Source organism: Melanostigma gelatinosum (genome assembly GCF_949748355.1).
Source record: "Melanostigma gelatinosum genome assembly, chromosome: 10".
NCBI classification, from domain to species: domain Eukaryota; kingdom Metazoa; phylum Chordata; class Actinopteri; order Perciformes; family Zoarcidae; genus Melanostigma; species Melanostigma gelatinosum.
Genome location: NC_136643.1, coordinates 15413379 through 15485213, shown reverse-complemented (window position 1 = coordinate 15485213; position 71835 = coordinate 15413379). Strand labels below are relative to the sequence as shown.

The 71835-nt window shown below is 42.5% G+C and overlaps 3 protein-coding genes across 5 annotated transcripts; 2 read left to right on the top strand and 1 right to left on the bottom strand.

The window, feature by feature from the left end:
- Positions 1-22909: 22909 nt before the first annotated feature.
- Positions 22910-29353, top strand: hnrnpa3 (heterogeneous nuclear ribonucleoprotein A3). Of its 3 annotated transcripts, XR_013772281.1 has the most exons (12): positions 22910-22941; positions 23322-23444; positions 23577-23723; positions 23823-24033; positions 24112-24201; positions 24317-24394; positions 25123-25170; positions 25628-25765; positions 25861-25983; positions 26085-26191; positions 27650-27719; positions 27817-29353. XR_013772281.1 is itself a non-coding variant. In XM_079276494.1 (11 exons), exons 1-10 carry the CDS (start codon positions 22936-22938, stop codon positions 26174-26176), a joined length of 1056 nt encoding a protein of 351 aa, XP_079132620.1. In that variant the 5' UTR covers positions 22910-22935; the 3' UTR covers positions 26177-26191; positions 27650-29353. The 3 variants fall into 3 exon arrangements, 2 of the variants coding, with proteins under 2 accessions (XP_079132620.1, XP_079132619.1); XM_079276494.1 differs by having other exon boundaries at positions 27650-29353; XM_079276493.1 differs by lacking the exons at positions 27650-27719; positions 27817-29353 and adding an exon at positions 26293-26997.
- Positions 29354-30029: 676 nt separating this feature from the next.
- On the bottom strand, positions 30030-36586 carry nfe2l2a (nfe2 like bZIP transcription factor 2a). Its single transcript, XM_079276425.1, has 5 exons — positions 36421-36586; positions 33221-33487; positions 32850-32942; positions 32571-32756; positions 30030-31629 (listed from the first exon to the last, which is right to left on the bottom strand). The coding sequence occupies exons 1-5, from the start codon at positions 36454-36456 to the stop codon at positions 30376-30378; spliced, it is 1836 nt and encodes a 611-aa protein (XP_079132551.1). The 5' UTR covers positions 36457-36586; the 3' UTR covers positions 30030-30375.
- A 4782-nt stretch (positions 36587-41368) lies between these two features.
- Positions 41369-67102, top strand: agps (alkylglycerone phosphate synthase). The gene is made up of 20 exons (XM_079276509.1): positions 41369-41559; positions 44615-44704; positions 45952-46042; positions 46144-46264; positions 46367-46441; positions 47447-47518; positions 48483-48562; positions 50031-50111; positions 51193-51318; positions 51514-51622; positions 54806-54933; positions 55273-55324; positions 56733-56809; positions 56889-57001; positions 58727-58796; positions 59509-59570; positions 60467-60556; positions 61602-61701; positions 61846-61903; positions 65525-67102. The coding sequence occupies exons 1-20, from the start codon at positions 41381-41383 to the stop codon at positions 65644-65646; spliced, it is 1896 nt and encodes a 631-aa protein (XP_079132635.1). The 5' UTR covers positions 41369-41380; the 3' UTR covers positions 65647-67102.
- The last annotated feature ends 4733 nt before the right edge of the window (positions 67103-71835 follow it).

The window sequence follows — 71835 nt, the reverse complement described above, 5'->3', positions numbered from 1 at the left end:
ACGGCGCACACCACCGCTTGCACCCTGTAATATATCAGTGCCAGGAAACAGTGGACGTGGAGACACACTGATTGAATCAGGGGCCATGGAGCTTCTGGGGAGAGTTCATCTACACAAAACCGGCAGCAAACACACAAGAATCCCTCTAACAGTGTCTGCTGTAACGATGTTTAAGGACTTAGCGGTCATTCATTCAACTTTTTTCTGACAAAAACACTAAATGTTTTAAAGTCATGAAATGTTCCATGGAAACCAAACAAAATGTATAGCAAGTGATGAAACTGCAAAATAACCAATCGAGTTTAAGTGTTTTTTGTAGTCACGTTGTGTCCTAAATGTGTGTGCATAACTTTAAATGACGCACATAAACGTTGTATTCATGACCATGGACTCGGCTTGAAGCAGTACAAGCATTATCGCTCACCTTATTGTTTTACGATTCACATTTGATTTGCAGCTGAGAAGCCTACAATTTATTTTCTGTCAGCATAAACAATTAAGTGTTTATCGCCATCACTCTGCGCTTCCTTCTTTATGTCTTTATGACTCATCAACTGTTATACATCTCACTGCACTGAGACATACCATTGTTCTACTGGGATAAATGTCCAATAACTTTGACAAATGACAGTGAAATTTCATTCAAGATTTTCAGATTTGACAGTTTATGTCATAGGGTTTGTCATTTTTATTATGAAGGTTACATTAATATCCAATAGAAGTGTGTTATTGTAAGGTTGACGAAGGTATTTTGCTTCAGATTTAGCTGCCTTGGGAGTAATGAAACTATTTTGAGTCTTTGCTGTATCATTAAAATACAATAATAATAGTTCAGATTACACGACCCAGAGTACAAATATGCAAAGAGAGAGAATATGTGGATGTATGATCGTTTCCTCCTAGAAAAGAAAATGAATACCAATGAATGATTCATCTCTTTCTATGTTTGGTTCGGTTAACATGCAGGGCTCTGAATCATAGACTGTATTTAAGAACTTGTGGACTGCCGTTTTGAAGCCTCAGGTTCTACAATTTAGCTTTCGCCATATTGGTTTTTTTTTTAAACCAGAAGTGACACAATAGGGTGGAGCTAAGTAAGATCGAAAACACAACATGACATTTCTAGGAAACCAAAATGTTATAATAAAAACGAGTCCCAAACTGGCCCACCGTGGTAGCGACCTGTCAATCCCAAGGTAACCACGCCATAAAGCTTTATCGTCTGCTTCACTCTAAATGGGTCCATAATTTACAAAATGAGCATCGTGCTGTATTGAAGAAGACTTGAAACTATGGATTGACACCATAAACTTATTTACAATGTTTACTGAGGTAATGAATCAAGTGATAAGTATGGCAATTTTCTCATAGACGTCTATACAATCACGCACAGTTTTGAGGAGTCGATCCCTGATGGCCATTAAAAAGAAGTTAAGGCGCTAAACGAAGAATCCTAATACGTCACTTCCATAGGAACGTTCAACACGTATTTGTGACCGTGAGCGACTCTCTCTCAAAGCCAGAAACCAGAGAAGCAAGACTCTTTGGCGCTGCTCCGTAGACAATGAAAGGAAACTGATTTAGTTTACCCCCGAAATGTTGGTTTGTAATATTTTTGGACTGTCTTAGACTAAAAATAGTGATCAGGAAATCTTTTCTTCAGGGTAAATCTTGAATAATTGTTGTACTCGATGCAGACTACTGAGCTTAGAGAAACCGAATGTTTGGCTGAGAAATGATGCGAATCATCAATGCTTTTCCTGGAAAGATCACTTTTTGTACATCGTTGATGAGTGATCGATGAACAGACGGGAATGAGTGAGTTAGGGATGCATTTGTATGCAGAATTATCCTGACAGCTACTAAAATAAATGAAAGATGCCATTGGACGTTGCTTATCCTTTGGATATGATTTGCAATAATTATCGAGACGTTGTACACAGTCTGAAAACATTATGATTTGTGGAACTGTTCTCTGAGAGGCGGGATGGTGATGTGTTGTATTAACCACACAGTCATTGTCTTTGTCCGATTTTGAGTGATAACCACTTCCTTTCGTTGTAGAATTTCTGTTTTATTGTCCAACTGGACTCGACATGCATGCGGTAATGCATCTCTCTGAAAATATGATATGTTATTCAAATAGTTCCATGATATGCTGATGTCTTTGGCTCAGCAGGGATAATAAAGCAAACTGATTTAAAAGGAGTCTCGATGTTACTGCTGATAGATATTTTGACTCAATCCCACTTTTGCCGTCCTGCTGCTGTAAATACTTACTAGTACAGCAGATGTGTATTAATCCACAGTTGAAACAAATACGCTGTCCACTCTGCTTTTACACATTTACATCTATATGAACGGGCTTGGGGCTGAGTGCCACAGAAAGGGTACAGCAAGGTATGATTTGTTGGCAATGAGAACATATGGAATGACTTCTACACTTCATCCTTTAATTCGGCTGATTAAATACATGTTTTGTAACATAAATGTATTGAAATCTCTGCTGCAATAAATGACATCTCATGTATTATCATCAGTTTTGTTTTTGTACCTTTGTCTTCTGACTAATTTCCCTTTCAAGTGTTTGAGCTCACCCAATATATCCAAAAAGAAAGCGGGCTCCTCTCCATCTCCTATACCCCTGTGACCCCCGATCCTCTCCGGAGTTGCGCCGCTCCGAAGTAGCCAGTGTTGCCATAGTTACCTCCTCCCTGCAACTTTGCGAGGTCACCAGCGTTGGGTGAGCTCGTCCCTCGGAGAACCGGCACAACTAATGTCCTGCAGGTTTGGGCTTGATGTAAATAGCCTCAGTTGACAGCCTATACTGTACAAAATACTCAATTACGTTTGCTTAAAGGAAATGATTTGTCGTAACAGTGAGCACTCAACTTGTGTGACATCAGCGTTGCCTGGGCAACGACGGCTGATTGCACAGGCTGGAATTAGGTATTGATCAGAGGGGGGGTGCCTGGCGCCAGAGAGGGACTGGAAGCGATCCGCCACTACGATTTACAGAGGATGGGGGTGGGGGTGAACCTGCACACATCGCCCCAGCTCAGAGAATTGAAAACCCCTCAGGAACCAATTTACACAGCGCTACAGTGCAATATCTGCAGCAGTCAATAATGGAAATCTGATGCCCCCTCTGCCATCAATGTGACCGCTCCTCTCCCTCTCGTTAGAGCACCTTGAAAGTTCTAGGCCAATCCATAGACACAATAGGTTTCCAATGGTGTGGGGATATTTTGACTTTGGTATTCTCTGTGTAATTACACCTCTAAGTAAGGTTGGAGCTTCAGGATCTGTCCTCTGTAGCCCTTTTAAAATGAATCCTTCTTTAATTTAATTATTTCATCACATTCATACCCCCTTACATCATTTCAAACTACTTACTCTTTCCTCCCAGTAAGTAGTGCTTATTGCTCAGCTCCTGCTGACACACATGTGATTTAAAATGCCACTCAAATAGCATCTTCATTGAATGAATTAAAAGCCTTCAGTGTATGTCAGGATGGGTCTTGCATCAGTGCACACTTTGACATGCACAGTGTGTTTCTGTCCGTGCTTCCAATGGGTCAGATGGTTCATTGAATGGAATGTTAAAATCATAATTTAGCTTGAGATATACATTTAATACAGTTTCTGAGCATCTCTGGACACATTATCAACACAATTATTAACTTAATCTTGGTAAGCCTTGGAAGTACTTGCTTCAAGGTAAGTCATATTACTGTAGGTGCCAGGTGTGAAATCAGTAAAGATTGCTTCACACTTTACACTCAAGAAAAATGTTGAAAATAAATGAGATGGACAAGTAGTGACTGTGGTAAGCACTCTGTTTATTGACCACAGTCCTTTCTACTGTAACTGTGGAGTTGCATGTGTGTTCATGTGGGTTTTCTCCGTGGTTTCCCCAGACAAGCATGTTAGGTTTCAGGCACTGACCTCAAAACAGTCAAGCATTGCATGAAGCAAGCTATGTTACTTTTCAACAGATGATGTGTAAAAATAGATCTTTTGAACATCAAACCTCCATCCCATGGGGAGCTATTAGTAACAACTAATTTCAATCACACACTAGACAAATACAATACTGAGTAACTGATTGTGGTTTAACAAAATGTTTCTTTTGCTGAACTGAAACTGAAACCAGCTGTTGAACCCTGAATGTTGAAGCGTGTTTCTGCTGCAGATTCGTCATGCAAACAATGTGTGATTTTTTTGCTGTTTGCTGGATAGACATGAAGTCACTGGAAGGTGATGCCCTGCCTGAATGGAGCCAATCACATTCTTGACAAGTAAAACTCCCTCTCCTGGCAGTGCATTGAAGTGCAATCCAGAGTGTGAAGTAACACCGTGTGACATCTGAGGATGTTTAACCCTGCAGGGCTCATTGTAGCCAACTTTCCTCCATCTCCGAGGCGTCTGCGCTACGAAAGATAGAGCTGTCTCTTTTACATTACACAGACCTGGGAGCTGTCAGCCACTTGTCTCATCACAGTAATCGATTGTAGAATACATTTGCTGTAATGTGATATATGCATATTAAAGTACCAGTAAAGCCTCAAAGGCAACAGAGACTGCCTCTTTAATAGAATCCAGCTATCATCAAGGGCAAATTCCAAGACCTCGATGTAATGGAAAAGCTGCTTGTTTGATCTTCCCAAAGCTCTTGTGTGGAATCTAAAAGGCAGCTCGCGGACTGTGAACTGGGCTGCGGTCACAAGGGTGTTACGGGTAGTCAGCCACGACATCCAGGGGAAAGGGACGGGGGGGTAGTTCCAGGTTGATGTCACCAATGACACACATTTGCTGCAAAGTTATGGCACCATCATCAGCAAAGCAATGACAGCTTCATAAAGTTTGATTTAATCAGACAGGAGAAATTGAACCATTATATGACATAATCTACAACTCTGGGGTGATAGATCTCAAATGTAATGTGTAATGTCATTGATTAGAATTCATCTCTTTGCGTGCAATCCTTGAGAATGTAATCTAGAACGCATCTTGAATCGAAAAAATCTCTACTAAATAACCAGCTGCTTGTGTGTGTGTGTGTGTGTATGTGTGTGTGTGTGTGTGTGTGTGTGTGTGTGTGTGTGTGTGTGTGTGCGTGTGTGTGTGTGTGTGTGTGCGTGTGTGTAGGTGTGTGTGTGTGTGCGTGTGTGTGTGTGTGTGTGTGTGCGTGTGTGTGCGTGTGTGTGTTGATGTGAGTATTATTACACATTGGCTGCCGTTGCCAGTTTAATATGTTGTGCATCTTTTTTGTCTCATTCCTTATAGAAGGTTCAATGTCATCTCTTTGTTGTCTCAAAATGCAATCAATGAAGGTCTCCCTACCCCATCCACTGAAAGTCAAACCCAACCTATCTAGGGCCACTCTGAGCTGTTCTGTCAAATCTAAGAATCAAGCCCATATTTCTTGGAGCCATGTTGTGCTAGTCCTCACTCCAGTTTGTGTGTGCCCTCGCACCTAATATACAAAAGATCTATTGAAATATGCATGAGGCCCATGATGCCTGCACTAAAAATACACTCAAATAGGGAATACATTGACAGCTCTGTTATTGAGCTCTCCTTGAGCTTTCTCTGTCACAGCAGCCACAGATCGCTCTCAAGACTCATGTATTGTCAAAAGCATGCAGCACCGCTCTCTCCCCTTCCCTCTGACACACACACACAAAATATACATCCTCCTCACACACTCACTATCCCTCTCTGTTTTATGTTTTTATCAGTACACAATTCCATGTTTCCTAAGAAGGTTTGCACATCAAAACCGGTTGCACCACATAAACTTTGGACGTAGAGAAACTAAATATTTACACAAACTAACTGCCTGTTATTACTGTTGAATAGCTTGCTGGTAAATGAGCAGTTTACATTGAGGAGTAGAGGCGGTAATGACACTTGATCAACATGTTGTTTAAAAACTATACCAAAAAATACATTCCACAAAATGAATACAAAATACCTAAAATGATATAACATGTAACCTAAATGTACAAATATGTTTGTTTGCTTAATCTGATATTTACCTCTCAAGTGCACTAATGCTACAAACACACACTTTTCCATATGTATGAACAACAATATTAATATTTACAAGAGATTTTCTGGTTCAGTACCTCTCGGCCCCCTAAAACTGTTATCCGGAGGTTATCTTACAGCTTGCGACGCTGCAGAAAACCCTCTATTGCTGTTGAATGGATGGCATTAAAAATGTGTTCTAGCAACTGATTTAAACTGTGTAAAGTCTACACTTAAGACATTTAAGTTTTAGTGGTGCAACTACATTTAGTGTATCACTAGTTTGCTAGTTGTTATAAAGAACATATGAAAGGACTTAGTTAAACACAAATTTGGATTTAGCTAGTGCAACCCAATCTTTGGGCTTACCGACTTTTTGAAACACACCCCAAGGCACCATGTGACTAAATGTAAGGAGCAGTTAAAACCAACCACCTTCAAAGTAATTTCAACAATTATTCCTATATCACAGTCAAGGCCTTGTTTTACTACCATAGATGATCTAGAGGGCACAGTGCTATGCCACATTAGCCGCTGCTCTACCATAAAGAACAATGAAGGGGAAACAAATTGGCCACATTCATGTACTGACCCTTTTATTTGACATAATATGACATAAAAGCAAGGCTCATATCCCGCAAAGCCCCTTATGTTGTTGGTTCTTTTGAAACATTTTTTCAATATAAACTGTGCTGTTGTCCTGTCCGCTTTGACAAAGGTAGTGGTGCTTTCGGACTTAGGGGCCAAATTGGTAGGCATCAGTACCAGCTACACCTCTGTAATTGGGCAGATTTTAGAGAGGTGCTATGAAATACACCCCTGCAACTTTAATAAGTTCCAGAATCCTGGGCTCCAGGTTGCTGCTCCCAAGGTGCTGGTCTGAGTTAGCTAACATTTATCACATAAACATCTAACACCGCTCCTGCTAAAGCAGACAAATGCCTTCCTGCTCCGCAATCCTTTCCGTAGCCATCAGAATCAGGGCAACAAATCCAGCTTTAATAGTTATCTATGGAGTCTCTCGCATGCAATGAACACCCACATTTATTTCTCTGCTTTCTCCCGATGAGGGTAAGTGGATCAATTAGTGAAGACTACAAGTTCAGCATCTTTACACATAGTATCAATTGTTAAGTTGAGCAACAGCAGGTCCCCAGATTATCTCAGATCTGTACCTCCCCTCACTCCCATCCCTCCTTCTCTCCCTCCTCCACATCCAAAGCGAGCCTCATTACAAATGATCCTCTGATACACACAACCTTGGCATACACCTTCTCGCTAATGGCCCATGGATTGATTTTTAATTAGTAACACTTTTGGATGGTGGCCAACTCAAATGGACTTTTATGAAAAACTAATCACCTTTTAGCTTTTAAGTGTTAAAAGGTGTAAGCGGACAGTTTGAAGCATTAACAGTGTTTGGATACTCACAATAATTGAACTCCACTAAAACCTAATTATTCACAAGCGAACATGTGTATGATTTATACTGGTAGCTGGATATCTCAGAGGAAACACTATTTATCACCACACAAAGAGCACAAAGATGACCTTAGCTTTCTTAAGGTTCTGTGCTGAGAGGACGGTGGTGAAGTAGATGAAAAGTGGGTCAGGTCAGATACCGTCTCAGGGTTGCTGAACATTTTGGGCCAATGAAATGTCAGTCCACATTAAACAGGTCAGATGAGACCAAAACTGTGTACCCAGTGAGTTCATCTGGCATGAGTTCATTATCAAAGTGTACCCAGCTTTAATAAACTGGGCCAGTATTTATGACAAAGGGAGACACCAACAACATCTGCAACATTTTAGGCCCAGATGCGCACACTGTCATTTGCTGGCTCAAGCCTATGAAGTCTGCTGCAGAGGAATACGTTTGCTATCCTGCAGGATTGTAGGTTTATTTTCCAAACATTGATTTTTATTTGAACACATTGTTATTCAGATTGTTAGATATTATTCTACTTTTTTTTTTTTATTTCAATAATTATTTGTGCAAATTTTACTGCATCTTGTTTGTTGTGATATTATAGGCACTTTTTGCATCACGAGTGCCTTATTTGAGAAAAAGGACTATCAATAGGCTGGATACGCCTTGTTGTGGCAAGATGTCGTCTTTTATCTATCATCTTTTATGTTATTTGGTATTTTTCTACATATCGATCTATACTCGAAGAGTTCTTTTTAAATCCGAATTAAGATATTGATAGAGGGTGTTGTACAGATTGCAAAGCCCTTTGAGGCATATTTGTGATTTTATGGCATTATCCATAAAAACGACTTGACTTGACCGTACATATATACATTGCATGTTAAGCCATTCGACAGCATAGATGAAAGATTATGGTGTCATTACTTATTCTGTTGAATGTTTTTAATCCCAATGGATAGCTTTCCGATTGCTGAAGTTTCATGGCTTTTGCTGTTGTCGGCAACAAATGGCAAACATTCGGGGGACGAGAAAATGCAAAACAAAGAGTGGAGATCACAAGCCTGAAATAAAATCATGAATGTCTGAAGCATGTTCTTTACACCAATTTAGGGGGCCTTGTGGACATTCATTAGCAACACATTTCCAATTTGAAAAGACTGTGCAACATATTATAAACCTACAACCAAAATACATCATGACTGTTTTTTACTTAAAATAGTTTGCTGTGTACATTCTACATTTTACTCTGCATATTGCGTGGCATGCACACACGTGTGCGTTTGTGTGTTTTTTTTTTCCTGCATGTATTTACCTCAGGGGGGTATTCATACTTTCCTGGGTGCATCGGGACTATCACACACTCGCTGCAGCTCACACACACACACGAACGCATCTGACCTAACAATCCACTCAACAGTAATTTATCGGTGTGATCCATCATTATCATGTTTTATTATGGCCACCGTTGGAGATATAATTCACAAATAGGCACATGCTGTAGTGATGACAGTGAGGGAGAGGGATGTCCTTTACCTTCGTCCTCTGCCCGGAGCCTTCAGGAGTCTCTGCGGCCCTGTATGCAGGAGACCAGACCCTGAATGGGCAGGGAAACTGGGGATCTGGGGAGCAGGAGCCTGCCCTGTTAGCCCGCTGCATTGTGGGCCAGCAGGACTCCCATTAAGTGCCAGAGAGAGAGAGGGGGGGGGGGGGGGGGTGAACACACCACAGCAGCAGCAGAGCGGTGTCGGTGCCATGTCACATGACCACGTTTGTATTCGGTAGCCATAACTCACTGCCTGTGCGTGGGGATTGATCCCAGGCTGGACACTCCCCGGAGGAGCCCTGGCACTCAGCGGAGTTTGATCCCTCAGATTAATGCAATAGGGATTCCCGTTCCAGGCCTTTGTCTCTAGCCAAACACTTAACGTCCCCCGAATTTGTATCCAGCAAAGGTTGGGTCCCATGTTTATTTGGGTAATGAATTGCTGTAATTAATGCACCTATTGATTCCTCCTCAGTGACTCCTACAAAGGCCAGTCCGATATCTAATTTAAAGGGAGTGGGAGTGTTAGCAAGAGGATGAGGAAAGGGGAGGAGAGCCCAGTATAGGCAAAACAATTGCACTATGTGCTCGCAGAATGAGAGCGTAATTGTTCAATGAATCACATTTGAATACATTCAATTAAATCTTTTAAGTTGAGGGCGTTTGTTCTGTGCATGTGCTGTTATATCACTTTGGTTTCCCTCTCGCGTTGTAATAAAAATGTAAATCCTTGGAGGGCATCTGAGAGCCGATGAGGACGTTTGCCAAGTAGCGTCTCAGAGCACTGGTGTCACGCGAATAACCACAATGCAATTTTCTCACACAAACAGGCGAGAGAGCATTAGCATATAATCCCCTGGAATTATGACTATACTAATCTCCATCACTGTGTCCTCCCAGGGGAATTCCGGATGTGCTCGTACAGAAACTGTTACTGCATGTAGAGGAATTTTGTTGAGCATGTCAAGGACAGGAGGTTTCCAGTCACCACACTATGATGAAAATATTCGTTTCAGTCTGGATCATGTGTGTGTGGTATGGCTCTTGTGTCTTTTCTTTGATCTGAGACCTTTGCAGGGCTCCTTTAAATGCTGTTTATGTCCTTCCCCTTGCCGTGAGGCTGTGTGGCTGTGCCCTGTGTAAACACCTGGTCACCGCCACTGTGCAACGCCTGACCACAGAACAATGAACAGCCAGCTGGTCCATCTATTATTGTTTATTGAGGTCCACCTCAAGAATTGCATTCGTCCTCTTGTGAGTAATTACAAGAAAGTGAACCTTTGACCTTTGATGTATATTGGAAAATAAAACTTTAAGAGTAATATTGTCAATGTGTGTGTATTGATCACAACTGTAATTACTGCTAAATACCTTGACAGTCCAGAGGTGGGTGGTTTCCCTGTTTGAACGAGGTCTGCTGCAACATAATAAATTACAACACAGAAAGCAGATAACATTACTCTCATCATGAAGTAGTCCATTAGATTTGTTCTTGCATACCGCTAAGTGTGGTATTCAAATTGGTTTGATATCCAAGGAGAGCACAGATTGTGTGAGTAACAACAATGTAACAGGGCTAGTTATTCAGCTCATTAATAATACACTTTAACTAAATCATACCCAGCGGTTCAGTCTATTGCTCAGTTTTCACCATTCTAACAACAATGATGATGATGAATAATGATTCGCTCTAACCTCCGAGATTTTCCAAGAACCTATGGCATGCCTTATTAAAGACAAAATAGGTAGAAGACTAATTAAGCAGACCAAATAGGAATGACGGCATGCCCAACTGCCAGAGCCAAGTAAGCGCTTGAAAAATGGCTCCTCTGCTATTTCAATTAATCAGTTGTATTTTGCTTAATTTTGTTTGACGTTGGCAGGGGAAACGTCCTCTGGGAGTATCTGTCCTTTGACCACTAATGCTTTAGTAATTCTTCCATCAGTAGAAGCTGTGATTGAAACAATCAAGTGTGTGTGTGTGTGTCTGTGAGTGAGTGTGCACATTCATTTGAGCCAGTGTTTGTGCACATGCCCCTACATGTACGACTGTATTCTAGCCTACAGTGAATATATGCACCTGTTCACAGCAGAGCAGTGTGCACCAGTCTTTCATTCATTTGTGGTGCGTTCATCATTTTTTTTTTCCCCCCTCTGGAGACGAGTATGTAGGTTGATTGCAAAGCCCACACAACTGAGAGTGGAACCTGATTAACCTTACACTGACTCCAGAAAGCATGTGACCACCGCTGCGTCCCCTCCTCTCCAACCCGTAGCCCAGGAAGGAGATGCTGAACTTAACCTCTGCTACAGTGATGAATTAACAATAGAACAATTCAATGCCCCAGTAATTACCAAACTCTTTGGACACGGCAACATTTGTCAGCTCTGCCACACAGGTTTGTCAGTATTGGTGGCTTTCACCTGGAATCCTGGGGCTCTTTGCTCTTCCTAACTTTGTTTTCTCTGACGCAGATTAGATCTGCCACCCCATTACAGATTCATTTTCCTAATTTTTCATGTCTGCGCCGCGCCCCATCTGCACAGGGCTGATAATTGTGGGGACCAGCCCTGGTGATTAACATCAGCAGAATTAATTACGCCCGCCATTAAGGCTCCAGGTTGCACACAATGATCAAGAGAAATTAACTTTCTCCCAGGCCCCTAAATCATCTCACCTTCAAGTGGAGTGATGGCAAAGAGACAGGCCCGGAGGTCTGGACCCCGCTCGGCACCTTCTTAACCAAACATGAGGTGCGTATCCCACACCTGCACTGCTTCCCACCAAAGAGATTGTTGCCGCGACTGATGGGTATCAATTACGCTACCTTATGTGGTGGGATGAGCGAGAGGTGTCTCGGGTCTGGTGACTAATGGACCTGGGTTGGAGCCACCCTGCAGCTGGAGACCAGGGAGCTGACTGCTCCTCTGGCCAGGGAGCAGCAGCCAGATGCTGAGGGGCTCAGTTCACTGGCCTGACACGCACAGGTATATATCCGCACACCATATTTAACTGTGCACTCTGGGGTAGGGTGGCCAGAAATAAGGAAACGGACTTTGTCACCTTAGTCATGCAGACAGATGCAGACAGATACAGACAGATGCAGATGGTCTTGTTATTTGATACCTTTTAAGATGTTACATTGTGGTTGTCTTGTAGCCCGTACAGTAGATGAGCATCCGCTGAGGAGTGGCTCCTCAGAGAGAGAGAGAGTGATGTGTTTGTAAGCTATGCTAATGAAACAGGCCCAATGCCCCCGCAGCGGGGGGAACAGTGGTAATGTCAGGAGGAGATAAGCAAATTGCATTTGTATCATATTGACTTGTCAAGGTTAAGCATGAGCAGGGGGGAGGAGTAAGAGGCGAACACTCTCCGTCCCTCTCACTCTCTCTTTCCTTGACTGTTGAAAAAGATACATGAGAGGCAGCGGGAGAGGGTGAACAAGTGAACAAGAAGAGGCAGAGAGGTGACTTTGCCTCGAAGCGAGCAACCTCCAAACACAGAGTCCCGTTGAGATAGCAATCACACGGCGCAGACAACAGACACACGTTTGAACGGGGAGGGTTCGGCTCTCTGCTCTCGTTCAGATTGATTTGATTTAGCGCCACAGGATCTAATTAAGCTTAGACCCAAACCTCTTCGGAGCTTCAGCAGCCATATTGTGAATGTCAGGCTTTGAGAAATGGCCATGAGCGATCAAACCTTGGCGTGTGAGTTTTTATGAACACACATCACAGTGATGGAATAATGGCTGTCAATGGATATATGCTAATAAAATCTGACGATCGTTATGCATAAGGGGCCATATAAATTTTAATGACAGCGAATGCAACGTGTAGTAAACATAATAACCAAAAGAGTAACAATAATGGCTCTGCCAAGTAAACTTGCATAAAACAAGTGGAGAATGCAGTGAAGAACCACCAGCACTGCCCGAGGTGCATCCCATGGTGATTGTCACAGTGCTTTCCTTTCCCTCTAATTAGCTGTAGCAGTTTTGCTTGAATTCAGTGTATAATCCCTGGATGAAGTGCAGTCAGCATCTTTCCTTTTCCTAAAAGCACAAGAGGTGCAGTATCATCAACTCCATCTTCGCTCCAACACTGCCCCTGGATGATTTAATAAGGTTAAAAGACTAGTCAGCAATTACCCCCCGCTCAGTGGAGGAAAGCTCTGAAACACAATTGCATTACAGCTGTAGACAAATGCCAGACAATACAGCCACAAAGAAAGTGGCCATCTCCGCCTTTTACAATCCAGCTTTTTTAGTTACAAAACAAGTTCTTTTTTGATTTTCTGGGTGTTTGTGTGTCTATCTTGAGCCTTGTAATGGTCAGGGTGAGATAGTCCAGAGATTGTCACAGAGTGACATTTACTGCCTCTGCTGTGGGAAAACAGGTAAGCAGAGCACACCATCTACAAAGTAGTCCCCTTTGACACCAGCACTCTACAAATCAGGGCTGAAGGGCAGGCCAGAACGGGGGGCACCGACACAGAGGTCCTTTAGAGTTCCAGCGTGGCCCAGGAATGTGGCAGAGCAAAGGCAGCTGGGCCAGAACAACCAGACGTCTGGGATTGGTCTGGCACCGTGTTTGATTTTACTAACCTCAACATAAGACAACTCAAGGGGAGATAAGTGTCCGGGCAGTTCCTGTCCCACGAAACTAACTCCATACTTGTTTTCCGGTGATAAAGGTTTCTAACGTCTCCACCACAAGACGTTTGAAAACTACTCGTGGGGGGTATCAGCTTTATTGAAATTAGTCCTCCTAGTTGCACTTATTAGATAATACTTCCTGTATTAGTGGGGCAGCAGTGATAGCAGGCAGATTTACAGCTCTCCGCGGCAGGCAGCTCACTTTAACATGGGCCGTGTTAACTCTGCTCATTAAACAGAGGATGTCATCACTCCACGCCACCGCTGCATGTTACATGTCACACATATCCTCCATAGGCCAGCCTCTGTCCGCCTACGTCCACAACATCCTCTAAATCTGTCATTGCCACCTGGCCCAGGGTCCCACATTTGAGCACACGGCCCCGCTGCAGCTTCGTATACGTGCATGTGGTGGGCACATGTGGAGGGAGATACTGCAGGTGTTTGTGTGTGCGAGTGGCACATTGAAGCATTACACACCCAACCCTTCCTCCACTCCCTTGCATGTGTGGACGGATGTGTGGGACAGCAGTCGGTCCATCCACATGGGAAGAGGTGTAGGCGTGACGCTCATTACAGACACAACTGTGTACACAGGCCAGATAAGCAGAACAGGACAAGATAAGGAAGCGTGGCCGGCCACAGCAAAGTGCAGCCAGATATTCTGATGCCACCACCGGATGAAACAGCATCCAGTCTCTCTCTAAACATGTACTCGACTGTTCACCCATGAAAGGACTATTTCAATATATTTGCTGCTGCATTTTAATCAATGAAGGGAAAAACAACTACTGAATCTGCATGCTTTGCTCAACACATGTTTTATTGTAAGAAAAAGCATGCAGATTCAAATACATGAAAATGTGTATTTGCTCAGAGAGGCCATCACCTGTTCCTGTCACTTACATTACGCATCATCTAAAATGAAACAGTGTTTTATCAGTAATATCATTACAATGTTAAATATTTCTGTTTTATAAAATGCAGTGAATTCCTTATATATAATCAAATTAATATTGAGGAAATATCTTGTTACTTCCACTATTTGCTCAAGAAGAGAGAAAGGAGCTGTTGGCAACGAGCTCAACCTTATGCTTAAAGCTCCCTCCAAAGTTGTGTCCGAGCATTGCATGTTGTTTCTTTTTCAAAGCTTCCACATACTTTTACATGAAGTACAATTTGCATCAAATCTTCACTCAAACGGTTCAACTTCATAAAAATAAAAGTATAATTAATAATCGATTTAAATCTGCTAACAATATAAGTATTATTACATTATCAAAGTGAATACAAGTATCACGTTTCACCAAGGCAACATTATGTATTATTTTTCTGAATCAAATTGCTTATTTAAATGTTTTGCATTTGTTTTGCTTCGAATTCGGCTGATTGAGAAGCTTCCTGAAATACTGAGAGCACAATTGTTCTATCTGTGTACCTTGATTAATTGTGATGATGGAAATGGATTTCTATAAAGTCTAAAAATGTGTTGAAATGCACTGATAGTAATCATTTCTCTAACTAGATAAAGGGCCATTCAGGATTTGCCTGGGTCGACTTGCAAAATGACCCATGCCAGCACCGGCTATTATACTACATTAGTCATCGGCTCCTGGGACCACGCAGGCTCATGGTTATTCTTCTTTAAATGGAGTATCATCTTATTCAAAACATAGAAAAATGTGTTTATCTGACTGCACACAGCATTGTTTCTATATGTTTCTATATGTGTTTATAAGCCCATGCATGTGTTTTGTGCATGTGTGCATGTCTATTTGTGTGTGTATTCATGTCTGTAAACCAGTGTTGGATCAGCAGGTGTGAAGGTCATAATTCAGCTGCTTCATAGTGATGCAGATAGTGTTTACTGTATCCAAGTGGTGCCATTAGACATCATGTCTGCAGAAATCTAGCCGTTGCCTCTCATGCAATAGATTGCTCCTCTCATCATCAACAGTGCAATCATTCTCAGTGATAGTAAAGCACAGGGGAGGAAAGAAGAGCTGGCCCGCCAAGATGGATGTGTGTTATTGTTTGTGGGATGACAGTGTGTTTCAATCAGGTCCTGTGTGCTCTAATCCCAGGTAGAGCTTTTGAAGTGCTGAGTCAGTTACTGCTTCATCGATCCATCACAGTGGGTTAGTAGTGGGCAGGTGTACTCCCCGGCTCCCCGGAGACCGAGGAAACACCTGCCCTGCGCTGCTCGGGACTTCATCATCCCACCATTCCTTTGTCTCGTGCTGCCGGGAGCTCAACGTCGGGCCACAGAAAACTGTGAAAGCAGCACTTTTGTGGTCGTTTGTTGCCCGTACACAAAAATTAGGGAAAGGGAGAGATGCTTTTCCCTTGCCTCCCACACCTGCCCCCTCCCTTATTTCTCACCCATGAAGAAGGGACATGCACTGAAATGGACCGCACACAACTGCCTTGGAGCAGATCACTGCGGGTTCACCCCATTTAAGCAGAGAGCAGGCATGCAGGGTTACACCACAATGCATTCCCCCAATCTGAATTGTATTAGACAATCCCTGTGTTATCAAAATGAATACTCTTTTACGATAACTGTAGAGGAGGATGACTTTGGAAGTACATTTAGAGAAAACATCGTGGTTATTATTACATCTGAGAGCAGTGCACCAGTGAGGGGTGAGAGTCTATGTTTCTCCTGCTGCAGGCAGTCAATTAGTGCCAGAGGGAAACACAGCACTCCTCTGTTGCTCTCCACTGAGGAGTTGTAAATAAAGGTTTTTATTACACCACACTAACTGCTCTTCTCTGGACATCAATAGGCCAATGCATTGGACTGTTTACGAACATAATCACTCCTCCTCTTTTCTATTCCTCCCTAAAATCAAGACGGAAGGTCACAGCCGCTGACTTAACAACACAAAAAATGATGACATTCATGGATCGATGGGTGTTTCTGTACTGACTGTAGCACCAACTTCAACACAAATTCCTTGAATCCTGTCAACGCAATCATTTGGGAAAGGATTGACAAACCAAACAACCTTACACACTTTATTGCTCCCACAGAGCATTTGGAGAAAACCTGTCCATATAAAGGAGAAGGAGAAAAATACTCCGAGCCCATCCTGACCTGTAGATCATTTAAAAGGGCTTTGTCCTGGCCTGTCTGACAGTGCCAATGCTCAGTGTGATGGCTTCCATGTATCAGACTGAAAGACTCAGTCAATTTAAAAAGCAATCTAAGTGCATCGATGTTCATGGACGTATGAAAACAGAGTATCTGAGTCCTTCAGGAAAACACATAATGCAAGCGTGAGCAACAATTCTCCCAGTAGAAAAAGTTATTTTTGCTAAATGATATAAATTATGGAGACACTGCATTGAGAGAAATGTGATGATCTTTATAACGCTTAACACTGTTTTACATTAGCTCATAATTACATTGTCTCCATTTCATATCCACAGAAACAGTTCTGTTCGTACAATTATACCTACAATACATTCTTGACACCAGACTTAGATGGTAAAAACATATTTATATAAAATGATTTATTTATTTAGTACAAGACCATGCAAAGACATGCATTACTTAAACAACTATGCCAATTTCCACCACATCACATTGCAAATTCTAGAAGCCTTATTATAGTTGTTTAACCAGTATTTAAAACACATTTGTGTTCATTGGGCTCTTTAATCTGTAAACGGCAGAGGGCTGACTCTTGCAGAGTCACATAATTATAATGTTGTACTCTAAAACCCATTTGAATCATTATGTTATCTTCCGTAGTCAGATTATACTATAGGGATTCTTTCTAAAGGCAGAATAATTCCATAGGTAGAATTGTTGTAGTATTTAATCTTTTATGCTGGCATCCTGCTGATGTGTGGTAGGGTATAGAAAAACACGTTTTTTTCAACTCCTACTACAGACACACACACATTTTAGTGACAGAAAGAAGCAAAATGCAAGGCCACTGTAACCAACTTTAGCTCCCGCAAATTGAATGCTGATTCTATTTATATTTGGTGTGATTTACACGCAGTTTCCTCTTTGCAAGTGAACAGGAAACAGATGCTAGGAATTGTTCTTTCCTTAAATTCCTCAGAGAGAGATTCTAGTCAACACCGACGTGTGAGATTGGCTTTGTACTTGCATGCGAAAAGGTAGTAGACAGTGACTAAATTGACTCTCTGGTTTCCCTGCTCTGAATCTCCATTTCCTCAGAGTTTCCACTTGCGTACGTCCGTCTACCCAAACCCAGGTTATGGCAGGCAAGCTTCCCTGATGGAGTCACGGAGCCCAGTATACGCTTTCTCAGGACAAGGTCAAAATGAAAACCCCAGGCGCCACGGACAGTAAGGGGTTGGGTTTGCAAGGGACATTAAGTTCATACAAATATTTCAGTGACATCCGACAAGACAGGTAAACACATTATGACTTGTGTAGCTTCAGATGAAATAAAACCAGTTGCAGAACACATTATTTTCCCTTGAAAATATCCCAAAAGTTAGAAAGCAATGCTTTAAATACATCAATCATCTTGCAACAGCACCCCTAATAAAGTACACCATTGCTGTAATAAAAATGCGTTCCCCATAATTACATTAATCAAGGAAACAAATAGAAACAAATACAATTAAGGTTTTGAAATGATTGCAGATAATCAAGTAGCCAGACATGTGACACAAGGGAAACATAATCATTTAGTATCAGGGAATATTGTTTGACATTTACAAGGTGATATGATTTGAAAATAAAAGGCTTATCTTTTCATGGACCATGGTGCCATCTAGAGGACGCTGAAAAGGAAAGGAGAATCAGGCACAATATGGCCTCATTTGAGAGGTTATATTGTTAATGTTGGCTTTTTTTGCAAATTACATATCTTGTAATTGGGGATATGTGAGTTCATTGCTCCCAGGAAAGGGGACTTTTTGTGTTAGTTGGAGTGGATGAAGTGTATTTAATAGAAAGAAAACCCTGCAGGCTTAGCTGGTCTTCTGTGTGTGGCACTCGCCACTGACGTCTTGTGTGGAGCATTATGATATGGTGCCATCTACTGTTGGATCACTTCATAACCAAACATTGTGCAATCAGAGCAGCAATGCTATCAATCCAATCAAATTGCATTGATACAAAGGTCAAATAAAAAAATTAAAAATAAAAATATAGGCGTGTGTGTGTGTGTGTGTGTGTGTGTGTGTGTGTGTGTGTGTGTGTGTGTGTGTGTGTGTGTGTGTGTGTGTGTTTGCTTACTTTGTATTTTCACCCCTTGCCACCTGATAAGAATAAAAGGGGGGAAAGGTTATATTCATGTCATCCCTCACCTCACAGATGATTTGCAGCCACTGGCTCCTCCCTTACAAAGATTTACTGTACATGAAATTTTTGCTGACATGGTACTCTTCGGCCGCTGCGTCTCAGATATATGGCAAACCATAATTTGGAGGTGTAAAATGGGTATAAAACCTGTATTAATTATTTAATCGTGGTTCTAAGTGCTGCCTTTTAGTCCACACCATGGCTGTCATCCCCCTCTATTTCAGTGGATCGTTGTATCACTCATTTGTCACAGAAGAAAAATTACAATCAAGACTGAGATTGTATAATGGTAAATCAGAGCAAACCAAGACTTTTTTATTGGTGTCATTAACTGTTACTTTTATCAATTTTTCACTCCATTTGATAAGTGACCTGCTAATTGCATTTAAATCTCCGTTTTCTAGAAGCTGAGCCTCATAGAAGAAAAATAAAAAGCTGTTTCTTAAAAAGCCATATGAGAGGACAAAGCCGCCACCACAAGTGCACAGAATAGAAATGTCCCTGGCAGGTATAGCAGTGTGTGGGACCTGTGATATATCTTTGTGTCAGGGGGCAGTTAGGTACAAAGACTGCGGGGTGTGATCAACAACCAAACTAACATGTTGTCCTGAGGTTGGGGCAAGGAGGTGTACACAGAGCATCCATCAAACTACATCTGTGAGCGGCTGATACTGTTTACTCTCAATGCACTCGCTACATCCGGCTCAGCTCCTCCTTGCTGATCTCAGAGGACTTTCAATTCTAAGATAACTTATTGTGGTAATGCCTGCCGGGCATTTGTTCATTGGGGTCACAGATCTGGCATTATGATAATGGTCAATATGTAACACAAAATAAAGCACAACTTCACCTACTAAGTTACATACATACTTACATTACAATGTTGTTTCATGACCATAATGGATACGATAAACCAAAATGCATATGTGTTAATAAGGAAGAGTTTTCGTCCACAACTATTAAAAAACAGTGATTGTTAAACTTGACGTCCTGTGATTTCGATCTTAATTTAATCATTTTAAAGAGTTATCTCAGTAAAGGTATCAGAAATATATACTTAAAGTATGAAAAGTAAAGGCCCCTGGCAGTGTGACATCACTATGTATTATATATTAATGATATATTATTTGATTATCACTACTGATTCATGAACATGTGCAAAGCATTTGTACTTTATGCTGCATTTTGGCAAGATTGAGCAAATTAGTATTAGTTTATACATTGTTAGGGAGTGTACAGTTGTTGCATGTAAAACATGAATGTATTGATGTTAATTATTCAATGCACAGCAACTGTATATAACTGTTGTGAGGTAAATATTGTGTTGTGTGTTGCAGACACTGACGGGTGAACGAAAAAAACGACGACGCATCAACACATTATTGCTTTATTGCCAAAATCAGTGATTTTTAGCCTAAAGTGTCAGGAAAACATCAGCTGCCTGGAGCTTAAGTTTGTGTATACATGGAAATAATTGGTCAAATGCTAATTTAAATTGAAATACAAGTAATCGCAGAGACAAAGCTCCAGCATCATGACCATCAGATCAGTTCTCAGACAGAATGTGATATGCAGAGTTTTTGTTGCATGACTCCATAATGCATTCTAATGCTTGTTTGGGTTGTAACTCTTGCTCATTCCAATACAGACATAGAAAAATCTCCCCCATGACATTTGGAATACATCCCAACCATCTGCTCTGCTTCAACAACAGTAGCTCACACAGGCCTCAGATGCTAAGTGTACCATTGGTCTGAACATGCATCCACTGCAAATATACAGATAATATATTGCCCATTATTGTTGGAAATACCATCACCATCCTCAAATGGTCCAACGGGGATCAATTTTCAAAGAGGAAGATGGGTTTTTTCACATGTTCCCACATGGCAGGGCATCAAAAATAAATATGTAAAACAATAAAAAAAATGGGATATTAGTATTACTTCTTTCAATAAACCTACTGTATATGCTCAGGAGTAGAAATAATGTTACCAATTCCTCATTAGGAGTTTAATTCAGGAAAGATTTACTGTATAAACGGTAATTTGTCTGTGATTTACTCATATTTGTAGGAGCAACAGAGAAATTTCTGCTCAACTATTTGCTAGCATTAAAATCCTAATGTCTCCATTATCTCTTACAGGAACTGCAGTGGAATAAAGGGAGCAAACATCAGACTGTCTTGAATTTGAACTATGGCCTGATCATAAATACTCATCATTAACAGTGTCAGAAAAACATTACCCTTTTTATTGTGGCTGTATTTTCCTCACACACAACAATAAAGTTAATGACAGACATTGTCTGAACCATAAAACAGTCATATATTTGGATGCTGGTCAGCTTCAACAAGGCTTGTAGCATTTGGCTCATAGATCATGCTTGGCCGATCAAGTATGCTTGTCGGAGAGATCTGACTTGAACTGAAAACACAGATGTCATGTTTCAGCACTTCAGTGAATATGCAACTCTTTTTTCAACTTTTCAGCTTGCAAATAAATAGTATTTTGCAGAATGTGATACACCATCAACTCTGTGACTCTCTAGCCTTTTGTATTAGTACTACATCCGTAAGCTGCCTTAGCTTGAACACCAACAAATACAAATAATGATTGCTCTGTTAAAACAGGAAACATAGACCCAACTGTTCTGATTATAGAAATAAACTCACATTGTAACTGCAAAGTTTCGTGATCAGCTGAATCAGTTACAGCATTGAATAATTATGAGGCAAGGGGTTTATTTTTAAAAATCACACTGGCATGTGCCAAACATTGGAAAATCGCAAACAGACACAGTATGTGGCTCAATTTCCCTCCGCAATGTCCCAGAGACCGTTCTCACACCTTGATTCTGTCTTGTAGAGGGGCCATTTGTATATATATATAATGTAGTTTTAAGAGCGTTTTGTTTGTATTGTCTTTACATGTTGCACATCCCTACAGATTTGATTGAATCAAATAACCCCAAACTAAATATTTTTCTTGCGCAGGAACACTGGTTGCACAAAACTTAATGGAAATATTGAGGTACCAGTGTACATACATATTGTGCAGAGGGGACATTTTTGCCATGGGGCCCCCTTACAGGTTAATTAGGCTCTGCAGAAAGGGCACTAGTCGCACTCATAGTAAGACGTGACAGTTTTACAAGTCACGTATTATTCTAATTGAAACACCCAAATAAATCAGTTTAAATGCATTTGGGCTTTTGAACAATTGTGTTTTACTGTCAATCAGCTTTAGCCACTTTTTCTGTCCAGCTGGCTCATAAGATATCCACTTTATTTTACAGTCACTACTCTATTAGCATCTATATTTGTATTTGGGCTTGATTATTCAGGTTTAGGCTATTGATACACATTTGTATTTGAAACATCGGTCTCAAAAGGTAGGTCACCAACACTGAACAGGAACGTATTAAATGATCAGTTGTATAGTAACACAAACATGATGTGATCACCATTGAGATTTTAAATTGCCATCAAATTAAATCCACACCCAGCAGTCTCAATTATTGAACATTGAGCGGCACCAAATTGTATTACTTCAGGTCTATAGAACCCCACAGTGTTTGTATATACATCCCTTGTGTGACATTTAAATTAACAGGACTCACCTAGGTCTCTTTTAAATCCAATGTCCAAACAATTCAGGGATTGGATAAACATTACTTTGTTCTGTCAAGACGTGTCTCTGTTTAACCAGTAGATGGCGCAAATAATCTTCTTTTTCTTCTTCATCGCACGAATCCAGGCAGCAAAAAGGGACAACGTGTGCTAAGAAAGAAGAAATAAACAATGCTTTATTTCCATAGAATATTGTACCATCACGTGCACGCATGAACAACAGTAGCTTCCACGTGCTATAGTTTAAATGTGATGATTGTAATCTAGGACGGACCTAAGACCACATCGATTTCCTGCTCACGTGACCCACTCAGATCGGCGGCTGTGGACATCTGCAAAATGGAGGTGAAGTGCTCGCAAATGTTGTAAATAATGTACTGTTATTTGTAAAATGCAATGAAGCGACTACTAATTGTAACTTTGACGAGGGAACGCCCGGTGTTGTATTGTAATGTGTATCGTCTCTGTAGCTTTAACGCCGCTCATGATTCAGCGCTGTTAACGGTAGCTAACGTTGTGGCTAAACTAAGCTAACGCGGTTGTCAAAATTGCAATACGGTAGTGTTACAGTTAACGTCAACTAACGCTAGTTGCTGACATTGTGAATGTATCTATCTGTAAGACCACACTGTTATGTAACCGTGCTGTAGGTTTCCTCAACTAGATTCCCAGTAACACTATTTACAACTGTAATTGTATTTATGTTCTTGTTTTGCTTTTTTTAGGACCGTGAAGCTAAAGAGCCCGAGCAGCTCAGAAAGCTGTTTATTGGAGGTCTGAGCTTTGAAACCACCGAGGAGAGTTTACGGGCCCATTTCGAACAATGGGGGACTCTCACGGACTGCGTCGTACGTATTTTTATTGTAATCTGTGGCAAAATGGCCTTAGATAATCATAAACAACGTAATAACGTTATAAACATAGCTGCAGTCCAGTTAAACTGTTCTCACTCCCATTGTGCGTCGTTTTGTTGCTTATAGGTGATGAGGGACCCCAACAGCAAGCGATCAAGAGGGTTTGGCTTTGTGACATATGCCGCAGTAGAGGAAGTGGACGAATCAATGAAAGCAAGGCCCCATAAAGTAGATGGCCGGGTTGTAGAACCCAAGAGGGCCGTGTCCAGAGAGGTAAACAAATCCCAGACCTGAAGGCAGAGACCTCTGCGATGTTAATGTTCATTGTGTGTGTGTGTGTGTGTGAACGCTCATTGAACCGCTCTGTTTCAGGACTCCAACAAACCAGGAGCCCATCTGACAGTGAAAAAGATTTTTGTCGGTGGTATCAAGGAGGATACGGAGGAGTTTCACATTCGGGAGCATTTTGAGAAATATGGAAAGATTGAATGCATTGACATCATGGAGGAACGCTCCACTGGCAAGAAGAGAGGATTCTGCTTTGTCTCCTTTGAAGACCACGACACTGTAGACAAAATTGTTGGTATGTGTTTAGACCTCAGCATAGTTGTGAGTAAACATTAAGCAATGGTATGTAAGTGTGTGTTTTTTCCCCTTGAAGCCCAGAAATTCCACACAATCAACTTCCACAATTGTGAGGTCAGAAAAGCGCTCTCAAAACAGGAAATGAGTGCTATGTCCACTGACAGGGGTAAGCACACCATCAAATGTAGAGTGACCAATTTTGTACATTTGTACATTGTACATTGTTTGCAGTGAGTTCGTTGATGTAAACGGCTCTAAAATGTCACCTTTGTATATATCAGGCAGGAGCGGAGGATCTGGAAACTTCATGGGGAGAGGAAGTAATTTTGGAGGTGGTGGCGGCGGCAACTTCGGTCGAGGTGAGTAGTACCGGTACTTGCATCCTTGAGGAAAGTGCCTCCAGCCTTCAACATACTAATGCAGGAGCATTTGATAGTGATGTTTACATGTCAATAGGGGTTGCAGGATTGGGAAGTTTAGCAAACACACTGACACTCTAAAGAAAGACAAATGGTTGCACCTCTTCTTTCCAATTTTTGAAGTGTCAGTAAACGACTAAATGGTGCATGGTCATCTGGTTAAATCCGCTTGATCTAGGGAGGGATAACCTCTCCTCTGTTGCCTCCAACTTTCTGTGAGCACTTACTTTGTGTTTTAGCTCTGCTAAACTCTCAATTGAGGAGATCTGTTGTCGGACAATAGGAGTATATAAACTAAATAAATAAAACTAAAATACTGCAATCCTAAAATACTAAAACTAAATAAAACTAAAATAAAGTTGTCAGACAACAGACATGCAAAGTAAGTCAGAGGTGACAGAAATGGGTTTTTCTAACATCACTGCTATGCAGAAATGCATTGTCATGTTTGTATATTGTTGACATGTAAGTATTATCAAGATACTTTGTCATCCACCCTTCTGAAAATTTTGCCTTGGGGTGAACTACAGGCCAGAGCAGAGAGAGAGATTGTTTATCACATGAACCTACATTAGTGTGGATATGGTGTCATCCGTGACAAGGCTTCAAGTATACAACAAATTGGTCACATTTTTTAATGCCTAATTTATCTCACCCTTGTTTTTCAGGTGACTATGGTGGAGGACGAGGTGGTTATGGAGATGATTTTGACAATGGTGAGCTCCTATAAACGTTACTGTGATGAACTTTTAACTTGTTATAAAACCGCCTTGATTAAATACTGATGCATCTATATGACCAACATAAACGAGACCATCAGCGAGAAGATTGGCTATTTCTATATAGTTACTCTTGATGCTTGTCATCAGTGCCACCGTGTCAAAATCAGATGAAATCATGCAGGTTCACCAGAAACTCCTTCAGCTCAGAGTCCAGTGGGGCCTTCAGCGACCAGCCCACCACAGATTGACCCAGATCTGGCTTTGCTGTGTGTGGAGCTCGGCCCCCTGCAGCTGCCCGCTCCTCCGCCGGCTAGAAGCAGAACAACTTGCACAACAATTGTGTCGTGTCTTTAGAAAATGCTTTACAACAGTGTTCTGTTAATACCACTCGTGAGCTATTCATTTCACTGTTCTAAATAAGGTTACGTTGTACCTTTTGGTATGTTCACAGGTCCAGGAGGAAATTATGGTGGAGGATCAGGTTATGGAGGGGGCAGAGGGGGCTATGGAGGTGGTGGTCCAGGGTACGGCAACCAGGGTGGTGGATTTGGTGGCAGCTGTGATGGAGGTTACGGAGGCAATGACGGAGGTAAAGCAAGTGCTCGATGTAACCCATTGTAAACATGCAGTCTCAGACACTTAAAATAAAGACTTGCCTTAAATAAATGACGCTTGCATCTTCAGGATATGGAGGAGGTGGAAATTACAATGACTTTGGAAATTATAGTGGACAACAGTCCAACTATGGACCCATGAAGGGAAACAACTATGGTGGCAGAAACTCTGGTGGAGGAGGACCCTATGGCGGTGAGTATTGCCCTCAAAAATGCTACATCCAGTGACATAACATCACAATTTCTCCTGAAGAGTATCCAACGTATTTGGCGGTGACCAATCCTTAACTGCAGGTGGCTATGGCTCTGGTGGCAGCGGCGGTGGCAGCGGCGGTGGCAGCAGCGGAGGTGGTGGCGGCGGCGGCTATGGCTCACGGCGATATTAATTATTTCATGTTTTGGTAAGTTGCATTCAGTTCCACACCACCCTCGTAGCACAGTACAGAGTGAGCCCTTGAAAGTGCAGAATAACTATTTGTTCTATCCTGTATCCATTCAACAGGCTTCAGTTCTTAGCAGGAGAGGCGAGGAGGTGAGCAAAGGAAAGGAATTGTCAGGAAAAGCTGCAGGTTACTTTGAGGCAGTCATCTGAGAGCATTAGAGGAACACAAAAGTCAGACATTACTGCAGCTAAATCGGAGAAGTTTATGGAAGAAGGACTGTAAACACAAGACATGAGTTCAGATGATACTCTTCCCTAATTGTGATAGATGTTACCCTACCCAGCTATTTTACCTTTTGTGCGTCTGAAGTGTGTGTATTGTGCCTATGGTATCAGAGGTAAAGAGTACTTTTTTTTTTTTTTTTTTTTTGTTCTCTGAAGTCAGTTCTCAATATCTTATTTTTCTTTTCTTTTTTTATACATTGGTTAGTTTTCTTCTGGTAAATTAATCTTTTGTCTTTTAACCTGGTTTTTGTCATGTAGCCTAGTTAAATCAGGTCCTCAAATGAGCTAGAATTTCAAATTTTCTTTTTTTGTTTTTGAAGATATTATGATTGCCCAATTGCAAGTGTCAAGTGTATTTTAATTTTGTCTGTGAAGCACATTATGTAAATCCTTCGTAGTACCAGTGTCATCAAATACAAGAACTCTGGATTAGAATCAAGGCAATCCCTCACTCTTCCTGTTGCCAGAAAACTAAATTCTAGATTGTTCGAACATTTTGATAAGAAGAAAAAGACTGAATAAAATTGTGTAGTAAAGTAACATGAGGTTCAGTGCGTCATTGGTTCGGAAAAAGATCAAATGAGTTCTTGAATATCTGTTGCTTGCATATTGTAACTGTGAAGTTTAACAAATCAGCCTGTCCAGAACTTCCTCCTCCTTTTGGGAGCATTGTGTGTGTATATGTGTGTGTGTGTGTATATATATTATATATATATATGAATATATATAGGGCTATGGTCCATACACCATTACATACAACCAGTGTTGAGCAAATAGGATTATAACAGCCACAAGCACCTGCAGTTGGGCCCTCAGCATCGCTAGTGTGGAAGATTGCAGATGACTGTCAGACAGGACGCCTTCAGCCCCAGCACAGTGGACCAGTCAGCATTTTGAGAGAGAAGGGAGAAGGCAGCATCGAGCGCACCGCCCATGGAGGAAGCTTGCAGTGTCGTTCCTGGTAGTGAGCATCTATCTCTTTCGAGGCTAGCTAAAGACCTCCAGCAGCTGGTGCAGGCGAAGAAAGACTAGTTCCTGGACACATTGGAGATCCCGTTGAGTCAGAGATACTGCAGTTTTACCTGCAAGTGCTAGAGTTCAGACATTAACAAGAAAAGGGAGTGAGTATTTCACAAAAGGCTGACTTAAGAAGATGAAGCAGGTAAGAGTAACCACTTTGCTTGATTTGCAGATGTGGAAAGAGGCATTCTCTTCTTGCTGAAAAGCTGTAGAGACCTGATAACATGGAAGGTTCTGGATGGGTAAGACTTTTTCTAAATATTATCCAAGGCTGCTCATATTGTAATCTTACAGTGCACATGGTGATTATACGAGGTGCAAGGGTTCTTTTAAGGTAAGCCAAGCAGGATGACGTCCGGTATTGCTCCACTTTGACCAGAATGAGCCTGAGACCTTCAACACACTGATGTTTTTTTCCATGTCAGAGAGTCTTGATAAAGTTGACAGTGATGAAACACCGAGGTAGAAAGAAATTGCCATGCTCTGAAACAGTGCAACAGTATTTACACCCAGTGGCCGCTTCATTAGGCACACCAATAAAATGTATTACAATTTAATACAGCGCGTATACCAGAAAGTCTACCGTTGAGTCAATTCAAAGTTGAGTTATTTATTTATTTTTACATTGTTAGAGGTGTGTGTATTCAATTACATGTTTATTACTGAGTTAGTCGTTAAAGGTGGTGTAACGGCCAATATTATATTGAGACGTGCTTTTGTGTGGTGTTTTTGTCCTCCGTATTATATACACTGAAGGCAGTAACACAACTACTAACTATAACCTCAGAGTTAAAACATAAGTTAAATAACCACTTTGACAGTTTTATAAAAGAACATTATAAGCTTCATAAAAGTAGATTTAATGGCACAACAGTTGTATTGCATTAGATTGTACATAGGTACCTAATAAAGTGGTCACTGAGTTTATATACTGATGTCAAGCCATCACTTGTGTCGCACAGTGTTGATGTGCATGCAAATAAGGTCCTTGTCAGTCTAGTGCAAATAAGCAAAACAATGTCATAATATACAAGTAACTTTCATAGAGCAGCAATTGGAGGTGATATAAGTATGATGTAAAAAATAGTGTTAATATGCACTTTTATAATGCAACATGAAACATCAACATAATATATGTATTTACTTGAAAGGCAGTCGCATGAACATTATGGAAAAGTGAGCGAACCGTATCAGAGAGAGGTGCTGTGACCACAACTTGAAACTAACCAAAGTGGTATGACAAACACAATATATGTAGAGTATTTAGTATATGAGTATTTAGTTGGCACTCTGTCCAAGAAGTGTAAGCATTGAGGATTTTTCAAAAGCTAAACATTTTCCATTTTGTCCAAACCATCCGTTCAAAATACGTTGAACAATAATAACTCCAGACTCTAGTGTTTGTAATTCCTGTTCTTGAAGATGTGCCAGTTTTACAGGAAGTGATTTAACATGGTAACTTTAAACATGCATTCCAATTACACATCTTAAATAAAAGAATACATTTACATTTCGGATAATGTAACATCTTTGAGATTGATGCACATCTAACATTCGTTTTAAACGTATGCCGTTGGCAAACATGTCGCACTCTGTCAGTGGTTGTAAAATGACCCTCGTGAAAAAAACAAAATGATCCTTGAATCCTTGATTACCTACTAGTATTCATGCGCACTGTTAGGGTTCCACTCAGGTCAGGCCTACTCAGTCAGAAAAATGGAGAAACAATGCCGGCCGATATGTTATCAATGGGTTGAAGGAGTGTTTCTGCAGGGGAATGTAGAACGACCGACTCCGTTACACAGAATAAAGCAGTGCGAAAAACACACCAGTGTCAATGAACTATGTTTGCCAAACAGTAAGATATGATCAGTGTTTCTTGTGCTCTTAAATAAAGATATTTTCCATGACTTGAGTGTTTTATTTCTCAAACGACATACAGAGCTGTAAATATTTGTATTTCTTTTTGTAAAATACAACTGTTCTTAATGTGAAAGTGTGTATTTGATTCCATGAGTCTCAACAGTTTAGTTCGCCACACACTCTGAAGTTTGTCTCGTGAGAGCAGAAAATGGGCTTGGTGGTCAAAGGTAGTGTTTTTGTGGGACAGTGCACGTAGAGCATATACTGATTGCACGGAGCTTCACCTTTGTATATGCTTGTCCGGTTTGGCCCATTGTCAAGTTGTCGTGCATGGTTTCCACTGAGCATACTTACTGTAGCTCGACAATTGTACTCTTTATTGTGTGACATAATGAATGCACTGGGTGTGATTTATTTTCCGAAGGGAGTTATGCAGTATTAAAAGATTTAGATGACCGTACAAACAAGCTTGCGCAAGTAAAGCAAGCAGATTGTAAAAGTGGTTTAAGGCGATAACGTGTTTCTTTTCTTTACTTCTTTGTAAGCCCTTTGGTAGAGGCTTCATGTCAAGAACTGACTTGAACACGTGGTAAGTTATGTAATGGTGCCTTTGACTATACTTATCTGTTGCAGGCCAGAGTACTACACACACTGTTCTTTCAGTAAATAGGAGGCCGCATAGCTATCGGAATACTTTATTGAAAAGCACAGAAGTCAGGATTTTATAAAAGAGCTTGGGCAGCAAATCATACAGGGACAGTTGTAAAATATGAGTAACGATGATTGAAACAATCAGAAATATGATATATACAATATATACACGCATACAGTAATCTCATAAGAAAGTAATGTTTATATTTACAAACAATATCGGTTAAAGAATCTGAGTACAAAAGAACTAAAATATCAAAAATATTCCAACATTCAAGAGAAGTGTGCAAAAACTATACAATAGTTCTGCAGAGCTACTACTGCTTTAAAGCTGAACAACTAGAAAGTTATTGCATAGTATTACTATGAGAATGCAGTACCATACTACAAGGGAGATAGGAGGTTGTCCTCGCTCTTGATGAAAGTCTTTTTGATGCGAGGAACCAGAAAGACACTGCCGTCCGTGGACTGCTGGAGGGAGTAGTCGGAGGGGGAGTAGGAGTTCCCCTTCTCGTCCCTCAACATGCAGAAGACCTCCAGGTACAAGTTGTTGAGTTCCTTCTTCATTTCCTTCAGGTTTGTGATGTTCTGGCTCTTCTCGCTCAGCAGACGCTCCTTGTCGTCCTTCAGTGAGTCCAGGTTGCTCTCGAGACCCACTATGTTCTCCATCTTGCGCTTGCGGCAGTTCTGGGCAGCCACCTTGTTCTTGCCGCGGCGGCGTATGTCTCTGACCAGGGCCAGCTGGGCCTCGTTCAGTTGGTGCTTCGACATCATCTCGTTGAAGTCGTCAACGGGCAGATTGATAATCATGTCAGCGGTGAACGGGATTTTGAGGACCTTGGCCCTCTGCTCGTCTTTGGAGAGACGCTTTTCCGAGCGTTTCTTCTGCTTGTCTTTGGTGAAGGGGGTGCTGTTGTGGCCGTTCTGCTCTGCCGGCTCGGTCTTGTATTGTTTGGGATTCTTTCCCTGCTGCTGCTGTGGCTGCCCTGTCACTGCAGATATATAAATAGCCGACTGAAGATGATCCGGTTGGAAATTTAGTGAGAACATGTCAGCGTAGTCAGATTCAACACTGCCGGGGTTGTTGTCCATCTCCTCCATGTCTGAGTCGCTGTAACCAAAGGACTCGTCTCCATGCAAAGACTTCCCGGGTGAACTAGCATTTGGGCTCGTGCTTGAAGAGATTCCTGAATCTGAGTCTGGCATTTCTGCCATCAGATTATGTTTTCCTCTGTCAAATGCATCTCCAGACGAGAGGCAGTAAAGGTCCCCTGGTGTGAAGGGAGGCTTGTTTGGGATATCAGACACGGCGTTGCTTTCATGTCCTTCAAGGCCACTGCTTTCTTCCAGAACGGCGTTGGGGTAAAATATGTCGCAGAAACTTTCCGCGGTGAAGTTAGCGTTTAACTGAGGAGCTTTCTCCTTCATCCGGCTGGGATTGTCTGGTGGGACCATGCTGGGAACAGAGCCGTCGAATGTATTCATAAACGGTGCAGGACAAACATCTAAAGTGCTCGTTTCCCCGTCTGTGTGATTCATGGGGTAAAAGGTGTAGTTTGGATTCTGCACTTCAGGGCTGTTTGGAAGAGGATAAGTTGTGGTCTCCAGTGTGTCTTCCATTTGCATGCTCAGGCATTGCTAGAAGAAAAAGATAAAGAACCATTAAAGTGAATACAATGAACATATTACAGTACAAGTTTAGTTTAAAATCCAAGATGAGAGTGATGCATGTATATTATGTGCTCATGCATACACCTTCAGTTTCTTCAAAAACATGGTCTGTGTCACATTGTGATGACTGACTCATCAACATACTTATATATTATTATCTAAACCACAAGGTTTCATTCCTGGAGCTTTTAGTAATGCGGTTGCTCAAGTGACTATTTCACAGACAATGCCGGTAGAGCTGGTGCAGCACAAGACCAACTAAATATCTGGTGGTCGAAGTAGATCAGAAATCACCAATACCAATCTCCCAGCTTGCAGTTGCTGGAAAGTTAAGCGACCACATAATCTTTACAAAGCAGCAAACAACAACCTCCTTCTTTTTCTTTTTTACAATTCAAAGTCTTATCAGCAGCTAACTAATGGAACGCTATCTATGTAAGCTGTAAGGTTAGGATTGTAGTCCAGCCCACAGTGAGAGGTCAAGGCAACAAAAGCACACAGCTCCACCCATTAGCTAATGCAAATATGAGCTGCCTCAAAACAAAACCAACAAGGCAGCTACTGAGAAACTACTGTGCACAAATCTTAACATTGCTGCCAGAAAGTAGAGGTTTTACTGCAACACCCTCTCTGACCAAGATGTCTGCTAGATGATCATCGATACGGCATCGCCTCTTGGAACACCCACCTTCCTAACTGTCTAAAAAGTCTCCGAAATGTAAGCTAACCACAGTGGAATGGGCCAGTTGCACCTGTCTCACATGTATGAGACCCCATTCTCACAGAGCAACAAAAAGGTGTTTGTCCTCTAACGCCGGGCTCCTGCCCGTTGATGCATCTTTTGAGTATTTGTATCCACAACGCAAAAAACACCATGCCATTGATGTGGTAGAATCCGTGTATTATACCTGCAGCTCAGGGAGGGACAAAAGCTCCATCCAGGCCTGCTCCAAATCTGGGGACATCCTCTGTGGTGGTGGTGGTGGTCGTGGTGGCAGTGGACCTGGAGAGAGGGTGGCTGGCGGCAGAGCCGGCTGCTCGGGGGACATCATGGGTGCTGAAACAGCAGTTGTGTCCAGGCAAACGGAGGTGTTCTGTCAGACAAACACAAGAATATGAGAGTTTTACACAAGAATGAGACAGTTGTTGAAGGCTGCCAGCTATGATGTGTAATTAAATGTTATTACCTCAGTTTCCTCTACAGGAAATGTCTCTGCCAGTAGCTGCAGACATTCGTCAAATGACATGGCGTCATCATTCTCTTCTGTGAAGCTGACATCCTGCAAGAAAGGTTCAAATACACGTTAAGACTTTACCATCGAGCGTCCTTTGTGGCACATCATCTTTTAAAAACAGCGAATACATTTATATTTATAGAACTTGTGTCGCTGTAGAGTAGCTCCGAGAGCAGGATACGCCGATGCAAAACTACAGACCCACCTGTGTTTCAGTAATTACACAGGACGAGTGGTTACCTAGCTACGACACAGCCGCAGCCTATCAAAGGAAGTGGGAGTGGTCCACCTCTGACATGAGTAATGATGGCCGCGTGCAGTACCTGTGTAACCTCTAGAGGTGTGACGGCCGACTGCAGTGGGGCGCTGGGTGGCGGGCGGGGAATGTACTCTCCCGTCTCCTCGTCGAGCTGTAGCTGTGCCAGCAGGGCCTTCTCCTGCTTCCGGACCAGATGCTGCCTCTTCTCTTCCTCTAGCTCCCGCTGCCTCCGCAGCGCATGCTCTTTCTGACGGTGGTTGTAGTCAAACACCTCACGCCTGGCGCCGAGATCGATGTCCTGCTTCCACAATATGTCGATCAGATCCATGTCCTAGAAAAAAAAAAGAGAGCCGCAAATCAGTTTGGTGAGTTGGGAGCCATGCTGTGCTGCAGCCAGGCCGTGAGCAGCACTGGAGTAAGGAAGAGAGAGCGCCCCGCTGTGAAGCGTGGCTGCTGCACCTGCCACACCCTGTCCCTCAGTATCCAGTCACTGACAACAACACTGGCACTAAAGTCGAGGGGGAGAAGCCGCATGAATAATAGATGCACTTCTCTCTTTCTCCTGCCGCCACACGCCAGCAGAAGTCACGTATCCTCACTTGACACTCTTTCCAAGGGAAGCGATCATTACCCATCTCATTACGTCGAGGTGTGAACTCATGGGTCTCGTTCAAACTCACAAAGAGGGCAAGTTTAACTCAGTCAAGTTTAGTTCTCTCAATAAGTTAAATCCCAAACATTCATGTCACATTGAATCAGGAAGTTAAAGTACATATCTGTTGTTGTTTTTAAGCATGGCACCACGGTTCTGGGAAATCTTTTAGTTTCTTTATCTTTATTGTTTTCAAATGACAACACAGTAATATTCCTTTAGGGAGGTACAAACACACACAATACGGGATAAAAGGCCGTAGATCTGTTGCTGGGTACAGACCTCGTTTCCTTGTTTTCCTTCCTGCGATAACATCTTCATGTAAACAACCACAACTATGGATACCTGACCTCAGCGTATTCTGTCACACATTATTCTGTCCTACATTTAGTGCATTAAGTTCATATTAAGCTGCCGACAATACAGAACGTTAGACACAGCCTTTCCTGTAGATTTCCACTCTGGCTGAATGTTTTTGCCTTTTTTAAACAAGAATGTGCAAAGATAAACTCCGCTGCTCTCTTCCTTGGCTATTTTACACAGAAAGTGTTTACAGAAAGAAACCATTTCTCAAGGCCCAGGGATGTTGCATAAACCCAAGACACTGGTTCACAAGAACACGCCTGAGCATGTGACTTGTGTGTTTGTTCCTCAAATTTGTGTGTAAACAGAACTTATGGGAAAGGCACTTTAATGCTTGCAATCAAGATGGCCAGACAGACATAGCTAGGGGGAAGCAACGAAGGACCTGAAGGGAAATAAAGCACAAAGCAGAATAATACACAATAAAGAGGATGTGAAACAAAGGAGAAACACTGCATAATAATATTCCCTTCTTTTGATTTGTTATATTCAAAGGAAATGGAGTATGTGGTGGTAAAACAATAGCAAACAAGCATCTAAATATATTCCAAAACTTTGTTGACACCGTTGTAGCACTGAAAAATAAGACTGAAAAATAAGAACCCACTAACCATCTTTGACTCAATGTTGCATCAGAGGCATGACCGCTGAAGGATTACACGTCAGCCAGGCTGCCTGCTCTAACGGAGTGAGGGCTGAGCAGCACACAACCAGCCATTATGGCTTCTGAAGGAATGAGGAACTAGCCTAAAGTGTCTCAGTGGGACATCTGGTCATCCATGTTTTCCAAACTAATAAACCACATTGTCTGTCTGTCACACCTTATAAACTCACCTGACAAGTCAAGCAAGTTCCTTGTAGAACAATCCAATTGCTGTCGGTTATACGGGGAAGTTCAATAAGCGCGTTCACTGTCACTGATTCATTGTGCATTTATATATTGAATAACCAAACTCGCTGGTTTTGTCGTCCGATTGATGCCAAATCGATTGTGTAAATGTATAGGGTCTGTAAGATCAGCTTAGGGTCTGTAAGATCAGCTTAGGGTCTGTAAGATCAGCTTATCTGCTTGGTATCAACAACATGGCTATCAGTCACGAGACCTGAATTGGCACCAGAACAAGGAAACTGGCTCATAAAATTTCCCGGACCTCTCTGCCACACAATACACAGCTATGCCAGCCAAACAACAGGCCTTTAGTTTAAAATAGCGACTAAACATAGAGATCAGACACCAGACAAATTACAACACACATATTAAACAACACATACATACACACTTTGAAAACAAGCCGAGCTAAGAGCTACTGGCCCCTCTGGCTATCAGACTGGTTGACAGAGGAGTGATGCTGTGGGTTGCTCATTTACCGCTCTTCATCTTAAACAAGGGCCTCAAAGGGGACCTGACTCCAGTGGTTTATTACAGCTTCTTTCCCCTCAACTCGGTGGACATCCACCCTGAACCGAGGATGATGAAACACAGCAGCACATGTTCCAAAGCAGCCCTTTTGACCCTCATCAGTCAACCACTGACCCTTCACTTATGGCAGATTTAACCAAACACTTAAGATGTATCACATGAGAAATAAGCCCATATTCAAACATCTCATTCAGTGTGTACGACCAATAACAAGTAGCCTATAGTTGTGGTTCTTTAACATGTCAAAATACATTGAAAAAACAAACAAGCAAACGCTGAGGCAAAAGTCTGGCCTTTAGATGAATGATTCACCAGGTTACAAGCTTGTCTATATCAGATATGGTAGCCTATCACATGCTTTGAGGAAGAAGGAAGGGGGGGCTGGGCAGTTACGAGAAATAGGCTCACGAGATTCATAGATTACCAGACAAATTAAAGATATGTTGTTATTGTATTCAAAGTAACAGCTCCAACACTAAGATGGCAGCCTGATTTATAATATTATTTTTCGTGGTTATGTATCTTGCTGAGGCAACCTTAACAAGTGAATGACTTGCAAAAGTGAAAACTGGATTGAGGAGCAACCTTAATATGTCTATAACTAAAGAAAGCCAGGCCCACGGTGTATTATGTGTGATCTTTTCCCCCAGCTGTTATTTCTACATTATAACCTCTTAACTGCGCAATAACCAGGTTGTCACTGCGTATTGTCCAATTTGCTATAGCGAACATTAAAAAAGTTCACCTGAACTATTGGGCTTTTAGAAGCGTATGAAAGGCAGTTAGCCGTCAATGTCCAGCGATCACTTTGAATACATTCTCTATTTACCTGTTGACTGGAATGCATCATCTCCATTTCTATCATCCTGGAGACCTGCCTGGCCGTAAAGAAGCGCCTTATGATTGGTATATGTGTGTGTTATTCCTTCGGATGGCAGATAAAAAATGGCGAGAGGTCCGAAGCCGATAGAGTCCGTCGTCGCAGCTGAGCGGAGAGAAACATTGCCTCCTTTAAATCTAATGAACATTACGGAAATGATGGCCCTGCCCACCGACCGGTGGCGCCGGGATCGTCCCCCTCACACCGGCCTATGAGCTGCGCGTGTGCATGCGCGTGAAGCCCGCTAGGTCGAGCTGATAGAGGCCTGAAAACACTGGTTACAAAATAAAAACACGATGCGCAGCATACATATGCGCACGTTCAATTTGTAATCAATCTTAAAGACGAGCGTATACACGTGATTTGAAATGAATCAACATGATAAAACAAACCAGCAATGGTTGTCTGAAAACGATTAAAGCCACAACAAGTTACACTTAATCTTCTGAGTGTCAACATTTCTAGATGCCAAAAAAAAACTGTTTATATGTAGGCCAGTTTATATGTAGACATATACATGAAACTAAAAATAACATAATCGTTTCTATTTTAACTCCGCCATCAGAAGAGTTTTGATTGGTGCATCACGCCCCCTGCTGGTTAGGGTTCCCAGTGTGGAGTTGGAGGCCCTGGGGCCCTAATGTCCCCGTGGAAACACTGAAGTCATCCACTGATGGCTGGGAGATTGTCACAAAGCTTTAAGGAGACAAATGTGGGCTTTGGTCAGTGGTGGAAGAAGCATTTAGATTGTTTATTTAAAGAAACAACAGCATCTGCAAGTTATATTCCTGCACTTCAAATTGAACTTCAGTAAACATTAGGAACAGAATGTCGCCAACTTAAGTAAGCTATCTACACCAAAAGTAATCATGATGCTAAATGGTCCCTGTCAGTGCATTTTATTATATTGTTGGATCACAGTGATTGATGCATTGACATGCAAGCAGTACTTGTACTTGTATTACTTGTACTGTAGGTTGAAGTGGAGCTCATTTTAACTGCCAACACTAACACTTTTGGGGTTCGTTTTATCTATAGCAATGCATTGTGTTTAATTCTCTTTTGTACAAAATCTAAATCTGAAAAGTCACGAATAATTATAGCTGTTAAAAAAATGTGGTGGAATAAAACAAAATCATATTTCCTTTTTGAAATGTCGAGTAGAAGTTGATGAAGCCCGAAATGACAGGACTCATTAAGGGAAAGGACTTTAAGTGAGGCTACCTCACCACTGCACTGACGCAGGCTACAGTACATCATTCAATATAATTTCTTTCCACCACTGACTTTGGTACATGTTTATTTGTTTGTCTTATATTGATATACTGGCAATAATAAACTGTGACAATGTTATTTATTAAAGCAGCCAACGAGAGACATAACCAAATAAACTACAATACGGCAGGCATGATGATATTAAAATAATAAAGAGTAGCCTTACGTAAAGTGATTAGAAACTCAATCAGGTGTACACCAGTGGTGAAAAATAACTATTTACATATATATTGTCTTATTTATTCAAGTACTGCACTGAAATGTATTGAAGTACAATTTTGAGGTACTTGTACTTGACTATTTCATTTAAAGCCATATTTCTATTACATTACAGATGGAAATATTCTCCCTTTTCCCCCACTAGCCTACATTTAGGCTGTTTTTTAGGCAAACATGATTCATTTAAATGTGATGCAGTGTAGAGTATTATTACACTGTGGTATTACTAAGTTTACTTAAGTAATGGGTCTGAATACTTATTCCACAGTTAGTATATGCCCCACATTAATGAGCTTCAAGAACATTCAAATGTCAAGAAAGCATTTTCTAACAGTGTATCTTTGGCTGAAGTATGGTTGATGATGCATCGGTAAGGTTAGATTTGTTCAGCTTCATCTTAACTGGTATGAGAAAAGATTTTCATGACATGTGTCAATATCATCCCAGGCTATAACGGATCTGATTGGCCTACTTCTCTCATTGCAGACAGGCATGCACGAATGGCATCTTGCTGCCTTAACTGCTATTGTTGTAACTTCAATGATTAGGCGACTGCTGTTGCAGAAAGTTGTTCAGACTCATACAAGTTAATTACATCTGAACACAGCGTAAGTAAGAAGTCGGATCGAGATGTAATTCAGTGTCTTTTGAAATATGTCAAGCTAATAAGACAGCTTAACCCTGGCTGCAGCACCTATCTGTGAAGAACCTCACACTAAAGTGCAGCTCACTGTGCCACTACGTGAAATTACACAAAAAAAGCCCTTCCCCCCCCCCCCCCCCTCCTCCTCCTCCTCCTCCTCCTCATGCGCGCTCATGAACCCGCGTTCACGTTTGGCAGCTCCACGTCGACATTCTTCCAGCTGCATATAGTGAACTGCACAGGACTGGGGGAGGAAAAGGTAAAAGCGACGGTAGCCACCTTACGATTAGAGCACTGCAAGTCCGCAGACGGACACCTACCGCGGTGAAAACAGGCGTTTGCACTGTGAAGTCAGCCACGGCCTGCAATATCCTCAGATCGCGTTCTGCTTTTTGCATTTTATCATCAAGAGTACTTGCCCCTCGTGTTGGATTGCAGCTGGTCCCTTGCGACCACCTATAGCCCATCAGGTACAGTATGGCTTGAAGAAGTTACTTCATCACGTTTCTTCCTGTGTAAATCATTGTCAAGCTCGTGATTGAGTCGTGACACTATTTGTTTTATTGCATTATTTTGCACTTCTGAAGTTGCTGTCACTTGATTGCTGTTGAAGCGGCAAGTGCGTGAAGTACCTTCAAACTGACAGAACTTAATACTGCTGGAGCTCAGCTGGCCTTCTGCACTGCCCTCATTGCTGTCCATCTACATAGTAAAGAGAACAGCTCGTTTCTCCTGGGCCTGTTCAGTTCAGAGAGTTGTTAAGGCTCAACAGGTAGACTCAATGAAACACTGGCGCAGGAGTGATACACCGGAGTTAAAGATAGCACCATTAGTGGAACCTTCAACCATGTCAGCTAATATAGGGACTGCTTCAGTTTGCAACCAACCAGATGGTGAAGGGTAAAGGGGTAAGTAAATGCCTTCTAGGGTGATTTGAGGCTGGATGTCTGACAGGATCAACTATTGCATATGCCCTAATGATATTTAATTATTTTTGTAGGGAACTTACCATGTGTAAAAAGACTCCTGGCCTGCTTTACCTGTTTGACACTAAGGAGCACCCACCAAACAGCGAGCCTTTCTGTAGGCCAAGTCCTTAAAGTCTGACCCACTTCTTATTCACAAGTCTTATAAACTACATCTGCTATATTCTCTCTTGTAACCACATGTTTCAAAAGTCAATACAGTGAAAAAAAGATATAATCAAAGTGGATGTCCTGTTTACCTTGTTTTTGTGTCTTACAGCAGGTTAAAGTAGCACCAAGTTGGATAAGGCTCAGCACAAGGACAATCCTATGAGGTGGCACTTTGGCTTTCCAAATAAAGTTCTGTGCTACACTTAGACTCTTAATTGCTTGCAGTCAGTGCATTACAGAACTTTGTTTTGGGAGTTAATACTTCATCCTGTGCAAAATAAACCTTCACACGTCTGGACATTTAAGTTTTTTGTAATATTACTGTTTACAAATAAAGTTTCTCTCTGTTTTAAGCACTTCTCACAGTCTGTTTTTTTTTTTGTTTTTTTAAGTTTCAATCGAAGTTAATTTGTATTCTAAAGTAACAATACTGTTGTTTGTCATTTTTGTACTCTAACTTTGTGTTAAATCATCACTTAAAGAGTGCTGCTGTGTGCCATATGGATACAGTAGTCAGGTGAGTGGAGGTGAGGCAGGGAGGTAAACAGTGAAGTCATATAGTTTCAGGTTACTCTGGTTTTTAAACCACGTCACAAATTACACATGAGGACTTTTGACATTATGATATTTTTGTGACAAAAAAAAAAATGATGTGGTAGACAATGCAATTAGAAATGATTAGTATAAAACTAGATTTATCATCTCAGGTTTAAAATGCCAGCTTTAGTGAAGAGGCTGTGTAGGGTAAAACAGACATTTAGTGTGAGAAGTATTACTTCATTACTCCACTTTATAAACTGGATAAAGGTGTTATTTGTAACCTTCAGTTCACTTTAACATGCTGAAGGTTTATTAACTAACACAAATAATTGTTGTACACGACTTGAAGTCCTCTTGAATATTAATGTAGTAATACTAGAAGGGCTGAATTCATTTTGTCTGTAAAAACTATGTGACTGAATTCCAGTCTCATCAGTCAATGGACAATATGCAACCAGTCGTATATCGCAAGGCATGGTGGGAAATTCTTAAAATGGTGCATTCGGGTGCAGAATGAAGAGAATAGAGTTGTGTAATTGTCTAATTCTCTGGTTTCAAAGCCAAACATTGAGAGATATTAAAAACATAGAACACGATTAGCGTGTAAGGTCCTCGGGTGTCAAATTCCCATTGCGTATTATGTCCTACCTGCAGTCCAAAACCCCAACACAGTCCTACAGTACCATAATAATGACAAAGAAAAGCAGCAGATTGTCATTATTTGGAAGCTATGACAAGCAAATGTAGGGCATTTCCGATGATCACATAATTTTCAATCTCCTAATTAACTATTTGATTTATCGTTTCATCCCCAAATGTACCAATGCATATTAACCATTTACCATGAAAAAAGATTGGTTGACATTTATTATATGGTTACGTTATTATCTTACATTATGTGTTTAGCGTCCCATATGCTGTATGTCCGATTGCCAAACGTGTCAAGCGAGATTCCAATTGTCCAGTTGCCAGGTAAACCACTATTTGGGTCATTCATGTGTAGTGATCGTGATATGTCCGACGGACTATGAACGCAGCGCACTTTCCCTGTGCTGACCTCTGACGGCCGCCCATGGATCACAAACACGGAAGCAGCATGGCGTCCAACAGCAGCGGCGGCGGCTCCGACAGGCAACGGGTTGCCCAGCAAAGACTGAGAATAATTGCCGGGCACTTACAGAGACCAGTGGACGTTGACTCGACCATCCTAGCCGCGGAGTGCAAAGCCCAGGGCACCGAGACACACGTCGAGGAGAAGACTGTGCCGAAGAGGAGGTACAAGGCTGTGATGGAGCGGTGGACGAGGGTCCATCCTCTGTGGCTTTAGCTAGTTATTAAGTCAAACATCAGTGGGTTAATATGTAAACAAGACACAATGGAGTGACATGCGCTGACGGACTAGCTTTCCAACCATCTATAGCGTAGGGAGACATGGCTAAAGCTTGTTGTAATTAGCCTGCAAGCTAACGTACTTGGCTACAGAGTGGGTGCGGCTAGGTTCACTCTCACGAGTTTAACGTCGATGTGGTCGGCTTTCTTCAAGTTAAAACCTTTTCTGTGGCTCTTAATATATGTCATTTGTTTTATGGCAGTTTTTCCGTGTCAGTGAGATTGTAAAAGCCTGGAAAAATGTAAACGTTGCGGCGTTTACTGATGCTTCAGATAAACTACAGCGATGTAGTTCATTTCAACTGACACAAGTAACATTAACGTTACGTCACTCTTTATTTGACGACCATGTAATCATCAAGATATTACAAGTTTTAGGTTTGTCTCAACTAAATCTCAAGATACAGGAAAAACTAAGAGGAAAGCGACAGTGAGACTGCTTGTCTCCTCTGTCTCCTGTGATTGGCCAGAACAAGTGGTGGTCTGACTTTCAACCTATTGGCAGCTCAGTTCCTTTTGAGGAACTCCTTCAAACTGTGCTGACATCTAGTGTCAGTCTGAGATAACAGCTACAGCTAAAGGGTGAAAGCAGCACTCAAAAGTATGAGCATTTGGCCTTGTAAAATTCATCATGTCCTGTTCTGGTCAGTGTGACACACTGATGATATGAGAGAATGTTATGTCTTGCAGCCCTGTCTGTTATGCCAAGTGAGTCCTGGGCGTATTGGTGTTTTACAGTGTGGGGCAATTAAAAGTTAAGGACATAATAGGTCAACAGTCTGTGGGTTTATCCATCAGTATCATTATAAGTATCAGCATTGTGAGAGAATGATGTGGGGCATCAGTAAAGGGCAAAGTTATAGAGCAATACATCTTTTTTTGTGTTTAACAGGAGCAGGGGCAATACAACCGTGTGGTGAAGTTCAGGTAGCCTGCTCGTTGTCCCTGCCTTTTAGTTCATTTTACATAACTACATACCGTGCTGTGATCGTAGAATAACAGAGAGTCACTTTTTGTTTGGAGAAGTGCCAAGAGATGGATTTTCAGCCACAATTGTACAGTTTGGACGTACTCGCTGCTCCTTTCTGGTATGGTTAGTGCGGTGGTTTCAGGCAGAAATCCTGATTTGCAGGTTGCGTGGTGTCCCAGCTCTACCTAGCCCCAACTAATAGTTTAATGCAACGGCCCCACAATCAATCCTGCCTTCATGAAGATTTAAATGTCCAGTTTATGTTAAAACTGTTTACTAAAGTTTTAGTTTAGGGCTGTAGTTTGTGCCACTGTTGAATTGGATTGCACTATACTGAGAAGCATTCCCAGTATATGTTCAGTGTAGTCATAGATATGCACATTTAATTAATTAAAGAACTAATTGAAGAAGTCCACATATTCCATAACTTCATTTCAGCTCATAGTCTAAGACTGATTACCTGTTGTCCAAAGAAGCATTATTGTAGAGATATAATTCCACCAGCATTATGGTGTTATAATGCACATGGTCATGCAATTTTAGCATACAATATGCACAATTGTGTTTTTGACTGTTAGCATAATTTCAATTGTGCATTTCAAGCTGCTTCATCATAAATAAATAAAAAATAGATTTAAAAAAAAATTTCTGGGATCCATTTTGTTCTCTTTCCTTTTTGTGCTGTGGGTCGAGTTAATGTCAGGGCATATTTATTTATATATTACAAAATTACAAATCACAGATTTGCCTCTGAGGGCATGTACAGCATGCTCTATCCTTGATTCAGATAAGGAAAGAAACTTGAGATACGCACAGGCAGAGATTAGCTCAGTTTATCAACACAAATGAATTGAGACCTACTGCTTTGCCTATAAAAAGGGCTGTGCTTTTGTCCTTAAATGTACAAACTTGCCACATTTATTGATACATTTCTATTCAGTATGTTCAGCGGCTTTGACAGCATGTCAATGGTGGCGAGGATTCATTAAAGTATGACTCGGTGTGTCTCTCTCATCTATACTCTCGCTCTTAATTTATAGGAAACTCCATTTCGTCTGGTATTAATCTTAATTATGGCTTTTACTCCACTGTGTTAGCATCCCATCCCAAGAGACCCATGAGTTATGGTTTCTCTGTGAGTGGTGAGCTGTCTGTCTGCAGACAGTAAGTACAGCATAGACAGTCTAGTATCCTCTATGGTTGTGAAGCTGGTGATTATTATGGGATATCCTCAACAGTATAGCATAGCAGCAGCTGTTTCCACATCTTACGGCGTCAAGGCTGTACTCAAAGAACAGAAAAGTACGGCTGAAGTCTGCGTGCTGTTGAAGCGGACATGCTGAATAATTAGCTGGAGCTTGATAGTTCAGAGCACACGTTTGGACCTAATCATAAAAACTGAACAGTATTAAAGCTAGCTATGGAGAACCGTGCCTACCAGGTGCCATGAATGCAAAATATTTCAATGCGTTTGATGGGAAATGGCTGACTGCACAGGCAGGGTGTCTGCTAGCCTCTCCCTGTTGATGGATATGCTATTTAAATGTGTCGCTTCTGCATGACAATGTCAACAAGCTGCCTGTGTGCAGAGCGCTATGTAGCTGCAGGCACCCGGGGAATATTGTAGGTGTGCTTGTCTGCTCCCTTCAATATTGTAAATTTGCCAATTGATAGCCAGCCCCACCTTGAATAAATGCAAAGACTGCGAATGACTGAATAGAATATGGAGACTTTTACATTTTCCCTCAGTGAATTGCTCTATGTCTGGTTGTTAAAATTTCAGCATATCAGCAAGGACTCAACCCATTCCTCTTTGTCTCGGTGAAATGGCCCATGCCCAGCGGGACTGTGGCACCTTCACACTTGTTTTTTTTTAACTTCCTCTGCTGGTATTTCATGTCCTATTTTACCTTCAATGTAAAGTGTACGAATTGTGAGCTTTAACCTTTGCCAATATTTGTTTTTCCACAGGCAGGAGACTATGAAATGGAATGGCTGGGGATACAACGATACCAAATTCCTCTTCAATAAGAAAGGTCAAGCAGAATTTACCGGCAAAAGGTATTGTATATTATCACATCAACACTCTTAGATAATGTTTATGCTCATCTGTTGAGGATTTAGAACAACATGTTCACTACTAGGTCTCATTCACAGCCTCTAGTCTTGTTCTGTCACAGCCATGGTGCCTACCTTCATTCATAAGTTGGGATAGCTTGAGGATGGTGACGGTGCTGCATTGATCATTTTCACTGCCCCCACTGAGTGCTTTTGAGATCAGTAGCTCGTCCCGTTTTACACTCAGCAATGTGGTGCTATTGCCACCTAGTGGTTGGTATTTGAACTGTTTACTTTCATCTGAAAAGGTCACTGGTTGTGCTTGTCAGCTCTCTCCAAACTCTGTTTCTCATTAACAGAAACCACTTTCTAAATCTATTCAAACATGGAGCATATTATGTCAGTAATTATTAATGTGTCTCTTGGGAAGTTGTGGGTGTACGCTGTCATTCACAGACTGTTGGAGACAAACTATTTGTTTTGAATGTAAGAGGGGAAACGAAGCCAGTCGCCCTCATGCTTTCTGAACACGGCTCCAGTTTACAACAGCACCTTTTATCACAGGTATAGATGAGCCTTGTGATCGTAATCACGACGTGTGACTTTGGCATAGACGGCTCTGCTTGTGAGATTGTAAACACGGAGAGCTGGCACACACTGCGCATGAGGATGTATTTTGAGTAATGAGCCAAACGGGACAGGATGTTGCACAGCAAATGGTTTCTGCCTGTGCAAGCAGTTGCCACGAACCGCTCGGTGCCCTCTCGACTGAAAAGCTACCTGGGTGGCTTACAATATCCAAGGCTGGGGTGCTGCTGAATGGATGTCAAAGACTGTATTCTCCTCCTCCTCCGTGCCCACTGTGACAGAGGCTTTTTCATTATAGAGTGTGTTTCATGGTCTCTTGGACAAAGGCACACCACAGTCCCCTGATGGGCTGGCCCGGGCTGTGCCAGCGGCTCAATTATGCAGAGGATGGCGAGGGCGATCATACGGACAGCACTGTCATTGCTGCGCTGCTTGCCTAATAACCTCATTGAACTCGAACCTCACGCTCTATTCTTATTAGACACAGCCCTGGTTTTCCAAATGAAGAAGCCCAGTCAAGCATTTAGATGTTTTCAATTGGAGAGCTTTGCCTTCCACGACTGGAAATCACTATTACATGAGGCGTAGTTGATTTGTTTTGTAATCTTTTTTTTTTGTTGCATTGGTTGGTCACACAATCTGTCTTCTGTTACACATTCCAGGTATAGACTGAGTGGTATGATCATCCCTGCTCTGAAAGAATGGATGGAAGGCACGTTTGGAACCAATATGCAGCATAAATCTCCAGCAACGGTGAGTGTAATTCATATATTATTTGTTGTGTCTCCAATGAATGGCAGAAAAAGAGCACTTAGTCACAGTTACAAAAATCACAATGGCTTGTTTTGTTTCAGCCCATTCTGACTAGCGGTGCTGTGCAGCCTCCCACTCTTAACGAGGCCTTTGTGGAGGAACTGACATCCACAGGAATTCCCTTCTCTCTTGACGCAGAAGACCGGGTGTTTCGTGCCCACGGTAAGGCATGCTGGCAGGAGGCTTTGGACATATCCCTGTTTTTTGTTTTTTTTAATTAGTATTTCTGTGTGCTTCTCATCTCATTCCTGTATTTTATTCCAGGCCATTGCTTACACGAGATCTTTGCTCTGCGAGAGGGGAAAGTTGGTCGTGTCCCAGATCTGGTGGTATGGCCAAGTGAGTTCAGAAGCCGCGTCGTCTCTCTTTTTATCGGTCTGTTTTTCTCCACCCACGTAGCATCGCTGATCCCCCCCCCCCCCCCCCCTGCTGGCTTAGCTGATTTAAAGGGTTAATCTCTGCAGAGGCAGGGATATTAATATGTATGAGTGGAGGCTTAATAAGAATCGTCAGGGGGAGGACGGTTGACACCCAATACTCCACGGTCGGGCCGTGCACAGCACACCCATGAATTATGATTCCGAGATTGGTTTTCTGTTGTTATGGCTGGCACTATTTTATCATGCAAATGAGTGTTGACTGATGGCTGGAACTTGATTAGCACCCTCCCAAATGGGCAGCAAATCATCAAGAAACTGTAGGCGTCGTTTCATCCTCGCCAGCACCACATTTAAATTTGACCAACCCCACAAATATTCTCTCGTTCGCTATGTACCTCATCGATATTTTGACCAGTAATTTGCATTCCTCGGTAGTCCCACCGAGTCGAGCTGTGTATTTTAAGTGGATGTTTAGTTAGTTGAACTGTAATCCGTAGGCAGAAGCTGTGTGGTGAATTGGATGACAAAATGCAGGCATTTCTCACTGCCTCTAGAAGCACTTGGGGCCAGTCGAGCACATCCACGTAGGTGGGCATTGCTACTCTTCCCACTCGCTCACCACTCCAGTGTGAATGGATGTGAGCGCCGTGATTGGCTAAAGCATGTTTATATTGATCCAGCACATCCCACCCCAGAGAGCGTAGCTTCATGCAGTGTGACTCCGCCTGAGGAAAGCCCCAGGCAAATCGCAACTATCAGGCAAATCAAAACGTCCCCCAGCTCTAATGGCTCAGGCCCTACACATTTATTTATTGTCTCCTGTATACACAGTGTTATTTCCTTTACAATGTGTCTACTCTGGGTATTAAACACTTACTTTATGAATGCAATAGAGGACGGTAAATGGAAACATTTTCTTTATGATGGCCACTAATTTCTACAACGGTATTCTGTGTCTTTGCAGACTGCCACAATGATGTTGTGAAAATTGTGGAACTGGCGTGCAAACACGATGTTTGTTTGATACCATATGGAGGTGAGTCGTGAAATCAATGGCTCTAAGCAGCATAATTAGCCGTCACATATTGTACACTTGATGTGGATTTATATTTAATGTACTTTAATATATTCTCTACTCCCATCCCGTGCTGGTGAATTGTTAATAAAGCCACGTAATCTGTGAATGAACCTGGTAGATAAAGTACTGCTGACATTCCAGGAGATGTTTTGCAGAATGTTTTTGCAAAAAAACATTAAGAGGCATCCTGGACCCCCAATCTAAGCATATGATGTAAATCTACAGGTCACGCTCCAGCCTGGAGAGCTCTATCATATGTCATACCGTTCTCTCCTGCCCCCCCAATGTCTCCTGGTACTGTAACTATTTCATGATGACAAAATTAATGAAATCAAATTAATCTTATACAGTATTGCAGCAGTTTGTCAACAGCTTCATGAGAGTGATAAAAGTCAGTCACACATTTATGCATTTAACTCCTGAAGCCTCCAGTCATTTTTAGAAGGATAGGTTATTTGCACGGTGCAAACTTTCCGTCTTTTTTTTACTGTGTTTTGCATAACTGTCACTTCAAATAGTCACACTTAAAACAAATAATAAAAGTGGTGTTCATGTATGACGATTGTCTTTTTGAACAAAAGGTGTAAGTATCATGAATGTTGGTTTGCCACAGAGCATATTTTCTGTAATAATGCATTTTATTTCTGTGGAGGGAACCAGAGCCATGCAAACTTCTGGGGTCGGCCTGCAAACATACATCGTCCCTGCAGCTCTCTATATGATACTCGTACCAGAACAATTCTTTTTTTCATACCTTTCTTTGCGAAATATAAACACATTTTTGTATTCATTATTTAATAGCAAGCGCTAGATTCACAAGTGTGTTGTTTGTGTTCAGAACATGAAAGCCGGGAATTGTTTTGTGTAATAACACCTCTATAATAATAATAATCCTCTTGTAACTGTTGTTTGTCTCTCTCAGGGGGGACGAGTGTCTCCAGTGGCCTCGAGTGCCCCCCAGAGGAAACTCGCTCCATTGTCTCTCTGGATACCTCACAGATGGTACGTAAACACCTGTGTCTGAAGAGTTGATCCGCACTAATGACTAGATAAACAGAAACCAACTCGAATGCGGTACGATGCAGCCGAATGAATACCATCATTGTGAAACCTAAAATGTTGTGTTGCATTAAAAGAGCGTTTCTATTTTTTATGTGCAATATGCCATTAATGTATGATGAACTCTTATTCAGTGAGATGAGTATTCAGATTTAATTATAATCAGCTTTGACTATTTTAACAAGTGAACTCCTCGTCTCAACCTGTGCCACCAATTACAAATGCATGCTGTTGCATTATGGGAAATAGTATTTTATCAAGACCACAATGAAAAATTGAGCAATTGTATTTTCCATGTTGGCATTTCTCTGTATGCTTTCATATACCAGACAGGGAATGTTCTACATAATCAGAATAATGTTAAACGTGATAAATCAGTCAATAGAAATGTATTATCTTTATTTTAAACTTATTTATCAAGCAACAACATTTTATAGTTCTACATTCCGAGTTGTTTTTTGTTCATACAAATGTAGGTTGAATGCACTTGGATCTGGGAATCTGATGGAACTAAATGTTTCGGTATATTTTCACTTAATGAAAATAAACATTATTTTCAGCCATTTTCAGAAGGAGCGTATTTGTTGTGTGTTGGTGGAGCACAACTGAATTCCTTTTTTTAAAGTTGCTGAATGTGTTACTTGGGGCACCAGCCATTAAGTTACATGGAATCTCAGCATGAATACGATGATGTTTCATTGGATATGATATGAAATGCTGAATATCGTCACCAGTAGCGTTCAGCCCTTTGATCCAGGCTCACATAGAGGTGATATATATAAGCTGTCTGGATGCTGCTAGCCTCGCAGTCATTGAGTTTCCACAGACACCAGTGACCGGTGTTCTGTGTCAGGGGTCAGAGGTGAGGTGGCTCCAATGGAAGCACATGAAAGGAGCGGTGCGGTTGGAACATAAAGTTTACTACCTCTGGAGAATAATTGATGGCAGGTGTGAAATGACCTCCTGTAAGTAAGGCTGGGGCCACATGGCCAGCGGCCCAAATAAGAGGCATATATTTGGAATCAGATGTTAAATTGAGTTTAACCTTGAGGAAAATGTCTCCGTCCCGCTGCACTCATTTATCTTCAGACGTGAGACCGCCCGGCGAGAAGGACATGCTGGTGCAGAACTTCAAAAAGCATTGTAGGCAAGGGACTGTCCCCACGGACTGCTTTTAAAGACAGCGTTTATGTCCGAGCCCGAGATATTTCAAGTCAACAAACCAGATGATGGTGATACGCAACGCTTTATTTTATTAAGAGATCTTGTAACGTATGTGTTCTTCTTAGACAAAGTAAACAACCGGCGTTAGAGAGTGTTTCTGTTCCACTGTGTGATATGAAGCATTTATACAGAATGTTTCATGACCTCCACACTCATGTTGCTTGTTTTTTTTTTTTTTTTCTCACAGAACCGCATCCTGTGGATTGACGAGAACAATTTAACTGCCCATATGGAAGCTGGCATCGTCGGTCAGGATTTGGAGAGATTGGTAAGCACTGCTCATCCATCCATATTCATCCACTAAAAGAGCTTTTAAAAAAAAGATGTTGTGTGATGTTGTGCCAACAATCAAGCTGCGTGACCATTCACATGCAGGTTGCCCATGCTCAGTCACCTTGGTGCTCTTTGCTCAGTAGATCGAACAGCGCTTAGCAACGGAGTTTGAGACGGGAGCAGAGTGCTGAAGGGGAGAGATTAGAGAGTGAGGCGGCGGCCATGAGCAGATGGCACCATCAAGCTAATTCAGAAAAATGGAGAAGGAGCGGGCATTTGATGTAGGGGAATGCGTGAGCTGCATTTAAAGCAGACTCCACCTCTGCATTTAGACTGGGCTAATTTGATGGAGCAGATGGGTCTGCATTATAAACTGTCTTCCAGGGGAGTGCTGTGATAAAACAAGGCCTGACTTGAGCCCCGTCTTGCGCTTCCGGTGAGGGTTGTTGTTGTACTTTAAGGTCCTCCTAATTATTACTATTAAATGTTCTGCCTAAAGATGCAATCTGTTTGGGGGTGGGCTGCCTTCAGGAGAATGTGTGTTCCTGATGACCGACACATTTTCCTCAAAGCCGTCGGGATAATGCGTCTGATGAAGGTTGCTCAAAGGTTTTTTTTCTTTGTCGACCCAAAGTACATGTTCACATTGTTATGGCCACGTGGCACGTAACAACGTAGTCACTTACTGTTGTAAATTGGGCAGAACTTTGGAAGCTGAATATGCACCAACGGCAAGCAGGACTGTCTGAGACGTAGCCTATATCACTCGTATATTTACATAAACATGTTAAGTTTCTGTAATTATATTTTGACCTGTGATAATGATAAAAAGGCCTGTACATGTTGTTATTGTACACATAACATCAGTTATCCAGTCGAGCAGTGGAATTCGACACTGATCTTGTACTTTTTCCACTTGTTTTATTTTCGGCCAATGTAAAAATGTTTGATGCCATAAAAGCCGGTTGTTGTTAAAAAAGCTTGTTGTTAAAACATTCTTGTGGGTTTACAACGACATTGTTTCCGAACATGTTTGGCTCGTTTATTATCTTTTTTTGCTTTCTTTTTTTTCACAGCTGAATGAGAGCGGCTACTGTACAGGACATGAGCCGGACTCCATGGAGTTCAGCTCCCTGGGGGGCTGGGTAGCAACCAGAGCATCAGGCATGAAGAAGAACATCTACGGCAACATCGAGGACCTGGTGAGTCGCCCGCCCTCCTCTTTACTGTCCTGCTCGTGTTTGTTCCGAAGCCTGACAGTCAGCACACAGCTGTTACTGCACACTAATTAGGAAGGAAATTATTAGCACACGTTTTGTGGACTTTGAAAGAATGCGACGGTTTGTATATTTTGTGTCTGAAAGTGTTTGTGGTGTTGCTGTTTTGTGGCTGAATAGGTCGTCCACGTAAGGATGGTGACCCCCCAAGGAGTGATTGAAAAGAGCTGTCTGGGCCCACGCATGTCCATAGGGCCAGACATTCACCACTTCATCTTGGGCTCAGAAGGTTTGCCGCCTATCTCATGTAATTTCAGTACACCAGGGCATTTGGGCACGTGTGTGTGTTAATGTCTATGTTTGTGGGCAGGACTTTGAGATAAAACAGTAACATCGGGACGCTTCTCAGGCTCTCGGCTTCTTACACATTAACCAGCTTCGCAGGGAAAGTGATCTGGAGGTGTATAAGTTAGGAACCAGCAAGTGTCCTCCCCGCCCCATCTGCGGTGCCCTGTCCTTGTGAACGCCCACAGAGAATACCGCCATATGCCAGGTTCCCCCGAAATAATGAGGAGGTTCAAAGACTCTTGGCACCGCTATGTTTAACAGCTGTGAATGCAAACGTTATATTCACCCTACGAAGCTCTGCAATCTGCTCCCCGACTGGGCTGGGATCACTGTGGAAATCTCCATTTATAGCCAAACCAGCAATTTCAGCACCAAGAGCACAGCTTTATATAAAACATCCAAATCACAAGTGACTGCTGTAGAATGTAGATTACAGCTAAACATGTTTCCACCACATGAAAGTATTATTACTAGTAGATATGATTGTTAACGGGGCCGAGGCATGTGGAAATGAGTAAAACATGATAGTGTCCAAAACATGTGAAGTTTATAAAGAGTGTCATAACATATCAAATAGGGTTTCAATCAGCTGTAAAAGCCACATCGAACAAGTTCTTGTAAGTGATGCTGAATTTAATAACTAGCTGTCAATCACAAAATGGGTTTGTAAATTTCTTCCATAACAGCAAGTTGATTCAACCTCACAATCTGAAACGAGCTGAGAGAGAAATACTCTTTGAATGGATCCGTCTAATATCAGAATACCAGCGCTGTGGGTGTATAACTGTAGTCCACGGTAGCAGGTTGAATGTTTCAAAGGCCCGCTTTATAAACTAAGGCTGATAATGAAAGTGAGGATAGTGCTTCGTATCGTGTGAAGCATCTGGAGGTGAGCTGGGGTTTGGTGGTCTAGCAGAGATGGGCCACACGTCTCCGGGAGTTCATATACTTCTAGGAGGCCTAACGCTGGAACTAAGAGGTCACAGCAGACACAGGCTCATCAGAATGATCTACTTCCTCACCCCAGGAACCACGTCTTGCAGTCTGACAGTAGGCCACAACAACACAGAACCACAGTCAAACATCAACTATGTTCTGCATGTAAAGTGCAATGCGTCAGAAACGACGGTGAAACCTCAGAGCTTCCCATTCACCGCCCAACAACCGGGGCTCCCTGTCTCTCTGATCTTGAGCTAGCCTGAATGCAAAGTATTTTCCTCACTCTTGCTTTCAACCGGTGTAGAGAATGAGTGGATTAATCAATGATAATCCCTTCTTCTCTGTCAAAACTCATCTCAACCGTGGAGGCTGTAATGTAGTTGTGTGAAGCCAACCGGTGCTAATTCAATATACAGAGTCAGTTAGTAGTGGCCAATGTTTTTTTAGTTTTTTTTACATTTGATGCTGGGAGCAGAGAGACTTTTCATCGTGAATAGTCCATCTCCCCAAATCCTGTCGGATGAGGTTTATTTAATAGAGATGGTCACAGTACGAAAAAACAAAAAGGCTTAAACTGTACTCCAGCATTTCATTGCATTCGTCCCCAAGAGAGTGTTTTTCACCCCCTTGCTGTTCTTATTACCTCCCTTTATTCCTCACTCGCTCACCCTCCTTGACTCCCCTCCACTCTAGCTCCTCCCCAGCTTTCTCTCTCTCTCTCTCTCTCCTTCTCTGACTCCTCCTTGCTCACTCACTCAGTGGCTCCTCCTGTGTACCGTCAGGAAGGAGGAGCCTTTTTGAGGTTGAGGCCTAATGGAGTCACATGTTTTGCACTGGGCCACTAGGGAGCAGCGTGTGGCATGTAGTGTCACGTCAGAGGGCTCATTAACAACCACACCAGGCGGAGGAAGCCTCTTAGTGGAGCCAGCTATGTTGTAGGGGGGGGTAATAGGTTTGGTTCTCACCGATACATACTGCTACTAACACTTATTTTAAGTTAAACACACTTCCAATATTGTTCGATAACGGGTGTTACGGTTTCACTGGACACAATTACACACATTAAAACATGTTCTTGAATAAAACGCTATAAATTCATTGATATTGATTAAACATGAGACAGAGATGGAACTTATATTCACCAGATTGCAACAGAAAAACCTTTTTAGGTTTATATTGCTTAACAAGCACTTCCTAGCTACAGTTTACTGTGAACTCGGATACTCTCATGAAAGCAGTTTTTAAGTGTTCTTCCCAGACATTTATGCTGCGTAAGGTAGACACTTTTTTTTAAACATGCAATCTGACTCCTTCAGCAGCAGTTCATGTTTTCAGTTTTCAGGGCCATGAGGTCAGCCAGAGGTTTTGACATACCTGTGTGTGTGTGTGTGTGTGTGTGTGTGTATATATATATGTGTTGCTGCCGTTGGCCTCGCTGCCTTTGATAGGGCTCTGCTTTATTTCCTCAAGGTCTTAAGTTGATAAATCTTAGTTGTGTGTGCGGTAGAAAACCAGATCTGTTCGGTGAAATGTGAGACAAAGGTCACCCGTGGGGCCCTTGGGACGTGTAGCAGAGCCCTGTAAAGGGGAGAAGGTTCCGCAGTCTCCGTTCGAGCTCTACCCGGCTGAGGAACAGCTTCTTCCACCAGGCGGTCAGGATGCTGAACTCTCTCCCTCCCTCTCTCCTCTCGCTCCCCCTCTCTCCCCCCCTGCCATCTCTCCCCTGACCTCTCTACCCTCCCCCTCACCCACCTTTCCCCACTGCCTCAAATGGAACATACCAGGACATCTACTCCCCCTCACACCCCTTCCCTCATCCAGCACCAGTCACTTTTTATCAGCACCAGTCACTTTTTATCAGCACCAGTCACTTTTTATTCTCTGCTGCTACTTGTTTAATCCTTTATCTAGGCCCTTATGTTCTTAACTTTATTCTATTTTATTCTATTATATGTTATATGTTCATGTCTATATTACACTGTGGGACTGCGAGAAACGGCATTTCGAATTTTCTGTATGCATAACACATGTGGAAACTTTGACAATAAAGTGAACTTTGAACTTTGAACTTTGAACTAAAACGGGCGTACGCTCCGCTCAGAGAGGGGGTTAGGTCACATCAATTGGACGAATGGATTTACTTCTTTTTGCACCACTCAAAATCTCTCACTGTGATTTTCCACAGGAACCCTGGGCGTGGTTACGGAGGTAACGATGAAGATCCGTCCCGTGCCGGAGTATCAGAAATACGGCTCAGTGGTATTCCCTAATTTTGAGCAGGGAGTTGCCTTTCTCCGAGAGGTCGCCAAACAGGTAACATGTTAAACTATCTTCTAACATGTGTCGCTGAATCACTGCGTTCTCCCTCCATGGCTCTTTTTGAGTGCGTTGCCGCTTTGCCCAAACTGCAATAAGCATTTTTCAGGTCTTCACTTGTTTTAATGCATCAAGTTAAAAGAAAAAGACGTTGAAGTCTACACACTGTACATTTGGGACATTAAGCAAGAAAGTAAAAGCTTTAATTCAAGGTTCCAACAGTCGCACTGAATGTTGACAATAATAGCTATTGGTTGAATTTAATATCTGGTTGTTTTCACATAATTGTGCCCTATGATTCAAACCAACTCATAAAGCCCAACTTTTGTTTTGCAGAGGTGTGCCCCAGCATCTATACGCCTCATGGATAATGAACAATTTAAATTTGGTGAGTTTTGTTTGATCGTCCACAATAGAGTCCAGCCTTGACCTAAAGCATTGCAGCTGCTGCCATTCCTCTGAGTGCTCTGTGGTGACCCTTCACTGTACAAGTGGGACTTTATTTGACCTATTTCTAATTTTCAGGAAGTGCTTTTCCTTTTGGGCCCAAATGTAACCATTGGCTTTAACCGGCTCATGGCAGGCTTTTCACCAGCAGCATTATAATCACTTTCATTTTTACTTTACATTTGTTTCCCTCTCTTGTGTTTCTTTGTCAATATTTGGGTTGCTGTTTCATCGATTACCTCTGAGAGAAGAACAATGACTGGCAACGCTACCGCATGTAATGATTTTACCTTCTGCGGCAGTGAATTGTTAAATTGATTATTATTTTATTCTGCAGGAGAATAGCTGCACACAAACCGACGAAGAATTGAAGCAAAATGAAAAATGACCCTGGCCAAAATGAAGTAGTTGTTACGTTGAAGTTTTATGATGTTGTTTCTTAAGGTCTGGTGGAATGCATCTGGCGTTGCTCGAGATCTCCGTAAAGTTCCCCAGTCTCCAGGGATCTCATTATCTCCCCTATATTTCCACTTTTCACAGAGTAGGCACTTCTTAGCATTAAGCAGGGAAGATGAAGCAGCCAGGTTTTCCACTAATAACTAAAACTCGTGGCTCTATGATACCTTCTTGGGCTTGTTAGTGGATTGTCCTCACTTTTCATCATGTTGGCTGTTGAGTAAGGAGGGTTGATGTATTCACAGGTCTTTTTCAGATTGGGATTACAAGTACAATTTAGCGCGGCCTGTCTTAATGCACAAGAGAGGGGAGAGTTAAAAGTAAAATGATGCACATAGTAGGTGCAATCTTCTCTCTCTGGATGTTGAGTATTTAATTAACGAGTATGATGGCTGCGAGAGACCTAAAGACCTGCAATCAAATTTTGGAATGGAAACAATTAGGACACTAAGTGATGAAGAGACTTGCGCATGGGGGGGGGGGAGTAAATGAACTGTTAAGTCTCGGCGACATCACCCGTGACTTCCCCGCAGTGATTGATAACCATCCCATTGGCCCCGGCCTCTCATTTTCGCTTGTCCACAGGCGCTTTTGTGCGTCCGATCAGAAATAAATCAAAAAGTGTGGGTGAGGAAGACGGATATCGCTGCGTCAACCCCACTTCCCTTCGGAAACCCTCTGATTTATAGTCGCTGTCGCTGGCAGCCACTGGCCAGTTGTAAAGTTATTCAAATGTTACCATTTATTTTTCCTCCTTTTTGTTTGAAACCTCAAATAAATCTGACTCGCTGCAGAATGTAAGCGGAAGGGTGTGACTAATGTGTGAAAAAGAAATGGTTGGCCTACTTCTTTTGTGAATAGATGGAGCCGATCCTTATCTCCTGTGTTTACAGGTCATGCCCTGAAGCCTCAAGTATCTTCAATGTTCACGTCCTTTCTGGACGGGTTGAAGACATTTTACATCACCAAGGTAACCGAAACAAATAGTTAGAAGTGAACATCACTATGCTTGTCCCCGAGTATTTTTCATGATCTTTTTCAATCGCCAGTTCAAAGGGTTCGACCCCAACTGCTTGTGCGTGGCCACCCTCCTGTTTGAGGGAGGCCGTGAGAAGGTCCTGCAGCACGAGAAGCAAGTGTATGACATCGCTGCAAAATTTGAGTAAGTAGGAGTTCTCCTTCTGTCCTATAACTGAGCACCTTACAGAGATCAGTTACAGATCCCGGCCGTGTCAAGCACAGAAATGACAGAGCACCATTTGGTGAGACTTGAGACATGGTGCCTGAGGCCCTGATGTCACTTTATTTAACCAGCCATTATGTATTAGCAGTGACAAGGATGGAGAAGCACAGTTACACACTTCAGACTTTGCTTCTACTCAGTAGTTTGTCTCTGTAGATTGATGGATCACCTGTGGATGTCCTCCTGTCAGGCCAGCTTTTATGTTAAAGTAGGTGTGGTGTGGGCGACGATAGCGGGGCAGAGCTCCCCTCAGGACAGCGCAGGGCGAGAGGACACAGCCCGGGAGTGCCGCTGTGATTGATTGTGAAACGGATCAATGAGGACTTTGGTGGAAATCAGTTCCCTGTCATACGGAGAGGGATTCTCTCTGTCCTCAACAAAAGTTTAACAGATGAGTTCATCCGAACGTAAATTAAGAGTTATGCAGTTCAACTGGTTATTGTTTGTTGGTGATTCTGAGATGGATTTGGAGTCCGATGTTTTTAACACATTGTTTCCTTAGTTTGAAACTTAAAATGTATTTGTTGCTTGATCATTCAGTTCGATAGTAGAGGTTAGGCATGTTAATACCAACTATTCTTTCTACCCTTAGGGATATTGTTTTTGCATTGTGTATTTTTTTTATTGTTTATTTTGAATATTACATTTTTTTATAGCAACATTACTCTGAAAATGTGATTTCAAAAGAAATTTTCTGCTTTTTGATTTTCAAAATGTATCTTAAAGAGATTTTCTAAATTGGTTGCTGGTTTGCATCTTCCTCTATGTTCTTCATTTCCTTTTACCACAACATGTTTTGATCTGCTTGTATCACAACTGTCAGCATCCTTTCACTGCAAGAAACAACAGCTTTTTGGGTAAATGTTTGGAAACCAAATGTCTCAGTTTAAGCTAATTCACTCATTAAAAAACAAAACAGTGTTAACTGTGCATACTAATATAAATGTATTTGTTTTGTATTTCCTAGTGGAAACTTACCAACAAAAATCCTTCCTAAAATAAGAACAAATATTGATGTTCTACCAACTAGTCAGACGCCAATCGCTCATTACAACACCAGTTTAAGCGGGGACAAACCCGGGATCCTCAGTGCTCCTCACTGGGGGACGTCGGTGATTTCTTCCTCGGTAAAGCTGATCGATTATAAATAACTGTTGGTGTTATCCTTTGGCTCAGCGCCGAGACTTGCAGGGAGCTGGACCGCTGCCCTGGAAGCGGTCCAGCAATTAAATCACCAGAAACTTGTCAGTTACGTGCAGCATCCTCTGCTTTATTGCATTATTAAAAATAAATCGTGATCACCAATCGGATCAAGTGCCAGTGATGGATTGGTGCGGTTCTGTGAAGAATATTTTCTGGTGGTGTTGGGGAAACAGGAAGACGGGTAAAAAAAAAAAAAAAAATCAATATAGTGATTTTCTAATGAGCTTGGGCTGATTAGTTTGGGTGGTAGATGAAAATCTGATTACCCACTGCAGGTGATGGATGTGTGGCTGACCTGTGGCGATGCACAGAGCACAGCTTCATTGATCTGTACATTGTTTGATTGACAGGCTCCCAGGCAGCTGTTGTGAGGCGTGCGGTCTGACCAACAAAGCTGGAAGAAAGGAGCTGTTAAATATTAACCCTGTTATCTGCTTCTAGGGGGCTGGCAGCCGGAGAGGACAATGGGCAGAGGGGCTACATGTTGACCTTCGTCATCGCTTACCTCCGGGTGGGTCACTCCTCTGGCTTTTTTTTTTTTCTGCCGCCGCTGACGGGCAGGTGGGGGCGTGCGGGGAGGAACGCAATCTGACAGCAGATAGGATAGTGAGAAACACAGAAAGGCTGCAGAATGTGACCTCGGGAGGTCTTTGATTTGATCTGGTCACGGTTGTTGTCAGGGTGTCTAACACTGAGGCGTCTACACCATAAGGAGAGCACAGTGGGTTCAGTCACAATGACAATGGAGAGTTATCTTAGGTCAGTCCTGTCAGAGAGGCCCTTTTTCGTCACAGAAACAAGCAAGGAGTCTTACGTGCACTCGCATAACCTGGTTACTCTGGGCTTCCTTAAACATACTGCTCTTCACCTTTTTCTTTTTAAAATACACAAATGCTTTAGAGTTAGACCGACTTGTGCGGTCATCTATTTGTAAAGGGAAAACTGGCTCCAATTATGTTGTCCAATTGTGCCCAAACAAAACCCTGACAAATGAAACAACTAAATCACTAAAACATTAAAAATCATTAAGCCGTAGTTCCAAAGTAAGTTTGGGGTTAGTGGAGAAAGCTGATCACTGCCAGAACAAGTCGATTTTAAAGTCACCAGGCTGCTACAGAGCATGTAAGCCTGTTTTCCTCCCTGTATCCTGGTTTCTTTTGTGCATGTAAATGTACTGAATGACCATTAACTGCCTACTAATGCTGATATTGTACTCCGAGCAGGACTTGGGGATGGACTACTATGTGATCGGGGAGTCCTTTGAAACCTCTGTGCCTTGGGACAGGTAAAGACACCGATGTGAGCTGTCTGCTTCTCACTGTTAAGTTTAAGTACATGTAAACGTTTTTCTTTTCTCACCTCCTACACGTTCAGTCCTAAGCGACTCCTCCGTCTTTGTCCTGCTCCCGTTTCTTTTATTTCTCTTTGCGTCTGTCTTTGCCATTCACCTTCATGCCTGCCTTCTCCCCCCATTAACCAGCTCTGCGTTGGCGTAAGCTTTGCTTCCTCAGCCTACAAACTCGGCATTACTGACGCACACACACCCACACACACAGTAGGAGAGACCTATCTGTTTGCGTTCTATGTGAGGAAATGCAATATGAGCCACATATTCATCTCACATCCACATGTGGTGTGTTCTGCATTTTGTCCATGGTTTCATCATCATTTTGTTATACACACACACACACACAGAGACAGCTCCGTGTTGTGTAACATGCCTGTCGGGAGAGACCAAGAGATCAGGCACTGAGGCGAGCATATGTGCCTGGCTCATTACCCCCCTCCTTCCCCATTCCCCCCCCCCCTCCCTCCTCCTTCCCCATCCCCCCCCCTCCCTCCTCCTTCCCCATCCCCCCCCCTCCCTCCTCCTTCCCCATCCCCCATCCTCCACACACTGCTGCACATGCTTAGGACTGGCGGCCATTTCCACACCAGTGGAAACCTCTCCCACAATGGTCGTCATGTTAGTCTCCTCCTATTACTCTTTTTGTGTCCATTTCTGAATTTTGATAATGTTTCATTGCTGGTAATTAAATCAGTTTAATGAAAGTTCCCTTTTACATTTGATTATTATGTTTTTAAATACGCAAATATTGCAGTTTGGATTCCAATGTCATTTTGCAATTCTGTTGGCTGTGGTTCATTTATTTTAAATTCTACCCAATACTTTATTTCCAGGGTGTTGGACATCTGCCGGAACGTAAAGGCACGGATCACTCGAGAGTGTAAAGACAAAGGAGTGCAGTTTGCACCGTTGTCCTCATGCAGGTAATGTTTGCAAACTTTGCAAATGACATAAAGGCTGATCTTTCTTTCCACAAAAAGTGTCCCTTTTAAAAAGAAATATGTACTTTAATTTCTAAAAGAGAATAAGTAACTTCTTAAACTAGCAGGGCACTGCCAGAATAAATACCCATTAACACTTTAAATGTTGTCTTAACACAATTAGCCGAGAGGAACTGATGAAACAATGAGCACGTATGATGAATCTGACCAGACTTTGTCTTCTGCAAATGTTTGGTACTTAACATTCAAAAATACTCAACATTTATTTTCAATAACAATTAAGTATTGAGGTTGTTACCCCGACCCCCTGGTGAGTTAGCGAGGGCCACACAGCCAGACAGACAATCTGACAAACAGCCGGCGAGCCGGCCGAGGAGCACCAGGCTTCTGCTCGCCGATTGCGGACAGATTAGACCTCGGCCTGATTATGCGACAGCCATTCATTTCCCGGCTGCAGTCTGTCACATGATTGATTTGTCCATTTAACCTCTAGAACAGTCGGCGTGCCAGGTGATGGGCCATGTCAAATGAACAAGGGCTCTGAACCCTGCTCCTCCACACACACAGAGAGAGAGTATTCAACCATTTTTTACACTTTCTCCATTTAATCTAGAAGTAAGGATGTTTTATTCTGTGTAAAACAACAGACTGATCCATTTTCTGTCTCGCATCAGTGCGTCATCCTGTTACCTGCAGCACAAATGTGGCTCGGATGATTAAAAGCATTTGATGGCCATTGAATGCCCGATAATGTTATGTTATTAAAGGTGACAGTGCTTCCGCGCTCTCCTCCGCTTTTGGGAAACCATGACTGGAATTGAGGTCAGGGGTTCACTGGGGAAAGCCAAACCTCCCACTTTACTTTGTCTTCCCATCATGAAGCGGGGAATGCATTTATTGTATGGAAATGGAGCACCTTGCCAAAACACTGCTCTTTGTATTTCATGTAAATTAGATTTCAAGAGCTGAGGGAGAAACATTTAAGGAGTCTTTCATGCAAACACGACTTTTACCTGGTTTCTTACAGAGTGACTCAGACATACGACGCCGGTGCCTGTGTCTACTTTTACTTTGCCTTCAACTACAGAGGACTCGGTGATCCAGTACACGTGCTTGAAGAAGTGGAGGTATGACCGGTTACATTTGTGTCAACATTATGCCGTGCTCCAGTTCTTTTCTAGATCATAACTACATCTGAAGTGAAGATATGTTGAATCTTCAACACCCCAGAAAGTGAGTGACTCTGGTTCTATTTTTTTTTTATTTCCCAGCATGCAGCTAGAGAAGAGATTCTTGCCAATGGAGGGAGCTTGTCACATCACCATGGAGGTACTAAACCCTGACAAATGCATACAAAAATATCCGGTTTGTGTTCAACAGATGCACATTATTCACGAGTAGAACACTGAATGGGATGACATGTTATTTACAAAGAAAAGGCGGCACGGCGAGCTCTCCCAGCGTGTTTTTCCACCCTAGCGAGCAGGCGACCAGTCGTGCTATAAATGTGCATTTGGTCGGAGATCTTTCACGTGTCCGAAATACGTTCCTCCTGCTCGGATGAATGGCTCTGAATCGGCTATTTGTTCATTTTCGGCAGTGACCAAATGAAACGTGAGCAGGGGAGGGCGGTGGAACAACTCTCTGTGCCCCATCAGGGCTAAGCGAAATGGCTGCCTTATCTATATTGCCATCCGCCTCGCTGTTTTCATACATCACTTCAGGCTATTCATCACACCTGTCAAAAACAGTATGCAGTGAATCAGCTGCGATATTAAATCACAATTTTTCCTGAAGGCGGGGACGGGTTCAAAATTAAAAGATTGCTAATAAAAAGGAGGCGGTGGGCCGGGGTAAATGATGCCGCCGTTATCACCGGCTGGATACTGACCTCCAAACGGTGGCCCAGCCACCCCGAGCAGCTCGGGGGGGTGACGGGGGGGGGGGGGTTGGAGGAGGGGATATTGATGCAGCTCCCGTGTGCAAGGCCCACTCTGTAATTGTGATTAATAACAGTGAGGCTCGCTATCTGAGCGCAGACAGGCCGGTTTGTCTGCCCACAATCAGCGCTTGACAAATGGAGCTAGTTTCACTGGGTTTTGTGTATCAAACAAAACAGATGTAGTCGAGGATGGCGAGGTGGGAGGGCACTAGAGGAAATATACTTTTTAGTCTCCCTGTATTTACAGCAGGTCAGTGTTGTGCTGCGTGGGCGGAGGTAAGGGAATCTGGGCGTGTAGAGCGCTGCAGGACATAATACTCAGCCAATACCGCCACGTGTTGACTGCTGGCCGTCACCAAAACGCTGCGAATTTTAAGGTTTAGAGTTTCTCACTTAAAAAAAAGATCTGTGCGATCGTTCGCTGGTTCTGAACGTTAGGAGAAGATGTCCTCTTTAACTAGGTCACCAGTGTCGCAGCGGTGAAGAGTTGTTGAACATCCATCACCAGGAGAGTCATCCATCTATCAGCCAATACTCCGGCTCGGCCGTATCACAGCAAGGCAGGGCCGCTGCCTCCTCCCCCCCCCCCCCGTCTTTCATGTCCTGACCCCCATTTGTCGGGGGCGTGTCGAGGGGTTGCGGCTCAGCATGTCCACTGCAGTCTCCTCTGTACCAGGGCCACCCCGGGGTGCCCAGCATCTTCACCTCACCTTGTGGCTCTGCAAAAGCTCCAATACCGCTAACTCCGCCTAACACACAGGTCGCTGCACTGAGGTAGAAAAAGGACCTGATTCAGTGAAGTTCCCACCTCGCCTTTCGCCCCGGCGCTTCCCCGGGCTTTTTCACACGAGAGAGATATTTAAAGAGACACTTTAAAAAAAAAAAAAAGAAATCTGTCATTTCTGAAATAACTACCTGCTCTTCTTTGCATGTCTCAGCTGCACAGACCTAGCCTGGTGAGATTGATTGCAATAGCAAGCAAAAAAGAGAGAATATGACAAGATAGATGTGTAAATTATCACAGTGATGGAGGCAATGATGCAGTCCCAGCACCTTCTGTTTTCTCTCCCTTTCCTAAGAGGAGGGAGGGAGGGACGGAGGTGGAACGAGGAGGAAGGACTGAAGAGGAGGAGGTTGGGGAGAGCAGGGTACTTTCTTAGTTATTGGGTAGCAGCTGATTGGTCCCTGTGTCACCATCTGGAGGTTTGTGTGGTATCAGGGTCCCTGGTGACCCCGCTGTCTGCCCTGTTTTGTCAGGAGACGGGCCTCACTAGCCTCATGTCTGATCCCCATCTGGGTTTCCTGGCTGGACTCTCATAACGGGCGGCTTCCTCCCTCAACACTGGAGCTCCCCAGCTAGTGATGCAAAGAGAGGCGTGCAGAGAGGCAAGGGAAGGCGTGTGAACACTCCCATCATGCACCTTTGTTTTTTCAGGCCTCTCTATCTAATCTCAAGTGGTTACACTGCTGATTTCAAGTGTTTACTCAGCGAGCAGCACCTGTTTCAAGCTGCTCTGTTCTCAAATTTATCTTTTTTTTGTTTTGGAGTAGAGATATTGTGTGTTTCTTTTAGGTTGACGCGACCTCCAAAAGTTAACATTTACCCAGCTCTGAATATTTACAGTACGCCTTTGTGTAGCAAACGTAATGTCCTTTAATTCTCTTTTGATAATGACTCTTTAAGAGACGTTTAAATGCAGCAGGGGTGTTAATGCTGCTGGTCAAAGACGGTGCGTACTGTGTAACAGCATTGCCACCAGTTCAATTCAGGCTGGCGATTAACGAGTTATTTTCGTTATCAATTAATCTATTCTTTTTTTGGTTCAGTCTGAAAAATAACTAAATAAATTCCTGGAGCCCAAACTAAAAAACAAAGATATTCTACACGGATGTAAAACAGAGAAAAGCAGTAAATCCTCACATTTGAGAAACTGGAACCAGGGGATTTTATATATATATTTTTTGCTGTTAAACGACGCCTTTTTTGAAGGAACGTTCCCATTTTTGTCCGTCTCAACCATCAAATAAAAGCAAAAACCATCTCTCTTACTTTTATAAACTATGCATCCCTCAGCATCTACAGATGCTGAGTTAAAGCTGAAAATCAATCTTCATCGTACAGATTGTGGCTGAGTTTACACTCTGTTTAAATTCAACAGCTTTATCGGCTTGTATAAAACCAAAGTTCCTATTTTATCTGAAGTTCTCCAACAATAGTTTGGCTCCCCGGTGAGGTTGTTCCAGTCCTCCTCAGTCACCAGACCTCTCGCTGGCTCCAGACTCTCCGCTAAGAACCTGTCGGGCACAGGCGCCGTGGAGTATGTCGGACTAGACAGCTGGTGAAGCAATGGGCACCCTCACTAGGCTTGGTGCCACAGCCTCCCTCGCTCCTCAGGTTGGGGGTTTGTAGGAGGAGGAGGAGGAGGAGGAGGAGGAGGGGATGGTTGAAGAGCGGCTGAAAGCCAAAGTCCTGCTGACAGAGGGCCATTGTGTGGTGCTCCGCGGTTGGCTTTGGCACCCTGTTGATGATCAGGCCAGTGTTAGAGGGCACAGAGCTGCGTTCAGGACAAGAGAGCACAACATCCCTCGTAGGTCAGCTGGATGAACGCGCTCGTGTGCACAATGAGATAGAAACACACACGACCACAGACGGACAAACGCTCCAGCGGCTCGGGAGGGAGGGAAACGGAGGGGAGCGGTGGCTCAAAGAACGAGGGAGCCGGGGAACGGCCCGCTACAGCCGCCAGCCGGCCCCTCCTCTGGGAACACACAGAGCCTAATGAGTTTGATAGTCTGCTGAGCTCCATAAATCATGCCATGCAAAACATTTCTCCTCTCTGAATAAAAGCATTTATCACCCTCTGTTTATTCACTCACTCTCACAAGATTGATTGGCTCCCAGCAGCCCGCTGAGCAATCAGCCGTGCCGATTCCTCTATTTCTCCCCCTCGGTCCTCTTCCTTGAGTTCATTTATTTATTTATCTATTTTCTCTCCTCTGTCATTCAGTGGGGAAACTTCGGAAGGAGTGGATGAGAGAGGCCGTGTCCAACGTCGGCATGGGGATGCTGAAGTCCGTCAAGGACTACGTGGACCCCAATAACATCTTCGGCAACAGGAACCTCCTCTAATTTCCCGCTCACCTTTTTCTAAAGAAAAAAGCAACTTGTGCATTTTGGATTAATAGATACTAAATGTGAATTTAAAATGGGCAGATGTTGTCTTTTTCATCAGTCATTTGTGCCATTTATTGATTCACCTAAACCTTGTCTTTTACATTACATTGCACTTAATACGCTGTAACAATCATTGTCACTCACTGTGCAGCTCCTTTTTCACAGCCTCGGCCATGATGCAACCAGACGTGATGCAACAAAACCTTGATTTTTGTCATATTTTCTTAAATATATATATATATAACCATTTCCTAAATATCCTTGCCAACATGGTTAATTCGTCTGTTTCTTTCTTACTTTCCACTTGTGCGTTTGGGGCACTTCTCCAGTGGTAAGTTGTAGATGAATGTGCTTTATAAAGCTCTGTGCCTTTCTAAAGCTTCTGTCTGCCTTCCCTTTCTCCTACTAAACACTCTGCTGGTGTACAGCGAGTCCCTTTGTGGAGCAACATTAACTCGGACATGTTTTCGATGTCATCTTTTTCTTGACCTCATGCCTTTGTTGTACTGACCTATTGCCATAAGAGACTTTTTCTCGACTGTATGCGTGTGTGTGTGTGTGTGTGTGTGTCTCTGCCTAGATTAAAGCCTCACCCCCTCTAGAAGTACAGGATGATTACAAAGAGAGAGATTCCTTGTGTGTTTAGTATTTGTGTGCTCAAAGCATTTACCTTGCATGGTTAGTTACTGGGAAAGTGAAGTTTTTCTATCACGCCTGCTTCAATGTCACCAAGTTTGCAGTTTCGAGGCCTCTGGATCCCGGTGCTCACGTTGTACCAAAGACTCAACACATACGAACATGCAAACACTCCGTCAACATATGTTTGACGATGTGACCCTCGCACATATTTAGTAACTTCATGCACAGCTAAAATATATTTTTTAATCGGCATTATGCAAAGATGACCCTTCTGAGAGCTGTAAAATGTAGATATGCGTCTGTTACACATGCTAAAACTTTCTACATCATGTGTCTTGTGTTCAAGACGCTGTATTTAATTATTTCTTTTCCATGGATTTGCTCAGAAATTCCTCCTAAAATAGTTTCCCTTGTTCTGTACAGTGTAATAGATTTTTGGAACGGATCCTGTAATGTACAATTTGATACCAGACTTGAACCATTTGTTACTGATAACCATTGATGTTGAAGGAAGCTCGCCTTTTTTTCTTTTTCTGATCTGTGCTTCACATTTTCCTGAACCATCTTGTCCTATTTAACTCATACTCCCCCAAATAAAAGGACTCGTTAGGGACCCGTCGTATGACGTTTTATCTCCGTGTCGAACAACGTGTGCGAGCTTTTGAGCGTTATGGATGTACCTTTTGTTATTTTCCACTTCTCTTAACGTCGTTAACATCAGCGTACATTTTCTCAATGCTGTTTGTGCAATAAATTGAATTGAAACGTCTCATTTGTTGAATTTTTCTTTCAGTAATATAAAACAGTGTTCAGAGAGCAGAACTCTTCCCCTCTCGTGCACCATTTATAATTCAGCTCTTCAATAGCAGCTTTTATTAACGTTGTCAGACGGCGCTAAGAGGGTCAACAGGAGCCTCGGAGCAGCTTTTTCTTCTTTCTACCTGTGCCACACTGAGTTCAAGGTAACCCAGCTCAAAGGAGTTTAACAGCGCCTGTCTTACGCCTCCTGACAGGAAGATTTCTTTTGTTTGCTCCACACAGGCTCAGTAGGAAATCATCTTCACCCACACAGCCACCCACGCGCTGCTTGCTGACGTCACAGCCATCAACAGCAATAGAGATCAGCCGTGGACGATGAAATGCAGTTATCACACTCTCCCTCTGGCTTAATACAGTGTGAATGAATACAGCGGGTATAAATACCACATAAAGGATTGAACAATACCTCTGATCAATCAATGCATTTGTTAGAGTTGTGGAATATTGGTTACAGATTCATACATTTGCAGCTAATTGAATTAGCTGCATTCAGGTTAGAAAAGATAATAATAATAATTCTAATTTTCTTTGGTATTATCTTTTCTAACCTGACTGCATTATGCAACTTCTTTTCAAAGTAATGTGTGTACATCCGCAGTATTCACGGACAGCATTTCATGTGCAAAGATACATTTGTCCACATGGGGTCAGCACTGCACTGGGAGAAATACTCATTGTAGACTACTGAGCAGAGTCACTGGTCCTCAATGTAAGAGCGTGCTACTAATACTTCTACTGATAATACTTCTACTACAACTTATACTCCTATAAATATCACCACTGATGAATTGTTTTAAGCCACAGAAACTGTTCAAATATCAAAATGTTCAGCTCTTTCAGGAGAGGGGTTATATGACTTTTCATATTTGTAATCTTTAAACTTTTTGAATAATTAAGCTTTTTGCAATTTGTTTTTGAGTTGGATATCTATTTTCAGCAATGTTTTTGCGACTAATTTATAAGGGTATAGTGGTACAATAAGGCTGAGTGGACTGGTTATACTGGGACTAGAGAGGCTGAGTGGACTGGTTATACTGGGACTAGAGAGGCTGAGTGGACTGGTTATACTGGGACTAGAGAGGCTGAGTGGACTGGTTATACTGGGAGCAGTGAGACTGAGTGGACTGGTTATACTGGGACTAGAGAGACTGAGTGGACTGGTTATACTGGGACTAGTGAGACTGAGTGGACTGGTTATACTGGGACTAGAGAGGCTGAGTGGACTGGTTATACTGGGACTAGAGAGGCTGAGTGGACTGGTTATACTGGGACTAGAGAGGCTGAGTGGACTGGTTATACTGGGAGCAGTGAGACTGAGTGGACTGGTTATACTGGGACTAGAGAGACTGAGTGGACTGGTTATACTGGGACTAGAGATGCTGAGTGGACTGGTTATACTGGGACTAGAGAGGCTGAGTGGACTGGTTATACTGGGACTAGAGAGGCAGAGTGGACTGGTTATACTGGGACTAGAGAGGCTGAGTGGACTGGTTATACTGGGACTAGAGAGGCTGAGTGGACTGGTTATACTGGGAGCAGTGAGACTGAGTGGACTGGTTATACTGGGACTAGAGAGACTGAGTGGACTGGTTATACTGGGACTAGAGATGCTGAGTGGACTGGTCATACTGGGACTAGAGAGGCTGAGTGGACTGGTTATACTGGGACTAGAGAGGCTGAGTGGACTGGTTATACTGGGACTAGAGAGGCTGAGTGGACTGGTTATACTGGGACTAGAGAGGCTGAGTGGACTGGTTATACTGGGAGCAGTGAGACTGAGTGGACTGGTTATACTGGGACTAGAGAGACTGAGTGGACTGGTTATACTGGGACTAGAGATGCTGAGTGGACTGGTTATACTGGGACTAGAGAGGCTGAGTGGACTGGTTATACTGGGAGCAGTGAGACTGAGTGGACTGGTTATACTGGGACTAGAGAGGCTGAGTGGACTGGTTATACTGGGACTAGAGAGGCTGAGTGGACTGGTTATACTGGGACTAGAGAGGCTGAGTGGACTGGTTATACTGGGAGCAGTGAGACTGAGTGGACTGGTTATACTGGGACTAGAGAGACTGAGTGGACTGGTTATACTGGGACTAGAGATGCTGAGTGGACTGGTTATACTGGGACTAGAGAGGCTGAGTGGACTGGTTATACTGGGACTAGAGAGGCCGAGTGGACTGGTTATACTGGGACTAGAGAGGCTGAGTGGACTGGTTATACTGGGACTAGAGAGGCTGAGTGGACTGGTTATACTGGGAGCAGTGAGACTGAGTGGACTGGTTATACTGGGACTAGAGAGACTGAGTGGACTGGTTATACTGGGACTAGAGATGTTGAGTGGACTGGTTATACTGGGACTAGAGAGGCTGAGTGGACTGGTTATACTGGGACTAGAGAGGCTGAGTGGACTGGTTATACTGGGACTAGAGAGGCTGAGTGGACTGGTTATACTGGGACTAGAGAGGCTGAGTGGACTGGTTATACTGGGAGCAGTGAGACTGAGTGGACTGGTTATACTGGGACTAGAGAGACTGAGTGGACTGGTTATACTGGGACTAGAGATGCTGAGTGGACTGGTTATACTGGGACTAGAGAGGCTGAGTGGACTGGTTATACTGGGAGCAGTGAGACTGAGTGGACTGGTTATACTGGGACTAGAGAGGCTGAGTGGACTGGTTATACTGGGACTAGAGATGCTGAGTGGACTGGTTATACTGGGACTAGAGATGCTGAGTGGACTGGTTATACTGGGACTAGAGATGCTGAGTGGACTGGTTATACTGGGACTAGAGAGGCTGAGTGGACTAGTTATACTGGGAGCAGTAAGACTGAGTGGACTGGTTATACTGGGAGCAGTGAGACTGAGTGGACTGGTTATACTGGGACTAGAGAGGCTGAGTGGACTGGTTATACTGGGAGCAGTGAGACTGAGTGGACTGGTTATACTGGGACTAGAGAGACTGAGTGGACTGGTTATACTGGGACTAGAGATGCTGAGTGGACTGGTTATACTGGGACTAGAGATGCTGAGTGGACTGGTTATACTGGGACTAGAGAGGCTGAGTGGACTAGTTATACTGGGAGCAGTAAGACTGAGTGGACTGGTTATACTGGGAGCAGTAAGACTGAGTGGACTGGTTATACTGGGAGCAGAGAGACTGAGTGGACTGGTTATACTGGGACTAGAGAGGCTGAGTGGACTGGTTATACTGGGAGCAGTAAGACTGAGTGGACTGGTTATACTGGGACTAGAGAGGCTGAGTGGGCTGTTTATACTGGGACTAGAGAGGCTGAGTGGGCTGGTTATACTGGGAGCAGTGAGACTGAGTGGACTGGTTATACTGGGAGCAGTAAGACTGAGTGGACTGGTTATAAATGGCTTTGGGATTACAGTTGGTTTGGACACAAGGACTCCATGCTGTGTTGTTCCACTTGTGTATACGTTGACATTTAATGCAATTTATTTTGTTGCCAAACAGTGTTTATTTAAAAGTAGTATATATCGTGATATTACTTGTGAAGAGATAATGTTAAGCACATTTTAACTGAACTGCTTTTATGTAAGTTTTTACAGAAGATCTTTTGTTTTTTCTTGAATAACCTTTTTTAGAGTAACAATACTCGCACAGTATCATTTTCTAGTACTCTTTCCTTCCCTAGTAATATACTGTTGGATAGTTTAATATAACAATTCATCATATTTTATAAGATCATCTGTTTGTATGTAAAATCAAACTTTCAATGAACCAACAATATTTCCCTCTGAATTGTAGAAGTTTAAAGTAGCATGAAAGGGAAATACTCAAGTAAAGTACAAGTATCTCAAATACTTGTCTAAATGTATTGTCATGCCACAGTATACCAGACAATGTATAGTAGCATATTTTTATTTAAACGCTGAACAGAAACATTGCACATTTGCCTTTTCATGCCCGAGGTTTCTTTCAGTTCAGCCCGCCGATAAATAAATCCACAGTCCAAACATGGGTGAGTAAAGAAGAAATACAAGAAGCACGTTACATTGCAAAAAGGACAAAGTAGTTTGGCCACAGTTGGAGACCTAATAGAAAAATAGAACAGCGATATTCATAATTCACGTTACATGATGCAATAGAATTTATATCATGCATTTCCGATGAGATACTGACGAAGTTCAAAATACGAGGTATTTGTTGGCTCACATGTTTGCTACATCCTTAGCAAGTGGTTGAATTTAATACTGCATAAAACATGCAATTCAAAATGTTTCTGGTCGAGTTCAATTCAGCTCTTTCACTAAAATACAGTAGAGTACAGATCCATGCCACACAATGACAGTCACGTTTTAAACTCCAATTAACAAAGCTACAACACGTTTCATAAGGCAAACCCCCACCCAGAAAATAATACTTTTATACGATAATACGGGCACTTCAGTACTACAAGTGTCAGTGTCTCAGTCTTCTTTTGGAAATCATAAAAGCTGTTTAGCATTTGTGAGAAGAAAATAAATCCTATTAAAGCAAAAGTCAGACATTTGAGGAAATACACTGATTCGCTTTCTGGCGGCAAGTTAGATTGGAGGATACCACTTTCAAATAAAGCTACTGGTTAGCTTAGCTTAGCATAAAGACAGGAAGGAGGAAGAAACGGCTCGCCTGACTCTATCCAGAAGTCTCAAAATCCACCTACCAGCACCTTTAA

Coding starts and splice junctions, on each gene's coding strand:
- hnrnpa3 (XM_079276494.1), top strand. Junction 23,724..23,822: donor AGAGGGCCGTGTCCAGAGAG/GTAAACAAATCC, acceptor GCTCTGTTTCAG/GACTCCAACAAACCAGGAGC. Junction 25,171..25,627: donor TGGAGATGATTTTGACAATG/GTGAGCTCCTAT, acceptor GTATGTTCACAG/GTCCAGGAGGAAATTATGGT.
- nfe2l2a (XM_079276425.1), bottom strand. CDS start 36,456: ATGATAGAAATGGAGATGATGCATTCCAGTCAACAG. Junction 32,757..32,849: donor TTCCTGTAGAGGAAACTGAG/GTAATAACATTT, acceptor TTTGTCTGACAG/AACACCTCCGTTTGCCTGGA. Junction 31,630..32,570: donor TGTCCCTCCCTGAGCTGCAG/GTATAATACACG, acceptor TTTTTCTTCTAG/CAATGCCTGAGCATGCAAAT.
- agps (XM_079276509.1), top strand. CDS start 41,381: ATGGCGTCCAACAGCAGCGGCGGCGGCTCCGACAGGCAACGGGTTGCC. Junction 61,702..61,845: donor ACGTGCTTGAAGAAGTGGAG/GTATGACCGGTT, acceptor TTTATTTCCCAG/CATGCAGCTAGAGAAGAGAT. Junction 61,904..65,524: donor CTTGTCACATCACCATGGAG/GTACTAAACCCT, acceptor TCTGTCATTCAG/TGGGGAAACTTCGGAAGGAG.